Here is a 57,399-nt window from a genome sequence, read left to right as displayed (position 1 = left end):
CGAAGACTGGACCAGGACAATAATCTGATACCTTCCACTCCTCCTGCTCGATGCGGGCACCAGCCGTCCGTCCTCGGTCTGCAGCTTCTGTCTGAGTCGAGCCAGAAGGGCCCGGTCCTCCCAGACCCCCAGGCTGAGTCTGGAGCGCCGCTCATGCCGCTCCTCCTCCTCTGCTGCTCCTCCTCGTCCTGCTCCTCCCTCCTCCTCTTGATCCGGGTCTCCCACAGAGCTCTGACCGAGCTGATGGAGCCGCACACCGCCACGCCCCCCACCATGGTCACCACGACGACGACGACGTCACAGCGCCGCACGGGGAGACAGGCGAGATGACCTCTGACCTCTGAGCTGCAGCCTCGCTCTCCTCCTGATCATCCTGTAGGAACAAACACAAAACATTTCATTTCTATTTTACTAAATAAATTGTGAAGAAAACTGTTTTTTTTAATTATTCATTTAATTGAGGCCTGTATTGAGGCCACATTTTGTAATAATGTAATTAATTTCACCTCATGATGTAATATTTTGTAAAATCTGCGACAGTTTGTAACATTTTGTAACCTTTTTTGTAAAATTTTTGAACGCAATATGTAATAAACTTTGCTGCATTTTGAAATAAACGTTAATGTTACATTTTGCACAAAATTCTTACATTTTCTATATAAAAAAGTGCAACACTTTTATTTTGTAACTAATGCAATATGTAACAACTTATAACAAAATGCGACAAGGTTTATTACACATTTATTGCATTATAATGCAACTTTATTACATAATGTGGCACTACAAGGCCTAATCTATTATTTGTATTATTTAAATTAATGTGTTTGTTTTTTTATGCATCTTAAATTACTCTTTGTCTATTTATATATTTATCTTTTATCTATTTATCTATCTCTAGTTATTAGGGAGAGATGCACATAAATGTCGTTGTGCTTCATTGCTCGATGACAATAAAGGAAAATTGAAATTTACAATATAACAGAAAATCCTCATTTTCGTGAAATTACAAGTTATTTATTTGATTTGATTTATTTTCCATTTATCTTCACATTGTCAGTTACACATAGAATGAAAAGAAAACTACTGTAGTACATTTATTCTGAGTGTAGTATCTTAAAAGTATTGTTAGTTGTATTTCCATTAGTGCTGTAGTGTTACAGTGTTATTATTCTGTAGTATCACAGTAATGGACTGTTGTGTTACAGTGTTGTGGTACTGTAATCTAACAGTGTTGTAGAACTACAGTATAATTACAGTAGTATTATCATAGCACCACTGTGTTATTGTAGTACTGTAGTATTACAGTGTTGTATTATCAGAGTACAGCTGTACAGTGTTGTAGTAGTATCACACAGTACCACAGTGTTAGTGTTGTAGTCGGTGAACACTGGTGTCATGTTGTAGTTAGTGTTGTATTACTATAGCTCTGTAGTATTGCAGTACTGTGGTACTCCAGTATAACAGTGAAGTAGTATTACAGTGTAGCAGTATTGTATTGCAGTATTATTGTAGTAGTACAGTCTCAGTGTAGCAGCTCTCACCTTGTCTCAGCGCAGCGGCAACAGTCGTCGTCCATGCTGCTGAGAAATTTGACCTCAGATCAGATCAGCTGCTGGTTAATTTTAGTCAGAGTCTCCAGGTCACGTGACCGACAGATACCCCCACCTCTTACCCCCCCTCCTACCCTCTTACCCTCTTACCCTCTTACCCCCCCCCCCCCCCCTCCACTCAGAGTCACATGACTGGGCCGGTCCTGGTCCTGGTCCAGGGAGAGGAGTCGGGGTCTCTCAGCCAATCAGAGCGGAGGACCTCCCACCTTCTCTCTGACCTCTGGAGTTTCTGACCGCGTGTCCTCCTGCACGTTGGGACGTTGTCATGGTGACGGCAGCATCTGGTCCACACACAGCAGCGCCCCAGATCAAGGATGGGATGTAGGAGCTCAGTGCATCATGGGAGTTTGGTGAAAGAAGCTAAAATGAGTCGTAGCAACAAGTAATAAATATTTGACACATGAAGTAAAGACATTGGCCTTTGGTCAGCCCTAGATATTATGGTATTAAACTACATCTTTTTATTTAACTAGGCTAGTTAAATCACAGTAGCATACTGATGTGTTGAACTTACAGGCTTGTTACTAAGTATGTATTAATTATCATGATAAATAAAACTCAACCTCACACAGCTCCATGTTGTCTCTGTGTGGTGTTCAGGGACAGTCAGGACAGTCTGAGGACAGACAGCTCTGAGGTTGAAGTTTATATTAATGCACCGTGACACAGTGGCAGGTCTCTGTACGTCTTCACCACAGATCACAGATCAGCTGTTCAGCTGGAGGAGGAAAACTCAGCTGTTCTCGGTTCCACCGCGACGTGCGCCTGGCGTTTGTTTTTTCTCTCCATTTATCAAGCTCCGGTAGCGACCCAGGTAAAATACGGGAGGACACCGTGCAGCTTCTTCATTAAATCCAAACAGTCCGACACAGCGACGCAGACGCACTGCTCCTCTTTGACTCTAAAGTCTCAGCAACTGGACTTATACTGAGTCTCCAGACCAGTTGGACCAGTCCCAGCCTGGTCAGATGCGTAGAACTGATGAAGCCTCTTGGATGAAGGTGAAACGTCTTCAGACAAATAACTAAGTCCAGTTGCTTTCGATTTAACCTCCTTTGAAAAAATAAAAATAAAAAATGTTGTAGTGAAAATGATTTTTTTTTTTACACGAGTCAAAACGAGCGTCAAATCGCGTATCTCGCGTATCTCGCGTTAGGTCGCGCGTCAAAGCTCGCGCGAAAAAAAAGCGTTCCTCGTGTTTGGTGGGAAGCCCCTTGTGGGTCTTCCCACCAAACACGATGAAATAGACGAAGACGCGATGGTCCCGTCGCCATAAAAGAATCGCGTGTATTGCGTCGCAAAAAAAAAAGTCGCGTATACCGCGTCGCCCGCCTAATCGCGTCTCGCGCCTAATCGCGTCTTTGCGTCACGGCCTTTTACACCGCGGACGTAACGAATAAACGGTGACGGTGTGAACGGACAACATAGAACAGGACCAGACGTGGCGTTGTTTCCTCTTTTCACCGACAGCTCCACTCTCCCTTACTTACACAACTACTGTTATTGTTGAGGCCAGAGAATTGTGGGATTTGTAGTTTTTGACCAATCGCAGGTTGTGATCTTTCTGTTTTTGTGATTTTCCCGGTTCACATTATATGAAGTATTTTTTTTTTTAGGGCAAATGCGAGTGAAATGCTCGCCCATGGTGGGCATAAGAACATTTAAGACCTGTCTAAAATTATTTAAGACTTGAACACAATAATTCAACAAATTTAAGACATTTTAAGGCCTAAAATTTAGACATTTTTAGACCCCGCGGATACCCTGTTACCCCTGGCAAAAAACTGTATTGTTCTGTATATAATTATATATAAAGCAATTGAATTTTTTTTTTTTTTTTAAATTGAAATACATTATTGTTTCATTTATACTTTGTTGGATTGGTTTTTTGTTTCTTCAGTGTTTTTTAAACAGCCAGAAATGATCTCATCTGGTCTGGCTGTTTAAATAGATTTTAAAAATGCAAATATACAGTAGCTACATCAGTCAAATACATTGGGAACATTTCCCCATGTGTTTCAAATTTAAACTTCAAATCTCATTAAATTTGCTAATAGTTGGGAAAAAGTTCTTTAATTGTGAAATAATCAAAACTTTATATATTCTACATTATAAATGTTGTTTATTTGACCAGATAACATTTAATTTAAATCCCATTTTGTTCCTGAATCCACCAAACTGCTGGGATCAGAATAATCCTGATGTTCTGGATCAACGTTTTCCTGATCCGACTAAAAAGCTCTGAACGACACAAACTGATGAAGGTTTGATCCATTTTCAAGATTTGATCTGATCAATGATCCAAAATCCGATCAGTTTTTAACCCTTTGTAACAACTGGGTCCAGGACCAGAAAGTGACTTCTCCCACGTTATCTGAGGAACCTGAACTCACCACAAACGACTCAGACTTGGTTCACTTCAACTTTATTGAGTTTTTTTTTTTCTTTTTTTTTCTTTTTTCTCGTTTGACCAGGGTTCAGACACTTCACAGTTTATGAGTCGGACCAGAACCAGAACCAGAACCAGGACCAGAACCAGGTCCAAGAGTCCTGATCCGGATCCACATCCCAACACAAAACCACGACAGCATCAACAACAACAAACAACAAACAACAAACATTTCAACACATGAAACAAAACAAAACAAAACAAAATAGACAAAATAAAGGTCAGTATCAAAAAAAAAAAAAAACTACGACACCATCGTTACCCAGCAGCCCAGAGGAAGATGTCGGGACCGGGACCGGGACCGGGACCAGGACCAGAACCAGGTCAGGGACCAGCTGGTGGGGGGAGGGGAGAGGGGAGAGAGGGGGGGGGGGCACTTAGCAGCTACAGAACCAGGACCAGAACCAGGACCAGGACCAGAACCAGAACCAGGACCAGGACCAGGTCTTCCCCTCAGGAGCTGGAGGAGCAGTAACAGTCAGACGGGTCCAGAACCAGAACCAGCAGCAGGTCCACCGGTTCATTTACACACAGTTCAGTCAGTCGGGACCAGATCGGACCGGGACCAGGACCAGGACCGTGACCAGGACCAGAGATCAGCGGAGACTTTGTGGACCTTTCACAGAGCGGTTGGTCCTGGTTCAGGACTCAGAAAACCACTTTAAACTGGACCAGATCCCAGACGGGTTCATCTGATCTGGATCGAACTGATGGAACTGGACTCTGGTGAACCCGGGTCTCAGGTCTCAGGACCCAGTTCTGCCCCCCCCTCCCCCCCAATCAGACTCTGGTTCTGGATCTCTCTTACACACACACACACACACACACACACTGGTTCAGTCTCACTTCCTGTGATTTTCAAATTAAAAGTTTCACCGATTAAAATTATTATTATTAGGATTAATTTTCCAAATAGAAAAAAAACAACAAAACTGGTCCGGTCCAGGATAACAGAGTCCAAACTGATCAATGAACTGATGAATTATTGATGACACACACACACACACACACACACACACCCCCCCCGACCCCCCAGCAAAGAGAATCCAGACCCAGACCACCAGCACCTGAAGAGCTGAACCCTGGTTCAACTTGGACCAAAAAACTACAAAAACCTCTAAACCTCCAACCGAGAGAGAGAGAGAGAGTAAGGGGGTGGGTGGGTGAGTGAATGAGTGGTTGTCATGGAAACGACATGATTGACAGGCTGGCCCCTCCCCCGCCGCATCGCGCCGCCGCCGCAACTCGCTCAAAGGCAACAAGGAAATGAGAGAAAAGAAGAAGAAAGAGAAGAAGATGATGATGATGAAGGCAGCAGCAGCGGCGGCGGCGGCGGCGGCGGCGGTGGCGGCGAAGGGGGAGAGGTGAAGGTGTGTTAGTGTTGGCGGTCCGGTTCCATCCGGTTCCATCCGGTTCCATCCGGTTCCGTCCGGTCGGGTCCGGTCACTTGAGGTCCAGCACCATGCTGGCCGGGTTCTCCAGGTATTCCCGCCACAGGTTGGAGAAGCGGCACATGGTGGCGCCGTCGATGATGCGGTGATCCGCCGACCAGCTGACCGCCATGATGTGAGCCGGGACCACCTGACCGCCGGCGCCGAACCGGGGCAGCACCTGAGAGCACACACACACACACACACACACACACACACACACACACACACACACACACACATAGAGCGTTGGAATTAGCATTCGGCCCCAAGTTTTCAAAACAAATGAAGATTTTTTTTCCCGCTATATACATTATAGTTCAACATTTTGGCAAATTGGCCCATTGCCATAATCCCTATAGTCATAGCAGTAGGTTCGTTACCTTTAGTTGTCGGTGCAAGCTATTTTTTAGAACGGCGGAGCAGAGCCGTGAGCTGCTCAGAGCTACGCTACGGAGGCTCATTATGGGATTTCTTGGTTTCCCTCATCAAACTCATCAAATACACAATCCAACAACTCCACAACGCTCTGGTGGACAAGTTGTGAGCTGCACATTCACCACGCTATGAGATAATAACACAACGTTACCAGACAGAGTTGTTTTAGAGGGAAATTCATGCAAAACCGCTGATGCGTGTTGCCTTCAGGGACAGTTTTTCATCAACAGTCTCTGTATTTCCCTCTAAAACAACTCTGTGTGGTAACGTTGTGTTATTATCTCATAGCGTGGTGAATGTGCAGGTCACAACTTGTCCACCAGAGCGTTGTGGAGTTGTTGGATTGTGTATTTGATGAGTTTGATGAGCGAAACCAAAGAAATCCCATAATGAGCCTCCGTAGCGTAGCTCTGAGCAGCTCGCAGCTCTGCTCTGGATTATGGCAATGGGCCAATTTGACAAAATGTTGAACTATCCCTTTAAACTCTAATTACCTTTCTTTCTTTTTTTATTATATACCCTGCACACACACACAGGAAGGGGGCGGGGCTTGGCTTATCTAAGTACTTTGACCTCTGTGGTGTGTTCATGGGCCGTGGGAAAGTCTGGAACTCACCTGCATTTTCCCCAGCGCTCCGATGGCGACCTCAGGAGGGAGAATGACTGGTTTGGCGTACGTCCCTCCGATCTACAACACACACACAGAGGAAACAGGTTGTGGTTAGAGCGGGTCTAGAGTCCGTCTCCGTCCTCAGAGCGGCGGCGTCTGGACTCACTGATCCGATGTTGGACAGGGTGAACGTTCCCCCCGTCAGCTCCGACGTTCCCAGCTGCCCCACGGCGCCGAGCGTCTGCAGCCGGTTCAGCTCCTGGGCGATGTCGAACACGCTGAGCAGCTGCACGTTCTTCACGTTGGGCACCAGCAGACCCTGACTCGTGTCCATCGCCAGCCCGATGTTGTGAGACGCCTGAGGGCAAAGAGACACACCAAGGTGATTAGATATAAATGATGTGAAGTAACCGGGTCAGACTGATCCAGACCCAGTGATCTGATCGGATTCTGGGAAACCTGATCAATGACAACTGATTAATGATTATCTGACACATAACAGGTCTGATCTGCTGTTAAAGGGATATTCAGCTACAAATTCAGTTGGGACAGACTTTCAAACCAAGAACTTTTTTATCGGGGCCAGATGTTTTCAGTGACACAAACATACGAAATGTAGAGAAAAAGGGTTATTTTCTGCCTCTGCGCTGGTCTCACATTTGGGCTTATTCTTTTTTTTTTTTTAAAGTATATTTTTCGGCTTTTTGCCTTTATTTGATAGTGATGACAGTAGAGATAGACAGGAAATGGGGAGGCAGAGAGAGGGGGAATGACACGCAGGAAAGGTCTGCCCGACGCGGGATTCGAACCGGGGACGCCTGCGGCGAGGACTGTAGCCTCTACATGGGGCGGCCGCTCTACCCACTGCGCCACGCGCCGCCCCACATTTGGGCTTATTCTGACCAAATGGTAGCTCCTATCAGAAAAAGACGCAGACCGTGGTCGTCGTAAGGATTTCCTGAACACTTTGGTATGATTTTGGTGTTTCTACAGTAAATATTTTGGAAACACTTGCAAGTTATAAACAGGGGTCCCTCCTGCTTCTCTTTGTATTAGAGTCAATGGGCGGCAGGAAGAGACCTGGCCGCAATGAGAGGCTCACAGTTTAAATTTTGTAAGTCTCTCTGCTTCGATGAACACATTGTTAGAGAGAGGACACGTTTGTGTACAAATGTGGAAAAAATCATGTGTGTAGAGTGTAATTTGTGGCTGAAAGCAGCGTGGAAAGAGAAAAATGATGTCACCCACGCTAGCCTGAACATTCTGCGCAATACACACCCATTATAATCACAACACTTCTCCAAATATGATCATGGTCATTAAACAGTGATTGATCAAAAACTATAATACCTATCGAAAAACGTGAATTAATACACCAATAAACGAGAGTTGTGTCTTGCAGAAGTCAGAGGACAGAGCCTCGCTGTCTTTGCCCCGTGGCCCTAACTAAAAGTGCCCAGTTTGATCGGATAAAACCTTGAAAACGGGTTATTGCAAAAACTAAAACCAGATCACGTGATCCAGTCTCTGTTTTAATCTGGATCAAACCCTCAGTTTGTGTTGATCAGAACTGTTTAGTCGGATCAGGAAACTTTGACCCGTCTTTGTGTGTGTGTGCACCAGCGCGCACGTGAGAGACGGGCCGCCACAGACTCGTTAATTAATAGGAAACACTGCTGGTTGGTAAGTTTCATTTTTACCGCACACCACTGGCATGCATGCTCGCTTCTCTCTCTCTCTGTGTGTGTGTGTTGTGTGTGAACACAGCGAAAGAGTGCTATGCGGAGATGAATTAACGGAACGATATTGCGTTCAATCAATTTGTGTCTTGGTCTTGATTCTGTGGCGCTGCGCCACACATTGTCTACATATGGGAAACAATAGGTGTGTGTGTTTGAGTAACATGAACGTCTGTGTTTCATTCTATAAACTACTGATAACAATTTCTCCCAAAAATTACAACTGGTCAAAATAACAAAAAAAAGATGCAGTGTTTTCATACCTCAAATAATGCAAAGAAGTTGACCCTAACCCTTGATTTTTAAACAGACCACTAATGTTTTAATTTAGGAAGAGTTCAGATTAATATTGATGGAAATTTCAATTTTAATCCTGCAGCAGTGATTGTTTATTGATTTACTGATTATTTACTGATACATATATTATAGTTCTAAGATTTTCTATTAAAATAAAGCCAATAATGACATTTTCTGTGTTCTCTTTTTATTTGGAAAAGTACCAAAAAGTATCGAAAAGTATTGAAAAACATTTTGGTACCGATACCGGTACCAACATGTTGGTATCGTGACAACACTAGTTGTCAGATGAGGTCTGGCTGTTTAAACGACATTGAAGAAACAACAAACAGCAGAGAAAACAACACAAACATCCCATTTTCAAATAAATCCACTCTGAGTGTCTCCATGCTGCTGTTCTACCTCTTGTTTACACATTTAAAACACTCATTATCTGGATTTGGTCATCTAGAGAAGCTTGTATCTGCTCTGCACAACTGGGGTAAAGGTAAAGATGGATTACGTGATCCTGGATGGCAAAACAACGGATTGAAACAACTGGGTCTTAAAGAAAAAGTTTGAATCTACAATGTAGAAAGTGTCCAGTCCGGGTCGTACCTTGTAGGTGATGTTCTGACAGCTCTGGTCCAATGAGGAGTTCAGGATGGGGAAGTGCAGGAGTCCCAGAGAGGCAGCCTGAGCCAATGAGAGCACAGCATCAACGTCAGCATCAAACATCACGTGACCAATCAGCATCAAGGTCGCCCCCGCCAAGCCCCGCCCCCTCGCCCCTCCTCTCAGACCCGTACCTTGATGAAGAAGGGCATGAAGCTGAGTTTGACCCCCCGGCCCTCGGCGAGGGGCCGGAGCTCCGCCCGCAGCGCCACCAGGCGGCTCAGGTCGACCTCGTCACAGTAGCCGAAGTGAGGGATCATCAGAGCGGCCGTCATCGTCTTCACCATCGCTTTGTGGAAACCTGATCAATGACAGCTGATTACTGATTATCTGAGACATATCAGGTCTGATCTACTGTTAAGGGATATTCAGCTAAAAATTCAGTTGGGACAGACTTTCAAACCAAGAACTTTTTTATCTGGGTCAGACGTTTTCAGTGACACAAACATACGAAATGTAGAGAAAAAGGGTGATTTTCTGCCTCTGTGCTGGTCTCACATTTGGGCTGATTCTGAGAAAACGGTAGCTACTATCAGAAGAAGAAGCAGACCGTGGTCGTCGTAAAGACTTCCTGAACACTTTGATATGACTTTGGTGTTTCTACAGTAAATATTTTAGAAACATTTGCAAGTTATAAACAGGGGTCCCCTCTGCTTCTCTCAGAAAATCTTTGTATTAGAGTCAATGGGCGGCAGGAAGAGACCTGGCCGCAATGAGAGGCTCACAGTTTAAATTCTGTAAGTCTCTCTGCTTTGATGAACACATTGTTAGAGAGAGGACAAGTTTGTCTACAACTGTGGAAAAGATTATGTGTGTAGAGTGTAAATTGTGCCCGTGAGCAGCGTGGAAAGAGAAAAATTCAGACAATTTCTGGCAACTTCTCCCACTCTGACACGAACATTCCACCCAATACACACCCATTATAATCTCAACACTTCTCCAAATAGGGTCATGGTCATTAAACAGTGACTGATCAAAACTATAATACCTATCGAAACGTGGATTAATACACCAATAGACGAGACTTGTGTCTTGCAGAAGCCAGAGGACAGTGCCTCGATGTGTTTGCCCCGTGGCCCTAACTAAAAGCTCCCAGTTTTAGCAACAACTTGCTTCCCGTATGAATTTAAATCAGTAAAATTGTGGTCACCTAGATGCACCTCAAGGTCATGTAGCCCCCATAAATTTAACATAGTGTATATGGTTTTAAGTGTTGTGATTTTTGCATGTAGTAGCATATAAATGTCCACAAGGTGGCGTATTACGCTCACCAGTGGGTCCAGAAATCAGCGGTAGAAATGAGGAAGAAGGAGGAAGTGAACAAAAACAAGATGAATGCAAGTGTGAATGCAGCTTTTCGTGAGCAGCGTGGAGTGAATGTTGATATATCCGTTAAGTTTTATGTTTTTGCTGTCCGAGAAAAAGGTTAAAGTTGTTCGGGACGACGTTGTGTTGCCAGAAGATTAAGGAGGATAACTAACTAGTGTGTTTTGATGACTATTCTCCGGTGAGTGTGTTGTGTTTTCAGTGTTAGCTTTAACTGTGTTAGCCTGAGCTAATTTCAATGACCGTGAATGATGAAAAAAAACAATCGGAGAAACGTGATGTGTTTGGAAAATGCATATCGCTGTTGATTTCAAGATGTAAAAGAAATACTGCTAACAGAAAAATAGCCTTTTAAGTTTTATTTTCTTGAAGGCATATGTATTCTGTTGTGACTGTGTGAAAAAAAAGTAAAGATGAAAAAGATATCAGAGAAAAACGAGCTGTTAGGTTTTACTAATGCTGCATAGTTTAAAGAATCAATATGGACTTTAACTAAGGTTAAACTGTGCACTATGCAGGTTGGTTTTTTTTATGGTTGACTTCTGAGAGGAGACAACGGCGACTCGCGGTGGGTTCAGCGGGTGAGCGGCAGCCAGGCCGCTACTACAGCTGCAAGTGGAGCCACTCCGTGGATCGAGAAACAACAGGACAGCTTCAACTGGATTCCAGATAAGAAACTTGACAAAACAACATAAAAAAGGGGGCCCCTACATAACTGAACTGAGACTGAACTAACCGAAAAGGAGACATTGAAACTTTTGACTTGACTAAACTGAACTTGAAAAGACTGCAACTGAACTGAAGGACTAATTTCCTTTTGTGAGGAAGATCCCACTTTACAGTGGAGGTGATTTCATTTAAGTTTATTATTTTCAGTACCCGGGTACAGTACTTTACATTGGCCAATTGAATCATTGTGTTTTCTTTCTTATTTGTGATATCTTACAGAGCTCTGAGGTAAACAGAGGTACATTTAATTTCACTTGAACTTGGTCTACTGTATTTGGTTTTATCATTTTGTCAAAGCATAACATAGAGGTGAATTAGACCTTATTGAGAGAAGTGTTTCTATTTTTCTATGGTGAATAAATGCACCCAGTTATTGTCTAAAATTTAACACTTGTGTTTTGCTTATTAATCCTCCCACTGAACTTAGGGCTTAGATATTGGTGTCATACTATTCCTCGGACTCACTACTCTTTCTATTAGTGTTACAGTCATAAAGAAGGAAAACAGTATTCACAGTCTACTGAAGGCTAAAGGTTCAGGTTTTTCTGCAATTCTTATACCACCATCTGGGTCTGTGTCAAACCTACGCCCTTTAAAGAACCAGTACTAACCGACTAAGTGATTGATTGATCAGCTCATGGTCAATAATCTCAGAGTCTCTAAAGTCTGCACTGATGTAGGGCTGGGCGATATGGCGATATTAGATCATGAAGGATTAGAGTGTGTAGACGATCCGCCAAAGTGCAGAGATCGTAGGATCGTCTGGGGCACATTCTATAAATTGCAGTTCTATGCTGCAAAGCGCAAACAAAGGACATTTTCAAAGTTTGCTAAAAGAGATAACAACAGTTACTTTAGTTTGTATTTTTATTTGACCCTTTTCAATCAGCTATTTAGTGTTTTGATATACTTAAAATCCTGTTAAAATGACTGTGTTGAATAAAACAAACAGTAATGTCTTCATTGATATTTTACTTTCATGTTTATTAAAAGCTACCTCTTATGTTGCAAGAGTGTACTTTATCAGAGTGTGTGTGTTTTTGCACATGTTGGCAAAACTGCAACTATTTAGATTAAAATCTGTTCAGAAAGGTTCTTTGGCCTCAATTGTCTGTTTTTCTTTTTTCAATTTAAGATCGTGATGAAATCGAAATCGTGACTTCATTTTTTAAAAATCATGATATGATATTTTTGCCATATTGCCCACCCCTACGCTGATGTCACAGTTTCCCGTTGCTGACTGCTGAGATGACCTCTGACCTTTGAGGGGCTCGGTCACGTCCTTCCCGGTGAACACGGGTCTGGGGATGGCGGGCGGGGGCTTGATGGCGGCCGGAGCGGCGGCGGGCCGGGCGGCGGCGGCGGCGGCAGCAGCGGGAATCGCACCCGGACCCGGAGTGTGGATCTCCTGGAACGGAGTGGGAGGTAAGATGGCGCCGGTCTGCCGGGCCAGGAAGTTCAGGATGTCCTCCTTCAGGATGCGTCCGTCCCGTCCCGTCCCCACCACCTCGCTGAGCTTGATCTGAGGACACGCCGGTAAAAACACAGTTAACCCTTTAGCTGCTGACCACTAAAACACACACACTATTTTTCTCTCGCACTGTCTTTTCTGCTCTACATCTTTCACTTCTCTGCTCGAGCTCTGTCTGTTTTCCCTCCTTTCAAAATGAAATTGCAGACGTTACTGCTGTAGCTTCTTGTTGTGCCACCGCCCGATCCTCCGTCACTCTCGTGAAGCCGGGACAAAGCCTCTGACTTGGACACAGTTTGTTTTTCCTCTCTTGATTTCTAATCGGCTCGGTTCAGATTTTGCCGGCAGGAAAATGTGAAATCTGGTGTTTATCTCGCGTGCTCTCTTTTTTCACACTCCCTCTTGCCCTCGATCCACATATAAATGACACCATCAAAATGAAACACAGCTGGCCACAGCTGGCCACAGCTGGCCATGGTAGTCCAGGTCAGTCCCATGTGTCAATCACGGGCTACAGAGGTTCAGCGAGACGCGTGGGCATGAGAATTAATATTATCATTGATGACGTATGACACGCATTGCCAGGAAAGATCCGATCTGTCTGTTTAGACTGCAGACGTATTGGCAAATATCCGGTTTGTATCTGATTTATTCCCACATATAACAGGGGCCTGAATCTGATCTGACAATATCCGATTCCATGCGCATTTTTCCCGTTTACACGTTCATGTTACAGATCCGATCTGAGCCACATGAGAGGAAAAAATCGGAATTAGGCCACTTGAACCATGCAGTGTAAAGACAGCCTAAGACATACATTGTTACAGTATCAATACTCTGCACATCCCAGCAGGTGAAGGGTTAAAACCAGTCTCAGTCCTAACGACCGGACCGGCGTGGACGTGGACGGACTCACGTTGTTCTCGATGGCGAGGCGTCTGACGGCCGGCGTGGCCTGAGTCTTGTGACCTTTGATCTCCTGGTGTGTGTGCTCCTCCCGCGCCATCGCCGGCGTCTCCACCACGTCCTCCTCCTGGATCACCTCTGAACACAGACGGACCGGTCAGAACCAGAACCACAACCAGAACCACAAACAGAACACAGATAGCGGTTTCACACTGGTTCCCGAAAGCAACTTTGAACCGGCCGGCGCGTTCAGACTGGAAAAATAATTGGTTCGGAACCTGAAAAGTCGGTTCGCAGCGGAACCAAAAAATAGTTGGTTTTTCCTTGCGAACCGTGACATCATCAGTGGGCAAGTCACTTAAGACGAGCAGGAAAGCAGCAGGAAACCGTAACCATGTTGTATACAGTAGCTTAGTAAAATAAAACTTAATGCAGACTGATCGGTTCATTGTAAAACATTTATTTATTGATGTAAATGTGGTGATTTCTGTAACTTACGTACAGACAGAGCCCAGAGGCAGCACTGCTCTGTCCACACGGGAAGCTTCACTTTTCATTCAAACAAATAATGCTACTGCCACAATTGTTAGATTTCATCAATGAGACCGACATTTATCTCCTAAAAATAACCACAATGAACACAGCAAATTCACCCACATAAACGGAGAAATCGTTTACCAGTTTTGCCTCTTTATATGGACAGAGATATTTCTGTGGTGTGGACAGAGTTTTTTTTTTTAAACGAAGACGAAAATATCCGCTTAAAAAAATATCCATATACGTGTAGTCCAGGCCTGAGACTCCAGAACCGAACCAGAGCCAGAACCAGAACCGTGCCAGTGTGAATCCGCTAAGAGAAACATAAAACTGGACTCGGTCTCACCTGAGCTGGACTCGGTCTCGATGTCGACCAGCGGTTTCCCCACCAGCGCCGTGGCGTCCACGTCGTAGTAGAGCCTCTTGATGACGCCGTCGTAGCGGCTGGTGATGGTGACGGACGCCTTGTCGCTCTGGACCTCACAGATGCTGTCGAACTGGGACACCTTGTCCCCCTCCTTCACGTACCTGAGGGACAGGACAGACACACCGGGCTCAGCTGGACCAGGACCTGAACTGGCCTCAGGACCAGGACCTGAACTGGTCTCAGGACCAGGACCTGAACTGGTCTCAGCTGGACCAGGACCTGAACTGGTCTGAGAGGGTCTGTGGTGAATTCACTGGTCTCAGTGTTTGTGTTTATGTTCTGTAGTTCTGGTTCTGAGTTCCTACCAGTCTTCATTTTTACAAGAATATTTATTTTCATTTTAGTCTGAGTCACTCACCAAAGACTGGATTTAGTTAAAGGTACAATATGTAAGAAATCTAAAGCAACTGGCTGTAAAATCCTCCTAATATGTCACAGAGACTCAGGAATAATGTTCATGTAACATGATGAACTCACCAACAACAATCCTACAGCCAAGATATTCGCATTAAAAAATTGTTTATGTTTTGAATTTCTATGGTTGGCATGTGTCGCCACCCAGCGCTTTCTCCCTGTCACAGCGTCCGTGGCGTTTCAGACTCCGGGTTGCCAGTTAGCTTCCACTGAGCTGCAAATACGGCTGGGAGATAAAACGAGATCGTGAAAAAAAAAAATATTTCCTTGATATCACACGGTAGAAATAAGCGGTTTGTCTCTCTGTCGTTTAACAGGCTACACAGCATGGAGCCTAGTTAGTTTGAGCTGCTGCTAACGCTAAAGGGAAGAATTACAAAGTGAAAGTTAGAAAAGAGGGAGGAAATGTGGTGAAATGGAGCCGATGGTAAATGAAGTGATTGTGAACGTGTGGAGCCAGCGGTTCATGAGATGAGTTTGGCCCGGTCAGGTCGCCTGTCTCAGGTCATGTTTTATGATCCAACATAGCCTGTATATAAAAGATCCGACGTCAGAAAGTGGAGGAGAAACGGAGCGGCTCGTGTCGTTTATTCTGCGGTAAGACGTCTCATATGTTGGCTCATCTACGGCGTGAATAACGCGCTAAGGCTCCTGTAGATACATTGAGGATGGTTGTAATCCAGAATGTCCGGCCGCTCAGCCTCAGCTTTTTCATCACGTTTTTACTCATTACTTCATAATGAACAGAGATTTTGTTTTAGTTTTTGTTTGTCAGTGCTTCTTAAATTTATGTTCTCATTACCAATTAGTCACGGAATAAAGTCATCATTTCACACAGCGCCACCAGCAAGAGTGTTTTATTAAAGAGAGAGAGAGAGAGAAAAGAGGAAGCCTGTATCCTATTCTCAGCGTGAATCCGGCCCAGACTGACGCGTCTGGTCGGGAACTGCAGTTGAGAATTTATTATTAAGCTTATAAGTTGTTTATATTCAGTTTTTTAGGAGGTGACAGAGAAGTCAACAGGACAGGCGGCGTATTAACCTGCTGAAACAACAGGTGACGCCGCATGAGGAGGCGGACCCATCAGTTATTAGATCTTCTCAGTTGCATGTACATTGAGACAAGGACAGAAGTCCGACTTGACGCCAAAATCGAATTTTGAGCCTAGCTGGATTAAGCTCTGCATGTAAACGTACTGAACGAAAGGTTTTCGTTAAAGTTTTAGTTGGTACCTACCACTCCTTCACCGTCACCTCCATGATCCCCTCCCCGATGTCCGACAGCTTGAACTGGACGATGGGTCCTCGACTCACTGCAGGAGAAACACAGCGACGTCATCATCATCATCATCATCATCATCATCATCAGGGATGCTCCGATCAATCGGCCGATATCTGGAGCCTGAACAGGTCGATTGTTGATCGTCGCGCTCTCAAAGCGCAGATCAGGAAACACACAGCGTTCAACCACCGAGCGGGAGCAGCTTCACCTGCCTGAACCCCAAACACTACGTAGCGGACGGCCACTTGCTTAGTGGCAGGTAGTGTTGTCACGATACCAACATTTTGGTACCGGTATCGGTACCAACATGTTTTTCGATACTTTTCGGTACTTTTCCAAATAAAAAGAGAACACAAAAAATGTCATTATTGGCTTTATTTTAATAGAAAATCTTAGAACTATAACCTATGCATCAGTAATCAGTAAATCAGTAAACAGTCACTGCTGCTGCAGGATTAAATTTCCATCTATATTAATCTGAACTCTTCCTAAATTAAAACATTAGTGGTCTGTTTAAAAATGAATATCAACTTGTTTTCTTTGTATTATTTGAGGTCTGAAAACACTGCATCTTTTTTTGTTATTTTGACCAGTTGTCATTTTTGGGAGAAATTGTTATCAGTAGTTTATAGAATGAAACACAAACGTTCATGTTACTCAAACACACACCTATTGTTTCCCATATGTAGACCAAATTGACTCTGAAATTGAAGCGCAGTATGGTACCGTTTTAAATGCGTCAGTACCCCGGTACCACTCTAGTACCGGTATACCGAACAACCCTAGTGGCAGGATAGTAACCACACATCGGTTTTTACATCCTGCCAAGTTTCTGAGCGACACACAAAAACAAGAGGGATCTGCAATTTGATACTTTTAAAGAAATAAGACAAATTTTGTCTGCGGCGGCTTCCGTAGCGCAAATGGATGCATCACGTGCAACGCGTGAACACAAGAGCGCGCCCCAGGCAAATTCAATCCAGGACTGTTTAGGCTGTAAAAATGTCCTGAATTACATAGTTTAGTGTAAACTCTGGACTATCTCCCTTCAGGATATTTGGATTGCGGCGAACAAGCAGTAAGGAGGAATATAAAATGGTTTTTGTGTAGTTTTATGGACATTTCTGTGTCGGGCCCTATTAATCTAATACACTGAATTTAATTTTCTGGTGAACTATTCCTTTAAAATCTTGATTGTATTTATTTATTTCAGTATAAATGGTTTTATTTCTTCAAGTGATGCACAAGATCATAAATACAGGACATGGAGGGTTATTATTCTCTCATCCAGTTAGCGGTCGGTGTCGGTGTGGGCAGGTTTATGATCGGTATCGGCTGGAGGGAAGCATCCCATAATCATCATCATCACTGCCTGACGACTCAGTCAGAACCAGGGCCCGACAGAAACACAGATTTTAATCTTCCGAGTCATAAAAACCTGCTGGTCTGGATTCTCTGAGTCCATCAGCAGAAACCAGGAGGATACTCGACACCGACGACTTCCTCAATTCCTGAAAACCTGAATCTGGACGAACCAGATCTGTCAAACGTGTTAAAGGGACAACGAGGAGTTTCTATTTGGATATAAAAAAGTCTCACGTTAATGTGGATGAATCTACGTTTCCACTTGTTAATGGTCCATTTTCAATAAATATATCGTTTTGTCTCTATCGTTATTTTGTTATTATTAGTGGTGGTGAAAACACTTCGCTTTTCCAAAACTCCTCGTTGTCCCTTTAAAATAATAAAATAGAAAACCCTGAGAATGAACTAAAAAAGGTTTTAGTTTGAAGACCACCAGGGTCCAGGTCTGGTTCTGGTTCTGGTTCTGGTTCTGGTTCTGGACTCACCCGCGGTGGAGTGCAGCGTCCTCCTGCTGAACATCTGGAGGCTCCGGTCACATGTGGAGACAAGCGGCGGAGCGGTCCGGACCGGTCTGAAGCTCTGCAGCCGGAAACACCGGCGGCGGTACTGCTGAGTCAGCTGACCGGGGGAGAACACACACACACACACACACACACACACACACGGTCAGACACCTGAACACCTGGACTCTTTGTAGCCTGAGATTAAAGGGATAGCTATGAAATAATAATGTATAATTATGTAACATTACGACACATGAAGCAAATACTCTGAACTACTTTCTCTTCTGAAATCCCTCCGCCCAGCAGCCGTGTCTGGAATGTAGTTCCGGCTGCATTTCCCTCTAATGCTAAATAAAGCTGCTCAGAGCTCATGGGATTTCTTGGTTTCCCTCATCAAACTCATCAAATACACAATCCAACAACTCCACAACGCTCTGGTGGACAAGTTGTGACCTGCACATTCACCACGCTATGAGATAATAACACAACGTTACCACACAGAGTTGTTTTAGAGGGAAATACAGAGACTGTTGATGAAAAACTGTCCCTGAAGGCAACACGCATCAGCGGTTTTGCATGAATTTCCCTCTAAAACAACTCTGTGTGGTAACGTTGTGTTATTATCTCATAGCGTGGTGAATGTGCAGCTCACAACTTGTCCTCCAGAGCGTTGTGTTGTGGAGTTGTTGGATTGTGTATTTATTTGATGAGTTTGACTGTGTTCACTGAGCAGCTCAGCTCACGTCTCTGCCCCGCCGATCTCAAAACAACATGCACCGAATAATTAAAGGTGATGAACCTACTGCTATGACTATAGAGGGTTATGGTGATAAGAAAATCTGCCAAAATGTTGAACTATCCCTTTAAATAACGCAACTTTAACGGATAGACAGTAAGAATTAAACAACAACAACAACAACAACAACACTACAGACAAAAAAAAGAGACTTCAAGTGACGTCAGAATCTCAGCTGCTTCACTTTCTCTTCACGCTGTTCCAGGTGCGACGCTGTGACGTCACGCGGACGCAGGTGCGCGTGCATGAAGTGAACTCGGTTTGTTTTTTTTAATTTAATGCATCTTTCAGTCAATAATTTGTTTTACTCATAAGTCGACTCCTATCCGGCCCCTGGTCCGTACCTGGTCAGGGAGGTGGTCCAGCTCCCGGTTCATGGCCAGCTCCAGTCTCTCCAGACTCTCACAGCCGCTCAGCTCCTCGGGAACCACCTGCACTCGGTTGTAGCTCAGCATCAGCTCTCGGAGCCGCGTCAACATCCCTGAGACCAGAACCAGAACCAGGAGGACACATGGTGAGACCGGCTACAGGGTCGGTCTTTGACCTGTCGTTGGTACTACTGACCGATCTGTTTGGGGATTTCAGAGACGCCGTTGCGGGACAGATCGAGCACCAGGAGGTTCTGGAAGCTGGAGATGAAGTGAGGGATCTTCTGCAGTCCGGTCCGGTGGAGCTGCCACTCCTGGACCTGGTTGAGCTGGACCAGACAGCCCGGCAGGACCTGCAGAGACAAACACTCACATCAGACCAAGGCCGTAATTTATGATATAAAAAAAAACAAAATTACTGGATTAATCAAACAATAATCGATTAATTATCAACTATTTTGATAATCTAATAATCAGTTTGAGTAGTTTCTTAAGAAAAAAAGTCCAAATTCTCTGATTGCAGCTTCTTCAATGTGAATATTTCTGGTTTCTTTGTTCCTTTATGACAATAAACTGAGTCTCTCTTTGGTTTGTGGACAAAACAAGACATGTGAGGACGTCGTCTGGTGGTTTGAGAAACACTGATTGATATTTTTCAACATTTTTTAAAACATTTTATTGACCAAACAACTAATCGATTAATCGTTTACATAATCAACAGATTAATTGATAATGAAAATAATTGTTAGCTGCAGCCCTATACCAAGAAGTAACTGAGTTAGTAACTGAATTACTACATACTGTAATAAAAGTAACAACTGCGTTGCTTTTTTTAATATAAAATGCTGAAATATGTCAAATTACTTGAACTCATCCCAGTAACCTCCCTCCCAACTCTGGAGTTGGTTCGTTCCAGATACATGTTTTTTTTTTCTACTAGTCGGTTAATGGACTGAAAAAAAATGATGGTACTTCTTGAGTCAAGTAACGGTGCATTTTATTGTCAGTAACAGTAACGGCGTTATAGCGGGGGAAAGGTAACTTTTTTGATTACCTGTCACTGAAAAAGTAGTGTCGTTAGTTACACCGTTATTTTATGATGTGGTATTCCCTGGTCATGATTGGTCTATACGGAAATGACAAAATAAAGAGGCAAATAAGCCTTGTCGTTTTATCAAAGTTAATGATTTTGCACTTTTCCACGCATACGCTGACCTTTTTGCTTTAAAAAATCCCTATACAGACCGATATCTTAACCCCCCCCAAATGTTTAACCCAAAGCTAGGCCCCTGCATCAGACCGAAGACTGGACCAGGACAATAATCTGATACCTTCCACTCCTCCTGCTCGATGCGGAGCACCAGCCGTCCGTCCTCGGTCTGCAGCTTCTGTCTGAGTCGAGCCAGAAGGGCCCGGTCCTCCCAGACCCCCAGGCTGAGTCTGGAGCGCCGCTCGGTGCCGCTCCTCCTCCTCTGCTGCTCCTCCTCGTCCTGCTCCTCCCTCCTCCTCTTGATCCGGGTCTCCCACAGAGCTCTGACCGAGCTGATGGAGCCGCACACCGCCACGCCCCCCACCATGGTCACCACGACGACGACGACGTCACAGCGCCGCACGGGGGGACAGGCGAGATGACCTCTGACCTCTGAGCTGCAGCCTCGCTCTCCTCCTGATCATCCTGTAGGAACAAATACAAAACATTTAATTTCTTTCATTTAATTTCTATTTTACTAAATAAATTGTTTGTTTTTTTTAATTATTCATTTAATTGAGGCCTGTATTGAGGCTGCATTTTGTAATAATGTAATTAATTTCACCTCATGATGTAATATTTTGTAAAATCTGCCACATTTTGTAATAGACTTCTTGAACGCAATATGTAATAAACTTTGCCGCATTTTGTAATAAACGTTAATGTTACATTTTGTACAAAATTATTACATTTTCTATATAAAAAAAAGTGCAACATTTGTATTTTGTAACTAATGCAAAATGTAACAACTTATAACAAAATGCGGCAAAGTTTATTACATATTGCGTTTAAGAATTTTATTACAAAATGTGGCAGATTATTACACATTTATTCCATTATAATGCAACTTTATTACATTACTACAAGGCCTAATCTATTATTTTTATTATTTAAATTAATGTGTTTTTTTATGTATATTAAATTACTCTTTGTATATTTCTTTTATCCTTTTTAAAGTTATTAGGGAGAGATGCACATAAATTTCGTTGTGCTTCGTTGCTCGATGACAATAAAGGAAAATTTAAATTTACAATATAAGAGAAAATCATCGTTCTGGTGAAACAACGTCTGTGATTTATTTGATTTTTTCCCCATTTATCTTCACGTTGTCAGTTACACATAGAATTAAAAAAAAACTACTGTAGTACATTTAGTTTACAGTGTAGTATCTTAAAAGTATTGTTAGTTGTATTTTCATTAGTACTGTAGTATTACAGTGCAGTAATATAACAATGTACAGTGTTATTGTTATGTAGTATCACAGTAATGGACTGTTGTGTTACAGTGTTGTGGTACTGTAGTCTAACAGTGTTGTAGAACTACAGTATAATTACAGTAGTATTATCATAGCACCACTGTGTTATTGTAGTATTCAAAGTATTACGGTGTTGTATTATCAGAGTACAGCTGTACAGTGTTGTAGTAGTATCACACAGTACCACAGTGTTAGTGTTGTAGTCGGTGAACACTGGTGTCATGTTGTAGTTAGTGTTGTATTACTATAGCTCTGTAGTATTGCAGTACTGTGGTACAACAGTATAACAGTGAAGTAGTATTACAGTGTAGCAGTATTGTATTGCAGTATTATTGTAGTAGTACTGTAGTACTACACAGTCTCAGTGTAGCAGCTCTCACCTTGTCTCAGCGCAGCGGCAACAGTCGTCGTCCATGCTGCTGAGAAATTTGACCTCAGATCAGATCAGCTGCTGGTTAATTTTAGTCAGAGTCTCCAGGTCACGTGACCGACAGATACCCCCACCTCTTACCCCCCCTCTTACCCTCTTACCCCCCCTCCTACCCTCTTACCCCCCCCTCCACTCAGAGTCACATGACTGGGCCGGTCCTGGGTCCTGGGAGAGGAGTCAGGGTCTCTCAGCCAATCAGAGCGGAGGACCTCCCACCTCCTCTCTGACCTCTGGAGTTTCTGTCCTCCTGCACGTTGGGACGTTGTCATGGTGACGGCAGCATCTGGTCCACACACAGCAGCCCTACAGAAGAAGGATGGGATGTAGGAGCTCAGTGCATCATGGGAGTTTGGTGAAAGAAGCTAAAATGAGTCGTAGCAACAAGTAATAAATATTTGTCACATGAAGTAAAGACATTGGCCTTTGGTCAGCCCTAGATATTATGGTATTAAACTACATCTTTTTATTTAACTAGGCTAGTTAAATCACAGTAGCATACTGATGTGTTGAACTTACAGGCTTGTTACTAAGTATGTATTAATTATCATGATAAATAAAACTCAACCTCACACAGCTCCATGTTGTCTCTGTGTGGTGTTCAGGGACAGTCAGGACAGTCTGAGGACAGAGTTTATATTAATGCACCGTGACACAGTGGCAGGTCTCTGTACGTCTTCACCACAGATCACAGATCAGCTGTTCAGCTGGAGGAGGAAAACTCAGCTGTTCTCGGTTCCACCGCGACGTGCGCCTGGCGTTTGTTTTTTCTCTCCATTTATCAAGCTCCGGTAGCGACCCAGGTAAAATACGGGAGGACACCGTGCAGCTTCTTCATTAAATCCAAACAGTCCGACACAGCGACGCAGACGCACTGCTCCTCTTTGACTCTAAAGTCTCAGCAACTGGACTTATACTGAGTCTCCAGACCAGTTGGACCAGTCCCAGCCTGGTCAGATGCGTAGAACTGATGAAGCCTCTTGGATGAAGGTGAAACGTCTTCAGACAAATAACTAAGTCCAGTTGCTTTCGATTTAACCTCCTTTGAAAAAATAAAAATAAAAAATGTTGTAGTGAAAATGATTTTTTTTTTTTACACGAGTCAAAACGAGCGTCAAATCGCGTATCTCGCGTATCTCGCGTTTGGTCGCGCGTCAAAGCTCGCGCGAAAAAAGCCCCTTGTGGGTCTTCCCACCAAACACGATGAAAGAGACGAAGACGCGATGGTCCCGTCGCCATAAAAGAATCGCGTGTATTGCGTCGCAAAAAAAAAAGTCGCGTATACCGCGTCTCGCGCCTAATCGCGTCTCGCGCCTAATCGCGTCTTTGCGTCACGGCCTTTTACACCGCGGACGTAACGAATAAACGGTGACGGTGTGAACGGACAACATAGAACAGGACCAGACGTGGCGTTGTTTCCTCTTTTCACCGACAGCTCCACTCTCCCTTACTTACACTAACTACTGTTATTGTTGAGGCCAGAGAATTGTGGGATTTGTAGTTTTTGACCAATCGCAGGTTGTGCTCTTTCTGTTTTTGTGATTTTCCCGGTTCACACATGTATTTTTTTTTAGGGGCAAATGCGAGTGAAATGCTCGCCCATGGTGGGCATAAGAACATTTAAGACCTGTCTAAAATTATTTAAGACTTGAACACAATAATTCAACAAATTTAAGACATTTTAAGGCCTAAAATTTAGATTTTCAAATTTTTGACTTTTTAAGACCCCGCGGATACCCTGTAACTATTACCCCTGGCAAAAAATGTATTTAATGAAATTTAATTTAATTTTAATGAAAAACATCTGATACAGGATATAAATCCTTTACATCAGACTCAAATAAATAACAACATACAAAAATTAAACACAAATATACCAACTACATACATAATCACTAAAATACATATAACAGAATAATCCCCAAAAATCTCAATAAAACTACAAAACAAAAACAAGAAAGAGAAAGAGAATTGTATTGTTCTGTATATAATTATATATATATACCGTATATATATATAAAGCAATTAAAAAAATGTTTTTTTCATTGAAAGAGATTACTGTTTCATTTATACTTTGTTGGATTGGTTTTTTGTTTCTTCAGTGTTTTTTAAACAGCCAGAAATGATCTCATCTGGTCTGGCTGTTTAAATAGATTTTAAAAATGCAAATATACAGTACATCAGTCAAATACATTGGGAACATTTCCCCATGTGTTTCAAATTTAAACTTCAAATCTCATTAAATTTGCTAATTGTTGGGAAAAAGTTCTTTAATTGTGAAATAATCAAAACTTTATATATTCTACATTATAAATGTTGTTTATTTGACCAGATAACATTTAATTTAAATCCCATTTTGTTCCTGAATCCACCAAACTGCTGGGATCAGAATAATCCTGATGTTCTGGATCAACGGTTTCCTGATCCGACTAAAAAGCTCTGAACGACACAAACTGATGAAGGTTTGATCCATTTTCAAGATTTGATCTGATCAATGATCCAAAATCCGATCAGTATTTAACCCTTTGTAACAACTGGGTCCAGGACCAGAAAGTGACTTCTCCCACGTTCTCTGAGGAACCTGAACTCACCACAAACGACTCAGACTTGGTTCACTTCAACTTTATTGAGTTTTTTTTTTTTCTTTTTTTTTCTTTTTTCTCGTTTGACCAGGGTTCAGACACTTCACAGTTTATGAGTCGGACCAGAACCAGAACCAGGACCAGGAACCAGGTCCAAGAGTCCTGATCCAGATCCACATCCCAACACAAAACCACGACAGCATCAACAACAACAAACAACAAACATTTCAACACATGAAACAAAACAAAACAAAACAAAATAGACAAAATAAAGGTCAGTATCAAAAAAAAAAAAAACTACGACACCATCGTTACCCAGCAGCCCAGAGGAAGACGTCGGGACCGGGACCAGGACCAGGACCAGGACCAGGACCAGGACCAGGACCAGGACCAGGACCAGGACCAGGACCAGGACCAGGACCAGGACCAGGTCAGGGAGCAGCTGGTGGGGGGAGGGGAGAGGAGAGGGGAGAGAGGGGGGGGGGCACTTAGCAGCTACAGAACCAGAACCAGAACCAGGACCAGAACCAGAACCAGAACCAGGACCAGGACCAGGTCTTCCCCTCAGGAGCTGGAGGAGCAGTAACAGTCAGACGGGTCCAGAACCAGAACCAGCAGCAGGTCCACTGGTTCATTTACACACAGTTCAGTCAGTCAGGACCAGATCGGACCAGGACCTGGACCAGGACCAGAACCATGTGAAGTTCTGGTCCTGATGATCAGCGGAGACTTTGTGGACCTTTCACAGAGCGGTTGGTCCTGGTTCAGGACTCAGAAAACCACTTTAAACTGGACCAGATCCCAGACGGGTTCATCTGATCTGGATCGAACTGATGGAACTGGACTCTGGTGAACCCGGGTCTCAGGTCTCAGGACCCAGTTCTGCCCCCCCCTCCCCCCCAATCAGACTCTGGTTCTGGATCTCTCTTACACACACACACACACACACACACTGGTTCAGTCTCACTTCCTGTGATTTTCAAATTAAAAGTTTCACCGATTAAAATTATTATTATTAGGATTAATTTTCCAAATAGAAAAAAAACAACAAAACTGGTCCGGTCCAGAATAACAGAGTCCAAACTGATCAATGAACTGATGAATTATTGATGACACACACACACACACACACACACACACACACCCCCGACCCCCCAGCAAAGAGAATCCAGACCCAGACCACCAGCACCTGAAGAGCTGAACCCTGGTTCAACTTGGACCAAAAACTACAAAAACCTCTAAACCTCCAACCGAGAGAGAGAGAGAGAGTAAGGGGGTGAGTGAATGAGTGGTTGTCATGGAAACGACATGATTGACAGGCTGGCCCCTCCCCCGCCGCATCGCGCCGCCGCCGCAACTCGCTCAAAGGCAACAAGGAAATGAGAGAAAAGAAAGAGAATAAGAAGATGATGATGATGAAGGCAGCAGCAGCGGTGGCGGTGGCGATGGCGGCGAAGGGGGAGAGGTGAAGGTGTGTTAGTGTTGGCGGTCCGGTTCCATCCGGTTCCATCCGGTTCCGTCCGGTCGGGTCCGGTCACTTGAGGTCCAGCACCATGCTGGCCGGGTTCTCCAGGTATTCCCGCCACAGGTTGGAGAAGCGGCACATGGTGGCGCCGTCGATGATGCGGTGATCCGCCGACCAGCTGACCGCCATGATGTGAGCCGGGACCACCTGACCGCCGGCGCCGAACCGGGGCAGCACCTGAGAGCGCACACACACACACACACACACACACACACACACACACACACACACACACACAGCGTTGGAATTAGCATTCGGCCCCAAGTTTTCAAAACAAATGAAGATTTTTTTTCCCGCTATATACATTATAGTTCAACATTTTGTCAAATTGGCCCATTGCCATAATCCCTATAGTCATAGCAGTAGGTTCGTTACCTTTAGTTGTCGGTGCAAGCTATTTTTAGAACGGCGGAGCAGAGCCGTGAGCTGCTCAGAGCTACGCTACGGAGGCTCATGGGATTTCTTGGTTTCCCTCATCAAGCTCATCAAATACACAATCCAACAACTCCACAACGCTCTGGTGGACAAGTTGTGACCTGCACATTCACCACGCTATGAGATAATAACACAACGTTACCAGACAGAGTTGTTTTAGAGGGAAATACAGAGACTGTTGATGAAAAACTGTCCCTGAAGGCAACGTGCATCAGCGGTTTTGCATGAATTTCCCTCTAAAACAACTCTGTGTGGTAACGTTGTGTTAGTATCTCATAGCGTGGTGAATGTGCAGCTCACAACTTGTCCACCAGAGCGTTGTGGAGTTGTTGGATTGTGTATTTGATGAGTTTGATGAGGGAAACCAAGAAATCCCATAATGAGCCTCCGTAGCGTAGCTCTGAGCAGCTCGCAGCTCTGCTCTGGATTATGGCAATGGGCCAATTTGACAAAATGTTGAACTATCCCTTTAAACTCTAATTACCTTTCTTTCTTTTTTTATTATATACCCTGCACACACACACAGGAAGGGGGCGGGGCTTGGCTTATCTAAGTACCTTGACCTCTGTGGTGTGTTCATGGGCCGTGGGAAAGTCTGGAACTCACCTGCATTTTCCCCAGCGCTCCGATGGCGACCTCAGGAGGGAGGATGACTGGTTTGGCGTACGTCCCTCCGATCTACAACACACACACAGAGGAAACAGGTTGTGGTTAGAGCGGGTCTAGAGTCCGTCTCCGTCCTCAGAGCGGCGGCGTCTGGACTCACTGATCCGATGTTGGACAGGGTGAACGTTCCCCCCGTCAGCTCCGACGTTCCCAGCTGCCCCACGGCGCCGAGCGTCTGCAGCCGGTTCAGCTCCTGGGCGATGTCGAACACGCTGAGCAGCTGCACGTTCTTCACGTTGGGGACCAGCAGACCCTGACTCGTGTCCATCGCCAGCCCGATGTTGTGGGACGCCTGAGGGCAAAGAGACACACCAAGGTGATTAGATATAAATGATGTGAAGTAACCGGGTCAGACTGATCCAGACCCAGTGATCTGATCGGATTCTGGGAAACCTGATCAATGACAACTGATTAATGATTATCTGACACATAACAGGTCTGATCTGCTGTTAAAGGGATATTCAGCTACAAATTCAGTTGGGACAGACTTTCAAACCAAGAACCTTTTTATCTGGGCCAGATGTTTTCAGTGACACAAACATACGAAATGTAGAGAAAAAGGGTGATTTTCTGCCTCTGCGCTGGTCTCACATTTGGGCTGATTCTGACCAAATGGTAGCTCCTATCAGAAAAAGACGCAGACCGTGGTCGTCGTAAGGATTTCCTGAACACTTTGGTATGATTTTGGTGTTTCTACAGTAAATATTTTGGAAACACTTGCAAGTTATAAACAGGGGTCCCTCCTGCTTCTCTTTGTATTAGAGTCAATGGGCAGCAGGAAGAGACCTGGCCGCAATGAGAGGCTCACAGTTTAAATTTTGTAAGTCTCTCTGCTTCGATGAACACATTGTTAGAGAGAGGACAGAGGAGATCAGATCAGCTGCTGGTTAATTTTAGTCAGAGTCTCCAAGTCATGTGACCGACAGATACCCCCACCTCTTACCCCCCCTCTTACCCTCTTACCCCCCCCCCACTCAGAGTCACATGACTGGGCCGGTCCTGGGTCCTGGGAGAGGAGTCGGGGTCTCTCAGCCAATCAGAGCGGAGGACCTCCCACCTCCTCTCTGACCTCTGGAGTTTCTGTCCTCCTGCACGTTGGGACGTTGTCATGGTGACGGCAGCATCTGGTCCACACACAGCAGCCCTACAGAAGAAGGATGGGATGTAGGAGCTCAGTGCATCATGGGAGTTTGGTGAAAGAAGCTAAAATGAGTCGTAGCAACAAGTAATAAATATTTGTCACATGAAGTAAAGACATTGGCCTTTGGTCAGCCCTAGATATTATGGTATTTAGTCTAGTACGAAGAGGGGGGTATCATGCACCCCCCGGAAATATACTTCTAACCAGTGTTTCTAGATTGGAAAAAATGTGTAGAAAATGATGAGCTATGTTAAAAAGTTGTCAGAATGTCCCATGTATCATTTTTATGCAAATTAGTGCCGCCATTATCGAAAAAACCTAATTTCACTATATCTCAGCCAATACTGCAGATATCTGAACAAATAAGGTGTCTAGACCCATGTTTTGGGGGTCAGAGATCACAATAAAACTATTCATAAAGTGATCACATGTTGGTGGCATGCTAGTAAGCAAACCTAACCCTTTTACCAATTACAAGACGCCAATATTGGAGATACCAAATAAGGTGTCTAGACAGAGGTTGTTGTGTGTTTAACCAAGGTTTATTTGGATCAAACATCATAATAGAACTCTTGTTGATGTGACCACTCTTCTCTTTCCCATGCCAGATAAACAGTCAAGTAAATGGTTCTCCACTATGCATCACTCATCATCGTTTTCACTGAAATCTTCAAAGTTAAACTCATCCTCTCCTTCCTCTTTCTCCTCCTCTTCCTGTTCATGCTCTCCAGTGTCATGGGGATCAACCAGTGAAGTTGGTAGGATAGGACCACAGGACCACACCGGTTTCAACACTCCTTCATCAGTCTTCATCCATCCCTGCCCCTCATCATAGGGTTTTGGTTTTTCCAGAATAGGTTCATCAGCTCGCTAGTACAAGGCGACATAGTAGTTCACACGTCAGCCATGTGGCTTCAGAGCAGAGTGGCACGGAGGAAGGCCAGCCAGGTCAACCTTAGACTTGCAAGTGAGTTTCTTGTCCTCCCCCACCATGTTGCGTAGCAACTTGGCACGGACAGCATCCACTGAAGACTCACAACTCTGTCCAGGCGTCAGACAGGTGGATTGCTCCAACTGCCTCAGCACCTCAGGCTTGACACTCTAGCAGTCACTGAGTTGACTGAATACGTGAAACCTGGGATTCTTCTTCAAGGGCCCCACCTTCCGGGGTGTCGAGTGGCGCAGTGGGTTAAGCAGGCGCCCCATATATTGAGGCTATGTTCCTCGTGCAGGCGGCCCTGGTTTGAATCCCACATCGGACGGCCCTTTGCTGCGTGTCATTTCCCCCCTCTCTGCCTCCCTATTTCCTGTCTCTCTCAACTGTACTGTCAAATAAAGGCATGAAAAAGCCAAAAATATATACATGGCACTGGTACAGTCTTCTCCACTGAACACATAGAACCCAAGAAGAGTGGTGCGGTAGTCTTCTCCCAGGGATTCTGCAAGCTCAGAGATGTTGAGAAGCTTCCTGGATCTTCACACTGTAGGGGTCTGATGAAGTCAGCTTTAGCAGCCTTGCCCACAGCTTCTGCTCGTACTGTAACACGTCCATCTCAACATCAGTGGGGACAGGTGCACCGGAAGCCAGGCAGTAGTAGTACTGCAGAATCCCTGGGAGAAGACCACCGCGCCACTCATCTTGGGTTCTATGTGTTCAGTGGAGAAGACTGTACCAGTGCCATCAAAGGGAGAAGGAAGGTGGGGCCCTTGAAGAAGAATCCCCAATTTCACGTATTCAGTCAACTCAGTGACTGCTAGAGTGTCAAGCCTGAGATGCTGAGGCAGTTGGAGCAATTCACCTGTCTGATGTCTGGACAGAGTTGTGAGTCTTCAGTGGATGTTGTCCCTGCCAAGTTGCTACGCAACATGGTGGGGGAGGACAGGAAACTCACTTACAAGTCTAAGGTTGACCTGGCTCACCTTCCTCCATGCCACTCTGCTCTGAAGCCACATGCCTGACGTGTGAACTACCGTGTTGACTTGTACAGGTGAGCTGATGAACCTATTCTGGAAAAACCAAAACCCTATGATGAGGGGCAGGGATGGATGAAGACTGATGAAGGAGTGTTGAAACCGGTGTGGTCCTGTGGTCCTATCCTACCAACTTCACTGGTTGATCCCCATGACACTGGAGAGCATGAACAGGAAGAGGAGGAGAAAGAGGAAGGAGAGGATGAGTTTAACTCTGATGATTTCAGTGAAAACGATGATGAGTGATGCATAGTGGAGAACCATTTACTTGACTGTTTATCTGGCATGGGAAAGAGAAGAGTGGTCACATCAACAAGAGTTCTATTATGATGTTTGATCCAAATAAACCTTGGTTAAACACACAACAACCTCTGTCTAGACACCTTATTTGGTATCTCCAATATTGGCGTCTTGTAATTGGTAAAAGGGTTAGGTTTGCTTACTAGCATGCCACCAACATGTGATCACTTTATGAATAGTTTTATTGTGATCTCTGACCCCCAAAACATGGGTCTAGACACCTTATTTGTTCAGATATCTGCAGTATTGGCTGAGATATAGTGAAATTAGGTTTTTTTCGATAATGGCGGCACTAATTTGCATAAAAATGATACATGGGACATTCTGACAACTTTTTAACATAGCTCATCATTTTCTACACATTTTTTCCAATCTAGAAACACTGGTTAGAAGTATATTTCCGGGGGGTGCATGATACCCCCCTCTTCGTACTAGACTAATTAAACTACATCTTTTTATTTAACTAGGCTAGTTAAATCACAGTAGCATACTGATGTGTTGAACTTACAGGCTTGTTACTAAGTATGTATTAATTATCATGATAAATAAAACTCCACCTCACACAGCTCCATGTTGTCTCTGTGTGGTGTTCAGGGACAGTCAGGACAGTCTGAGGACAGACAGCTCTGAGGTTGAAGTTTATATTAATGCACCGTGACACAGTGGCAGGTCTCTGTACGTCTTCACCACAGATCACAGATCAGCTGTTCAGCTGGAGGAGGAAAACTCAGCTGTTCTCGGTTCCACCGCGACGTGCGCCTGGCGTTTGTTTTTTCTCTCCATTTATCAAGCTCCGGTAGCGACCCAGGTAAAATACGGGAGGACACCGTGCAGCTTCTTCATTAAATCCAAACAGTCCGACACAGCGACGCAGACGCACTGCTCCTCTTTGACTCTAAAGTCTCAGCAACCGGACTTATACTGAGTCTCCAGACCAGTTGGACCAGTCCCAGCCTGGTCAGATGCGTAGAACTGATGAAGCCTCTTGGATGAAGGTGAAACGTCTTCAGACAAATAACTAAGTCCAGTTGCTTTCGATTTAACCTCCTTTGAAAAAATAAAAATAAAAAATGTTGTAGTGAAAATGATTTTTTTTTTTACACGAGTCAAAACGAGCGTCAAATCGCGTATCTCGCGTTTGGTCGCGCGTCAAAGCTCGCGCGAAAAAAAAGCGTTCCTCGTGTTTGGTGGGAAGCCCCTTGTGGGTCTTCCCACCAAACACGATGAAATAGACGAAGACGCGATGGTCCCGTCGCCATAAAAGAATCGCGTGTATTGCGTCGCAAAAAAAAAAAGTCGCGTATACCGCGTCGCGCGCCTAATCGCGTCTCGCGCCTAATCGCGTCTTTGCGTCACGGCCTTTTACACCGCGGACGTAACGAATAAACGGTGACGGTGTGAACGGACAACATAGAACAGGACCAGACGTGGCGTTGTTTCCTCTTTTCACCGACAGCTCCACTCTCCCTTACTTACACTAACTACTGTTATTGTTGAGGCCAGAGAATTGTGGGATTTGTAGTTTTTGACCAATCGCAGGTTGTGATCTTTCTGTTTTTGTGATTTTCCCGGTTCACACATGTATTTTTTTTTTAGGGGCAAAATGCGAGTGAAATGCTCGCCCATGGTGGGCATAAGAACATTTAAGACCTGTCTAAAATTATTTAAGACTTGAACACAATAATTCAACAAATTTAAGACATTTTAAGGCCTAAAATTTAGATTTTCAAATTTTTGACTTTTTAAGACCCCGCGGATACCCTGTAACTATTACCCCTGGCAAAAAATGTATTTAATGAAATTTAATTTAATTTCAATGAAAAACATCTGATACAGGATATAAATCCTTTACATCAGACTCAAATAAATAACAACATACAAAAATTAAACACAAATATACCAACTACATACATAATCACTAAAATACATATAACAGAATAATCCCCAAAAATCTCAATAAAACTACAAAACAAAAACAAGAAAGAGAAAGAGAATTGTATTGTTCTGTATATAATTATATATATATACCGTATATATATATAAAGCAATTAAAAAAATGTTTTTTTCATTGAAAGAGATTACTGTTTCATTTATACTTTGTTGGATTGGTTTTTTGTTTCTTCAGTGTTTTTTAAACAGCCAGAAATGATCTCATCTGGTCTGGCTGTTTAAATAGATTTTAAAAATGCAAATATACAGTACATCAGTCAAATACATTGGGAACATTTCCCCATGTGTTTCAAATTTAAACTTCAAATCTCATTAAATTTGCTAATTGTTGGGAAAAAGTTCTTTAATTGTGAAATAATCAAAACTTTATATATTCTACATTATAAATGTTGTTTATTTGACCAGATAACATTTAATTTAAATCCCATTTTGTTCCTGAATCCACCAAACTGCTGGGATCAGAATAATCCTGATGTTCTGGATCAACGTTTTCCTGATCCGACTAAAAAGCTCTGAACGACACAAACTGATGAAGGTTTGATCCATTTTCAAGATTTGATCTGATCAATGATCCAAAATCCGATCAGTTTTTAACCCTTTGTAACAACTGGGTCCAGGACCAGAAAATGACTTCTCCCACGTTATCTGAGGAAACTGAACTCACCACAAACGACTCAGACTTGGTTCACTTCAACTTTATTGAGTTTTTTTTCTTTTCTTTTTTTTTCTTTTTTCTCGTTTGACCAGGGTTCAGACACTTCACAGTTTATGAGTCGGACCAGAACCAGAACCAGGACCAGGAACCAGGTCCAAGAGTCCTGATCTGGATCCACATCCCAACACAAAACCACGACAGCATCAACAACAACAAACAACAAACATTTCAACACATGAAACAAAACAAAACAAAACAAAACAAAATAGACAAAATAAAGGTCAGTATCAAAAAAAAAAAAAAAAACCTACGACACCATCGTTACCCAGCAGCCCAGAGGAAGACGTCGGGACCGGGACCGGGACCGGGACCAGAACCAGGACCAGAGCCAGAACCAGGTCAGGGAGCAGCTGGTGGGGGGAGGGGAGGGGAGAGGGGAGAGAGGGGGGGGGGCACTTAGCAGCTACAGAACCAGGACCAGGACCAGAACCAGGACCAGAACCAGAACCAGAACCAGAACCAGGACCAGGACCAGGTCTTCCCCTCAGGAGCTGGAGGAGCAGTAACAGTCAGACGGGTCCAGAACCAGAACCAGCAGCAGGTCCACTGGTTCATTTACACACAGTTCAGTCAGTCGGGACCAGATCGGACCAGGACCGGGACCAGGACCAGGACCGGGACCAGAACCAGAACCAGGTGAAGTTCTGGTCCTGATGATCAGCGGAGACTTTGTGGACCTTTCACAGAGCGGTTGGTCCTGGTTCTGGACTCAGAAAACCACTTTAAACTGGACCAGATCCCAGACGGGTTCATCTGATCTGGATCGAACTGATGGAACTGGACTCTGGTGAACCCGGGTCTCAGGTCTCAGGACCCAGTTCTGCCCCCCCCCCCTCCCCCCCAATCAGACTCTGGTTCTGGATCTCTCTTACACACACACACACACACACACTGGTTCAGTCTCACTTCCTGTGATTTTCAAATTAAAAGTTTCACCGATTAAAATTATTATTATTAGGATTAATTTTCCAAATAGAAAAAAAACAACAAAACTGGTCTGGTCCAGGATAACAGAGTCCAAACTGATCAATGAACTGATGAATTATTGATGACACACACACACACACACACACACACACCCCCGACCCCCCAGCAAAGAGAATCCAGACCCAGACCACCAGCACCTGAAGAGCTGAACCCTGGTTCAACTTGGACCAAAAACTACAAAAACCTCTAAACCTCCAACCGAGAGAGAGAGAGTGAGTGAGAGAGTGAGAGAGTAAGGGGGGGGGTGGGTGAGTGAATGAGTGGTTGTCATGGAAACGACATGATTGACAGGCTGACCCCTCCCCCGCCGCATCGCGCCGCCGCCGCAACTCGCTCAAAGGCAACAAGGAAATGAGAGAAAAGAAGAAGATGATGATGATGATGAAGGCAGCAGCAGCAGCGGCGGTGGCGATGGCGGCGAAGGGGGAGAGGTGAAGGTGTGTTAGTGTTGGCGGTCCGGTTCCATCCGGTTCCATCCGGTTCCATCCGGTCGGGTCCGGTCACTTGAGGTCCAGCACCATGCTGGCCGGGTTCTCCAGGTATTCCCGCCACAGGTTGGAGAAGCGGCACATGGTGGCGCCGTCGATGATGCGGTGATCCGCCGACCAGCTGACCGCCATGATGTGAGCCGGGACCACCTGACCGCCGGCGCCGAACCGGGGCAGCACCTGAGAGCACACACACACACACACACACACACACACACAGTGTCAGAAATTAGTCGGTTGCCACGAAATGCGATGCTAATTTCTGTTAGCCCGTCTATGAGGTTTTACATTATACGTTAGCATTAAGCTAGCGGACTTTATACTTGTGAGAATGGCTGTGTGTTTTGAACGTTGTTGGTTTGATTGAACATCTTTGATGCTTAAATACATATATTACCGCTTAACTCATTGAGTGCCGCGCTCCTTTCCAAAGTTTTAGTCAAGTGTACCGGCAAATTAGACCATATTTGACTTTTTATTTTAGAGCCATAGTGTATTCTATATTATTGCCACCAACACATACTGTAGCTCATTTGAAAGGTTTAATTTTATCCTTCAAATGGCCACAAACCGTTTGTTTCTACGTGCCTCCGTTCCTGAGAAAAGTCAAGCTAAACATGGCTGGGTTTCACCAAAATCCCTCCTTTTTTTCTAGAAAAGGAGATAGAGCGTCTTTTATGAAAGGTGCGCTGTTTGTGCCTGTCGCTCTTCTGACACTCGCATTTCTGGATCAAAGGGCTCGTATAAGATAAATATACACAACAATTGTTGTTCTATTCACAAAACCACCATCGGGGGCGGGGGGGGCGCCACTAAACAACAATAACACAGACGCACCGTGCCGTGTCACAGCCTCTCGCCGCGGAACGTGAGGGTCTGTCGGCCACAGCGGCTCGCGAACACCGGTCCCGCCGGTGGTCACGGTCCTTCTGTGGTACGGGTCGGTGGTGCCGGTCTGCTTTGACCCAGAGACCATCAGATTTTACCGCGGGAGGACTTTGGGGAGGACACGGTGTTGCTCCAGATGAAGACCGGGCGGGACAGTGGGCTGAGAGCTTCCTGGTTCAGCTCCCAGCTGCTGCAGCCTCGCGGGTGAGAGCGGAGCAGCAGCGGAGCAGCTGCTGCATCTGCATGCAGAACTCCGTTTGCAGAAGCTGAGTTATGATAAAAACTTCCAGATCATGAGCTGTCATGTGACTTTGATCGTCATCTATTTCAGTTCTCCTCGTCGTAGAGTCCCCAAATTTACATATAATGTGTATTAAAGTGTCTATTTTCATAATTTAAAAAAAAAGCAAAAAACGAAAAATTTCGTTTTTGGCACTCAACGCATGGGAACGAAAAACGAGAAATTACGTGGTTGGCACTCAATGAGTTAATATATTGCTTTACTCTTTATTTTATGCCATTTTTACTGTAGGGCAGGCTAATCTTCAATTCGGAGTGACAAATAAAACCATGAAGCAAAAAGATTTTGTCTTTTGTTTGAGAACTGACATTGATGTACAATAATTCAGTTAACAGTTGTAAATGTACCTTATAGGGTTTATTTTTTAATATTTTACCATTCAAAAGCAAGCTCAGTGCTGTCTGTCCCATAGAAGAACATGATAGCGGCAGCCTGCTGTAGCCCCTCTGTTATATCAATCGCTCTGCTTGTGGTGCAATACATACAACAGTCTCCAGCTGCAATGAAGCACACGCTGGAGTCGAGCAATGGGGGCGTGGTTTTTGTGATTCCTGATTGGACGGAGGTAAATTCATGCAAAACCACTGATGCGCGTTGCCTTCAGGGACAGTTTTTCATCAACAGTCTCTGTATTTCCCTCTAAAACAACTCTGTGTGGTAACGTTGTGTTATTATCTCATAGCGTGGTGAATGTGCAGCTCACAACTTGTCCGCCAGAGCGTTGTGGAGTTGTTGGATTGTGTATTTGATGAGTAGGCGGGTACATATATGAAAAAAAAACACCTAACCCTAAAAAAATTCTAACAAAAGGTTTCTCAGCTGTTTTTTATAGTATTAGATGTCCTTAATAACATACTAAAAGTTTACCAAAATTTGACCACTAGAAAGGTGTTATTTTCAAGATGGCGTCCAAGATGGATAGGAAGCCTGAGGAGACACCACAGGTGAATAGGGTAAAATTTTTAACTAACAGATATCACCATGAAACTTCCCAAGTTTATCACTTACATTAAGACAAATATTTTTTGTATTACAAGTTTTGTCAAATTGTATGTTTAAATATGTAAATTAGGCAATATCTCATTAAATATGCGCTAATTTGCATATCCGAAATCTGAACAATGGATAAAAGCCACTTTCAAAATTCTTGTTTTATTTTGTTGACATACTAGAGTCAGAAGTTTTTACAGAGGGGATATTGGATATCTCTCTTTATCACTCTGTAAATGAGAAAATACTATAGCCCTAAAAATTCAAATATCGTCGTGTTTTTAGGAGTAAAATGTTGTATAAGAGCCCGAAATCTCCACTTCAGCAGCACTTACAGACACCAAACCTTCCAGTTTGATCCCTTTCTATATTCTGAAGGTTTTTACAGAGGGGATTGTTGATATATCATTCATAGCCTGATTTATACAACATTTTACTCCTAAAAACACGACCAACTTGAATTTTTAGGGCTGGTGACAGTATTTTCTCATTTACAGAGTGATAAAGAGAGATATCCAATATCCCCTCTGTAAAAACTTCTGACTCTAGTATGTCAACAAAATAAAACAAGAAATTTGAAAGTGGCTTTTATCCATTGTTCAGATTTCGGATATGCAAATTAGCGCATATTTAATGAGATATTGCCTAATTTACATATTTAAACATACAATTTGACAAAACTTGTAATACAAAAAATATTTGTCTTAATGTAAGTGATAAACTTGGGAAGTTTCATGGTGATATCTGTTAGTTAAAAATTTTACCCTATTCACCTGTGGTGTCTCCTCAGGCTTCCTATCCATCTTGGACGCCATCTTGAAAATAACACCTTTCTAGTGGTCACATTTTGGTAAACTTTTAGTATGTTATTAAGGACATCTAATACTATAAAAAACAACTGAGAAACCTTTTGTTAGAATTTTTTTAGGGTCAAGTCATATTTGTACCTGACTAGAGGGAAACCAAGAAATCCCATAATGAGCCTCCGTAGCGTAGCTCTGAGCAGCTCGCAGCTCTGCTCTGGATTATGGCAATGGGCCAATTTGACAAAATGTTGAACTATCCCTTTAAACTCTAATTACCTTTCTTTCTTTTTTTATTATATACCCTGCACACACACACAGGAAGGGGGCGGGGCTTGGCTTATCTAAGTACCTTGACCTCTGTGGTGTGTTCATGGGCCGTGGGAAAGTCTGGAACTCACCTGCATTTTCCCCAGCGCTCCGATGGCGACCTCAGGAGGGAGGATGACTGGTTTGGCGTACGTCCCTCCGATCTACAACACACACACAGAGGAAACAGGTTGTGGTTAGAGCGGGTCTAGAGTCCGTCTCCGTCCTCAGAGCGGCGGCGTCTGGACTCACTGATCCGATGTTGGACAGGGTGAACGTTCCCCCCGTCAGCTCCGACGTTCCCAGCTGCCCCACGGCGCCGAGCGTCTGCAGCCGGTTCAGCTCCTGGGCGATGTCGAACACGCTGAGCAGCTGCACGTTCTTCACGTTGGGCACCAGCAGACCCTGACTCGTGTCCATCGCCAGCCCGATGTTGTGAGACGCCTGAGGGCAAAGAGACACACCAAGGTGATTAGATATAAATGATGTGAAGTAACCGGGTCAGACTGATCCAGACCCAGTGATCTGATCGGATTCTGGGAAACCTGATCAATGACAACTGATTAATGATTATCTGACACATAACAGGTCTGATCTGCTGTTAAAGGGATATTCAGCTACAAATTCAGTTGGGACAGACTTTCAAACCAAGAACTTTTTTATCTGGGCCAGATGTTTTCAGTGACACAAACATACGAAATGTAGAGAAAAAGGGTTATTTTCTGCCTCTGCGCTGGTCTCACATTTGGGCTGATTCTGACCAAATGGTAGCTCCTATCAGAAAAAGAAGCAGACTGTGGTCGTCGTAAGGATTTCCTGAACACTTTGGTATGATTTTGGTGTTTCTACAGTAAATATTTTGGAAACACTTGCAAGTTATAAACAGGGGTCCCTCCTGCTTCTCTTTGTATTAGAGTCAATGGGCGGCAGGAAGAGACCTGGCCGCAATGAGAGGCTCACAGTTTAAATTTTGTAAGTCTCTCTGCTTCGATGAACACATTAGTGCTGCACGATTAATCTAATCGCAATTGCAATCGCAATGTCACGCCGTGCGATTACGTAATCGCACGAAAGAGTGCGATTGGCGATTTAAAGTACATAAATGTGCGACCGCGTGAGCCTGTAAACGGGACTTTAACTCCTGTAGTGTGTGGAGCGGAGCCGCTAATGTGTGCAGCATAGCAGACTCCGTCAGTAGTCATGTGACCAGCAGGTCTGATCACGTGACGACCCAGCTGGCAGACAGCGCTCCGTGTGCTGCAGGACCGTCTCCCTGTGATTACAGCAGGTGTGGAGCTTTAGCGTCACGGAGCGAACTGTGTTTTCCTCCGCAACATGTGCAGTGCGTTTAAAAAATGAGGAGGTATATGCCTGTTGGGGCGAACGACCAGAAAGCTCCGGTGTTTGGTTTTCTTTTAACTGTCTTTTTTATTTATTTTTTATTTTTATTTTACGCCACACTCATTTGCCGTCTCCTCTCCTCTCCTCCGTTGTGTGTGTGTGTGCGCACGCGCGCGCGCGCGTGTGTGTGTCTGTCTGTCTGTCTCTGTGTTACCTGTGTACCTGTGTGCTGTGAGAGGAGGGAGGGGGGAGAAAGGCATTGTAATAAATGATGGCATCGCAGTAGACTATGAAACTGCACAAAAAGTTACCTATTTTTATTTAATACAAAGATACTGTAAGGAAACACTTATTATTTGAGAAATACACTCCTAAAATATGGTTATTTCCTGTGCTGTGCTTGATAATCAAGCAAATAGACTCCTTACAGCATTAATTTACAATATCGTAATCGCAATCGCAAATCGCAATATTTTCCACCATAATCGCAATCGCACATTTTTATCAAATCGTGCAGCACTAGAACACATTGTTAGAGAGAGGACACGTTTGTCTACAAATGTGGAAAAAATCATGTGTGTAGAGTGTAATTTGTGGCTGAAAGCAGCGTGGAAAGAGAAAAATGATGTCACCCATGCTAGCCTGAACATTCTGCGCAATACACACCCATTATAATCTCAACACTTCTCCAAATATGATCATGGTCATTAAACAGTGATTGATCAAAAACTATAATACCTAAAATAATACCGAAAAACGTGAATTAATACACCAATAAACGAGTGTTGTGTCTTGCAGAAGTCAGAGGACAGAGCCTCGCTGTCTTTGCCCCGTGGCCCTAACTAAAAGTGCCCAGTTTGATCGGATAAAACCTTGAAAACGGGTTATTGCAAAAACTAAAACCAGATCACGTGATCCAGTCTCTGTTTTAATCTGGATCAAACCCTCAGTTTGTGTTGATCAGAACTTTTTAGTCGGATCAGGAAACTTTGACCGTGTTTGTGTGTGTGTGTGCACCAGCGCGCACGTGAGAGACGGGCCGCCACAGACTCGTTAATTAATAGTTAACACTGCTGGTTGGTAAGTTTCATTTTTACCGCACACCACTGGCATGCATGCTCGCTTCTCTCTCTCTCTGCAGAATCAATTTGTGTCTTGGTCTTGATTCTGTGACACTGCACCACACACTGGTCAACGTATGGGAAACAATAGGTGTGTGTGTTTGAGTAAAATGATCGTTTGTGTTTCATTCTATAAACTACTGATAACAATTTCTCCCAAAAATGACAACTGGTCAAAATAACAAAAAAAGATGCAGTGTTTTCAGACCTCAAATAATACAAAGAAAACAAGTTGATATTCATTTTTAAACAGACCACTAATGTTTTAATTTAGGAAGAGTTCAGATTAATATCGATGGAAATTTCAATTTTAATCCTGCAGCAGCAGCAGTGATTGATTATTGATTTACTGATTATTTACTGATACATATATTATAGTTCTAAGTTTTTCTATTAAAATAAAGCCAATAATGACATTTTTTGTGTTCTCTGTTTATTTGGAAAAGTACCGAAAAGTATCGAAAAGTATTGAAAAACATTTTGGTACCAATACCGGTGCCAAAATGTTGGTATCGTGACAACACTAGTTCTGGGTCAGATGAGGTCTGGCTGTTTAAACGACATTGAAGAAACAACAAACAGCAGAGAAAACAACACAAACATCCCATTTTCAAATAAATCCACTCTTGAGTGTCTCCATGCTGCTGTTCTACCTGTTGTTTACACATTTAAAACACTCATTATCTGGATTTGGTCATCTAGAGAAGCTTGTATCTGCTCTGAACAACTGGGGTAAAGGTAGAGATGGATTACATGATCCTAGATGGCAAAACAACGGATTGAAACAACTGGGTCTTAAAGAAAAAGTTTGAATCTACAATGTAGAAAGTGTCCAGTCCGGATCGTACCTTGTAGGTGATGTTCTGACAGCTCTGGTCCAATGAGGAGTTCAGGATGGGGAAGTGCAGGAGTCCCAGAGAGGCAGCCTGAGCCAATGAGAGCACAGCATCAACGTCAGCGCCAAACATCACGTGACCAATCAGCATCAAGGTCGCCCCCGCCAAGCCCCGCCCCCTCGCCCCTCCTCTCAGACCCTCCTCTCTTCTCCTCCTACCTTGATGAAGAAGGGCATGAAGCTGAGTTTGACCCCCCGGCCCTCGGCGAGGGGCCGGAGCTCCGCCCGCAGCGCCACCAGGCGGCTCAGGTCGACCTCGTCACAGTAGCCGAAGTGAGGGATCATCAGAGCGGCCGTCATCGTCTTCACCATCGCTTTGTGGAAACCTGATCAATGACAACTGATTAATGATTATCTGACACATAACAGGTCTGATCTGCTGTTAAAGGGATATTCAGCTAAAAATTCAGTTGGGACAGACTTTCAAACCAAGAACTTTTTTATCTGGGTCAGACGTTTTCAGTGACACAAACATACGAAATGTAGAGAAAAAGGGTGATTTTCTGCCTCTGTGCTGGTCTCACATTTGGGCTTATTCTGAGAAAACGGTAGCTACTATCAGAAGAAGAAGCAGACCGTGGTCGTCGTAAAGACTTCCTGAACACTTTGATATGACTTTGGTGTTTCTACAGTAAATATTTTAGAAACATTTGCAAGTTATAAACAGGGGTCCCCTCTGCTTCTCTCAGAAAATCTTTGTATTAGAGTCAATGGGCGGCAGGAAGAGACCTGGCCGCAATGAGAGGCTCACAGTTTAAATTCTGTAAGTCTCTCTGCTTTGATGAACACATTGTTAGAGAGAGGACAAGTTTGTCTACAACTGTGGAAAAGATTATGTGTGTAGAGTGTAAATTGTGCCCGTGAGCAGCGTGGAAAGAGAAAAATTCAGACAATTTCTGGCAACTTCTCCCACTCTGACACGAACATTCCACCCAATACACACCCATTATAATCTCAACACTTCTCCAAATAGGGTCATGGTCATTAAACAGTGACTGATCAAAAACTATAATACCTATCGAAACGTGGATTAATACACCAATAGACGAGACTTGTGTCTTGCAGAAGCCAGAGGACAGTGCCTCGATGTGTTTGCCCCGTGGCCCTAACTAAAAGCTCCCAGTTTTAGCAACAACTTGCTTCCCGTATGAATTTAAATCAGTAAAATTGTGGTCACCTAGATGCACCTCAAGGTCATGTAGCCCCATAAATTTAACATAGTGTATATGGTTTTAAGTGTTGTGATTTTTGCATGTAGTAGCATATAAATGTCCACAAGGTGGCGTATTACGCTCACCAGTGGGTCCAGAAATCAGCGGTAGAAATGAGGAAGAAGGAGGAAGTGAACAAAAACAAGATGAATGCAAGTGTGAATGCAGCTTTTCGTGAGCAGCGTGGAGTGAATGTTGATATATCCGTTAAGTTTTATGTTTTTGCTGTCCGAGAAAAGGTTAAAGTTGTTCGGGACGACGTTGTGTTGCCAGAAGATTAAGGAGGATAACTAACTAGTGTGTTTTGATGACTATTCTCCGGTGAGTGTGTTGTGTTTTCAGTGTTAGCTTTAACTGTGTTAGCCTGAGCTAATTTCAATGACCGTGAATGATGAAAAAAAACAATCGGAGAAACGTGATGTGTTTGGAAAATGCATATCGCTGTTGATTTCAAGATGTAAAAGAAATACTGCTAACAGAAAAATAGCCTTTTAAGTTTTATTTTCTTGAAGGCATATGTATTCTGTTGTGACTGTGTGAAAAAAAAGTAAAGATGAAAAAGATATCAGAGAAAAACGAGCTGTTAGGTTTTACTAATGCTGCATAGTTTAAAGAATCAATATGGACTTTAACTAAGGTTAAACTGTGCACTATGCAGGTTGGTTTTTTTTATGGTTGACTTCTGAGAGGAGACAACGGCGACTCGCGGTGGGTTCAGCGGGTGAGCGGCAGCCAGGCCGCTACTACAGCTGCAAGTGGAGCCACTCCGTGGATCGAGAAACAACAGGACAGCTTCAACTGGATTCCAGATAAGAAACTTGACAAAACAACATAAAAAAGGGGGCCCCTACATAACTGAACTGAGACTGAACTAACCGAAAAGGAGACATTGAAACTTTTGACTTGACTAAACTGAACTTGAAAAGACTGCAACTGAACTGAAGGACTAATTTCCTTTTGTGAGGAAGATCCCACTTTACAGTGGAGGTGATTTCATTTAAGTTTATTATTTTCAGTACCCGGGTACAGTACTTTACATTGGCCAATTGAATCATTGTGTTTTCTTTCTTATTTGTGATATCTTACAGAGCTCTGAGGTAAACAGAGGTACATTTAATTTCACTTGAACTTGGTCTACTGTATTTGGTTTTATCATTTTGTCAAAGCATAACATAGAGGTGAATTAGACCTTATTGAGAGAAGTGTTTCTATTTTTCTATGGTGAATAAATGCACCCAGTTATTGTCTAAAATTTAACACTTGTGTTTTGCTTATTAATCCTCCCACTGAACTTAGGGCTTAGATATTGGTGTCATACTATTCCTCGGACTCACTACTCTTTCTATTAGTGTTACAGTCATAAAGAAGGAAAACAGTATTCACAGTCTACTGAAGGCTAAAGGTTCAGGTTTTTCTGCAATTCTTATACCACCATCTGGGTCTGTGTCAAACCTACGCCCTTTAAAGAACCAGTACTAACCGACTAAGTGATTGATTGATCAGCTCATGGTCAATAATCTCAGAGTCTCTAAAGTCTGCGCTGATGTAGGGCTGGGCGATATGGCGATATTAGATCATGAAGGATTAGAGTGTGTAGACGATCTGCCAAAGTGCAGAGATCGTAGGATCGTCTGGGGCTCATTCTATAAATTGCAGTTCTATGCTGCAAAGCGCAAACAAAGGACATTTTCAAAGTTTGCTAAAAGAGATAACAACAGTTACTTTAGTTTGTATTTTTATTTGACCCTTTTCAATCAGCTATTTAGTGTTTTGATATACTTAAAATCCTGTTAAAATGACTGTGTTGAATAAAACAAACAGTAATGTCTTCATTGATATTTTACTTTCATGTTTATTAAAAGCTACCTTTTATGTTGCAAGAGTGTACTTTATCAGAGTGTGTGTGTTTTTGCACATGTTGGCAAAACTGCAACTATTTAGATTAAAATCTGTTCAGAAAGGTTCTTTGGCCTCAATTGTCTGTTTTCACGATTTAAGATCGTGATGAAATCGAAATCGTGACTTCATTTTTTAAAAATCATGATATGATATTTTTGCCATATTGCCCCCCCCTACGCTGATGTCACAGTTTCCCGTTGCTGACTGCTGAGATGACCTCTGACCTTTGAGGGGCTCGGTCACGTCCTTCCCGGTGAACACGGGTCTGGGGATGGCGGGCGGGGGCTTGATGGCGGCCGGAGCGCCGGCGGGCCGGGCAGCGGCGGCGGCGGCAGCGGGAATCGCACCCGGACCCGGAGTGTGGATCTCCTGGAACGGAGTGGGAGGTAAGATGGCGCCGGTCTGCCGGGCCAGGAAGTTCAGGATGTCCTCCTTCAGGATGCGTCCGTCCCGTCCCGTCCCCACCACCTCGCTGAGCTTGATCTGAGCACACGCCGGTAAAAACACAGTTAACCCTTTAGCTGCTGACCACTAAAACACACACACTATTTTTCTCTCGCACTGTCTTTTCTGCTCTACATCTTTCACTTCTCTGCTCGAGCTCTGTCTGTTTTCCCTCCTTTCAAAATGAAATTGCAGACGTTACTGCTGTAACTTCTTGTTGTGCCACCGCCCGATCCTCCGTCACTCTCGTGAAGCCGGGACAAAGCCTCTTGGACACAGTTTGTTTTTCCTCTCTTGATTTCTAATCGGCTCGGTTCAGATTTTGCCGGCAGGAAAATGTGAAATCTGGTGTTTATCTCGCGTGCTTTCTTTTTTCACACTCCTTCTTGCCCTCAATCCGCATATAAATGACTGTGATATGTAAACAAGAACTTGAGGAAAAAAAACAAACAGACGCGCGGACACCATGAAAATGAAACACTGTAATAACTCCTGTGACAGTGACCACAGCTGGCCACGGTCATCCAGGTCAGCCCCACGTGTCAATCACAGGCTGCAGAGGTTCAGCGAAACGCATGTTTCGTATTATTGCTGACATACGACGCGCATTGCCAGGAAAGATCCGATCTGTCTGTTTAGACTGCAGACGCACTGGCAGATATCCGATTTGTATCTGATTTATTTCCACATATAACGGAGCCTGATTCTGATCTGACCAAATCCGATTCCAATGCGTATTTTTCCCTTTTACACGTTCATGTTACAGATCCGAACTGAGCCACTTGAGAGGAATTGGGCCACTTGAATCTTGTAGTGTAAAGACAGCCTAAGACATACATTGTTACAGTATCAATACTCTGCAGATCGCAGCAGGTGAAGGGTTAAAACCAGTCTCAGTCCTAACGACCGGACCGGCGTGGACGTGGACGGACTCACGTTGTTCTCGATGGCGAGGCGTCTGACGGCCGGCGTGGCCTGAGTCTTGTGACCTTTGATCTCCTGGTGTGTGTGCTCCTCCCGCGCCATCGCCGGCGTCTCCACCACGTCCTCCTCCTGGATCACCTCTGAACACAGACGGACCGGTCAGAACCAGAACCACAACCAGAACCACAAACAGAACACAGATAGCGGTTTCACACTGGTTCGGAACCTGAAAAGTCGGTTCGCAGCGGAACCAAAAAATAGTTGGTTTTTCCTTGCGAACCGTGACATCATCAGTGGGCAAGTCACTTAAGACGAGCAGGAAAGCAGCAGGAAACCGTAACCATGTTATATACAGTATAGCTTAGTAAAATAAAACTTAATGCAGACTGATCGGTTCATTGTAAAACATTTATTTATTGATGTAAATGTGGTGATTTCTGTCCGTAGGCTACAGACAGAGCCCCGAGGCAGCGCTGCTCTGTCCACACGGGAAGCTTCACTTTTCATTCAAACAAATAATGCTACTGCCACAATTGTTAGATTTCATCAATGAGACCGACATTTATCTCCTAAACATAATTTAACCAGCCGGTGGTAAACCTCTAAAAACCTGCGGGTAAGTTAATTAGCCATCGTTTTCTCCCCCCCGGGATGACGACGGAGGTTGGCCGGCCGAGCAGCTCTGCAGACCGGCTGCTGTCTCTGTGATGTCCCGGTCGCTGCGGAGCTTCACTTCTCCAAAATACATCGGAGCAAACTTCTAAACAGCCGTCGTTTGGATAAACTGGCCGTATATTTGGGATCTTAACAGTTACTTTCTAGCATGAAAAAATATTAAAAGTAGGGCTGTTTTCGACTAAGGATTTTCATAGTCGAATCTGATTCGTCAGATTTTGCCGTAGTCGACTGATCGTCGAACCTTTTTTTTTTTTTTTTTTTTTTTTTTAGATAGCAGCAAATTTGCGACTTTTTCCCGGTAGTCAATGGTAGGTGTAAAACAAATACCTTTATTTATTTTCCACACTTTGGATGATTTTTATTAGCCATTGTGAGCCAGGGTATGCGTTTATGTCACGTTGCCCTGGACAACGCTCCTTTTGCTCGGACTGTGAGTGGCAAATCAAACATCCCTCAACGTGATGAAGGATAGCGGTGGTCGTGGACACAGAGAAACCGGGTAAAACATGTAGTATCAAAACAAACGGAGGTCAGAAGGACTCGACAATCCGTACATTACGTTAATCAATCCTGTAACACACACAGTGTGACCGCGGCACCGGCAGAGAGACAGACAGGCTGTAGAGGGACGAGATCACAGCTGTGACTCCCGAGTCCGACACTTATGGTGCGTTCATGACAACTCGGAAGTCGGAAAAAAAACAAGTTCCTCTTCTGAAAAACTCTGACATGTCAAACTTTAGGATGTGTTAGGGACTAATTCATCTGTCTAACCATCAGAACTATTGACACTTGAAACGGTAAACACAGCTGATCCATCGAAAAAAAATCACCGCTGGAGTTAATTTATTTTCCGTGATTGAAAGCAGGTTCTTGAATGTAACTCGGTCGAAGTCAGATGTATCCTCACAATGTTTTGCTGTTCTGTCAGGTCATGCATGATAAATGTTGACAAAGTTAGACTGTCAGACTTCCTTGATTTTAAACTTTGGCGGCTCTGCCTCTCGTCTTTTTGCCACTCAGTGAGTGTTCTGCAGTGACTTCTGAGTACCGTGACTTTGACGGTCCTACTGCGCCTCCGCTCATTTGAAAAAAAAAAAAAAAACCTCCGCTCATTTGATTGTGCAACTGCAGTGGGTGATTTATTAATACGTAGTAAGAAGCTAAGACTACCGTTTAAACGCACACATCATTTTGAACTCTTTATTAACAGAAAGTAGGCAGATTTTGTATCAAAATAGTCTTTTTATAACGAAAAAAGACATTCTATGTAACAATTTATGCTCAGCAGCCGTGGGCACCCCCATATAGTCAGAATGGTATGGTCTTGGTTAGATTCGACTACGAGGTTCATAGTCGAATCAGACCCCTCCGAATCGAATCGTCGAATAGTCGACTTTTGGAGGTCAGCCCTAATTAAAAGTAAGTAGTACGGTAGTTTGCTGTTTCGGAAAGAGCCGTTGCTGTGTTTACTTCCGCCTGTGTGACGCGGAATGACGTCCTCCCACTTTGGTTCCACTTAAACTGGTGTGAAAGCTGCTGGTTCGCCAGATGGCACCGAGGTTCTCAGGCCTGGACTACACGAATACGATATAATCCTAAACGCACATTTTTCTGTCCAATTGGGCCTCTCAACCACACGAACACAGCGAATTCACCCACATAAACGGAGAAATCGTTTACCAGTTTTGCCTCTTTATATGGACAGAGATATTTCTGTTGTGTGGACCGAGTTTTTTTTTAAAACGAAGACGAAAATATCCGCTTAAAAAAATATCCATATACGTGTAGTCCAGGCCTGAGACTCCAGAACCGAACCAGAGCCAGAACCAGAACCGTGCCAGTGTGAATCCGCTAAGAGAAACATAAACCTGGACTCGGTCTCACCTGAGCTGGACTCGGTCTCGATGTCGACCAGCGGTTTCCCCACCAGCGCCGTGGCGTCCACGTCGTAGTAGAGCCTCTTGATGACGCCGTCGTAGCGGCTGGTGATGGTGACGGACGCCTTGTCGCTCTGGACCTCACAGATGCTGTCGAACTGGGACACCTTGTCCCCCTCCTTCACGTACCTGAGGGACACACACACCGGGCTCAGCTGGACCAGGACCTGAACTGGTCTCAGGACCAGGACCTGAACTGGTCTCAGGACCAGGACCTGAACTGGTCTAATGGGTCTGTGGTGGATTCACTGGTCTCAGTGTTTGTGTTTGTTCTGTGGTGTCCATTTTGACAAGAATATTTATTTTCATTTTAGTCTGAGTCACTCACCATAGACTGGATTTAGTTTAACCCTCCTGTTGTCCTCCTGGGTCAAGGAAGGAAGGAAGGACAAAGGGAAAGATGGGAGGAAAGAAGGAAGGGAAAAAGGAAGGAAAGATAGATGGAGGGAGGGAACAGATTGGGTCAATTGGGTCAAAAAGGAAGGAAGAAGTAAGGACGTAGGGAAGGAAGGAATGAAGGAACGAACAAACGAACGAACGAAAGATGGAGGGAGGGAGGGAACAGATTCGTTCAAGGAAGGAAGAAGAAGGAAGAAGGAAGGAAAGAAGGAAGGGAAAAGGGATTGTGGAAAGAAGGAAGGGTGAAAGGAAGGAAAGAAGGAAGGATGGAGGAAGGGAACAGATTGGGTCAATTTGACCCAGAAGGACAACAAGAGGGTTAAATCGGTGGAAATCAGTTTTAGTCTCATTCTAGTCTTTTGATGTAATTTGACAGTTTTGTTTTACTGTGATAGATTTTGCAAAAGGATGTTTGTCATAGTGGTAAAAACTCCATTAGCGTAGCCTACCTTTAACTATGTGTTTAGTTATTTAAACTAAGAATGTACCATATTACTCTTGTATAATAAAAATGAATGTCTAAGTGCAATACATAATCATGTCCTTCACAGGTTCTTGTTTATTTTCTAACTAACCAACCAGAGACCTGACTGAGAGTTTGAATTTGAGTTAAAATAAGATAATTATTTGGTTAAAAAGGAAAACAATCGAGGAACTGAGGATGGTTGTAATAGAAAGTTTTCGTTAAAGTTTTAGTTGGTACCTACCACTCCTTCACCGTCACCTCCATGATCCCCTCCCCGATGTCCGACAGCTTGAACTGGACGATGGGTCCTCGACTCACTGCAGGAGAAACACAGCGACGTCATCATCATCATCATCATCATCATCATCAGGAATGCTCCGATCAATCGGCCGATATCTGGAGCCTGAACAGGTCGATTGTTGATCGTCACGCTCTCAAAGCTCAGATCAGGAAGCTGACTGCGTGAAACACACAGCGTTCAACCACCGAGTGGGAGCAGCTTCACCTGTCTGAATCTTGATCTAACAAGAAGGAACTGCGATTTGATACTTTTTAAGATAGAAGAAAAAATTTGTCTGCTGCAGTTTCTGTAGTGCAAGCGAGTGCATTGTGTGAACACAAGAGCGCGCCCCAGGCAAATTCAATCCAGGACTGTTTAGGCTGTAAAAATGTCCTGAATTACATAGTTTAGTGTAAACTCTGGACTATCTCCCTTCAGGACATTTGGATTGCGGTGAACAAGCAGTGTGGAGGAATATTAAGTGGTTTTTGTGTAGTTTTATGGACATTTCTGTGTCGGGCCCTATTAAAGCAGAAGTAAGTGATATTTTTGTGTTAATATAAGTCTTAAATAGTTGTATCTTCCGACAGCAATCACTTACATAGAGTGTTTGGTCTGAAACACGGGTCTGTCAGTCACTCTGCTCTGCTCTGAGCCCAGGAGAAAACATTTATCGTATCCTACAGTTTTTATCCAATGAGGAGAGAGAACGGCATGCAGGGCTGTGTGTGCAGCCAAGGGACGCCGTGAATGTGGTGACGTAGGGACGAGGACTGTTATGGTGCGTTCAAGGAAACTCGTAGACTCGTGTTTTTCCTTCCTGTGAAGTCGTACCAGTTCGATCTGGTACGAGTTCACCGGTCAGAAGTTACGAGTGGCCGTTATAGTGACTTTCACAGGTAAAACAAGTCGGAGAAACACGAGTGGGTTGCCTGGAACGCTACAAAGTCGTAAGTTGTGACTTGAAGCTGTAATTTACGATTTCAAAAGCCTGCCTGGAACGCAGCATTAGCGAAAACGACCGGATCGCTTACTTCTGCTTTAAAGCAGATATCAGTGGCACGGCCGTTTCGGCTAATGCTATCAATCAATCAATCAATCAATTTGTTTATTTCGGGCATGTCAATTTAAATCATCATCATCACACTTCATCATCAAATAATACAATACATGGCCGAAAGGGAAAAGCGGGAGAAGCAAAAGCTTATCTAGTCCCGCCCCCATTACCCACAGAATAAGAATATTTGTCATACATACATAACACATCATTGGATAACACTTGTATCCCACAAGGAAAATTTTCTCCTCGGGTTACAGCAGAGCAGAGTGACGGAGAGACTCGTGTTTAGGCTGAAATACTTCATGTAAGTGATTGCTGACGGAAAATAGGACTATTTAGGACTTATATTAACAAAAACATTCCACTGATATCTGCTTTAATGATTTTGCACTTTTCCACGCATACGCTGACCAGGGCCGTAGCCAGGATTTTTGAAATACCGAGGTCATAGTCGTGGTGCGCGGGGGGGTGGCGTCAGAAATTTGGGGCAATTTTATATTAAAAGGCTTCAATCTGGTGCACTTTGACAGATAAAAACTACACACATCATATTAGATTAATGCCATTTTTATGATATTATCATCACTAGTGATCATCCAGAGAAGACCCAACTTCACTGAATTCTGATGAGAACACACCATCTATTACAAACAGTAGACTAGCTCCTCACATTCGTAGCAGCCACAGAGTAGCAAAAATATTATATTATAAAGTTTAATTCCAGCTCGAAAAAAAAAAGAGTCTGAAATGCAATGTGAAGGTCCTGGTTGTTAACATAAAGATGAACAGGTTTCTAGGGTGAAGTGTGCACTCTTTTTTTACCATAGCTATAGCCTACTATCTTTGGGTGACTTCCTTCTGGAGCGTCAGCTGTGTTCCTCACTTTGAAACAGGCCCAGGAAGTTTGTCTGCTTTTCCTTATAGTTACCACAAACATACATCTGACTGCTCCTCGTTGCAGCAAATTTTGGTTGTTGGTTTGTGTGGTATTTCACATTTCTATGCATATTTTTTATGAGTAAAATATTGGTGTCAAACTTCATTTCGGTTGTATGGTCTTCTTTGAATGGGAAAATATGAAGAGGTCTAGGTGAAATCAAAATGAGCCAAAAACAGTTGTATTTGGATGGAGTGAATATTATGACACTGGCTATTAGTGAAATATAGCCTAATTAGTTTTCCAAAGGTCAAATTGCACCTGGACATACGTATCTCTGATAATAAAACAGCTGCAAAATTTAGCATCAACTTTTACAGTTAGCCTACACATTACTTATTAATTTGCCTGATATCCCATGATTCAAAGGTAGATTTTACTCTAATGTGATTTTTGTTAGTATTCTTACTAGTCAGAGATGAAAAATTTACATTTTCTACTGTAGCCTACTCCAGACATGTCTGTAGTAATCTCACAGGTCTTAGCTTTCTTTAAATAAATAAAAAAGACTGAAATAAAACTAATGGTTGCCTAAACTTTACACCGTATGCTCTTTGTTAAATCTGTCCAAAATTTTTTTGAAAAAATTTCACAGTCTTTGTTTGTGAAATATTTGTGCTCGTGCACCACATATGCTCACATCTTGTGCATCTCCTGGGGGCTAAGCCCCCCCTGTCCTTAAAACTTAGTGACTCCCCTGTCTGTAAACATAAAATGTATCATGTCACTGTGCTTTTCACATAAAGTTGATGGAAGAATGGACAGTGCAGTAGATGCCCCCTCAGTATAGTATCTGCAGGAAAGAGGTCTCTGCTCTCCCCCACTTACTGTAGCTCAACTAGTGCATAGTGCAGGACACAGACAGTAAACGGCGCTGAATTGACCCTATTAAACAGCTGTTTTCTCCGCATACATGAGGTTCCGTCCCGAAATAATACAAGTGCACGTATGTACGAAACCTTTACAGTGTAACAACTGGTTGGAAAGAGCAGTTTATCTAGAGCCAACCGACTCACTCAGTAGCCTTCTCCTCCATGCACGCAGGCTCCGCGACGCGCTGTATCACTCGCTTTTTCCGAATGAATCGCCTTTTTTCCCGCGACCAGTAAACAAACACCAGCGTACGTGAGGGCGTCAATAAACAAGAGCATTATAGGCCTACCGGAATTGTTTGGACAAGAGAGGAGAGTCACTCAGTCACCTTCCATCTGTCCTCCCTAATACTTTGCACTTTTTTTTTTTTTTTTTTTTTTTCATTCATTAGGCCGAAAAAAATACCGAGGTCATGACCTCGGTGTCCTCAATGGTAGCTACGGCCTTGACGCTGACTTTTTTGCTTTAAAAAATCCCTATACAGACCGATGTCTTAACCTCCCCCCCAAATGTTTAACCCTAAGCTAGGCCCCTGCATCAGACCGAAGACTGGACCAGGACAATAATCTGATACCTTCCACTCCTCCTGCTCGATGCGGAGCACCAGCCGTCCGTCCTCGGTCTGCAGCTTCTGTCTGAGTCGAGCCAGAAGGGCCCGGTCCTCCCAGACCCCCAGGCTGAGTCTGGAGCGCCGCTCGGTGCCGCTCCTCCTCCTCTGCTGCTCCTCCTCGTCCTGCTCCTCCCTCCTCCTCTTGATCCGGGTCTCCCACAGAGCTCTGACCGAGCTGATGGAGCCGCACACCGCCACGCCCCCCACCATGGTCACCACGACGACGACGACGTCACAGCGCTGCACGGGGGGACAGGCGAGATGACCTCTGACCTCTGAGCTGCAGCCTCGCTCTCCTCCTGATCATCCTGTAGGAACAAATACAAAACATTTCATTTCTTTGATTTCATTTCTATTTTACTAAATAAATTGTAAAGAAAACTGTCTTTTTTAATTATTCATTTAATTGAAGCCGCATTTTGTAATAATGTAATTAATTTCACCTCATGATGTAATATTTTGTAAAATCTGCAACAGTTTGTAACATTTTGTAACCTTTTTTTTGTAAAATTCTTGAACGCAATATGTAATAAACTTTGCCGCATATTGTAATAAATTGTTACATTTTGCACAAAATTATTACATTTTCTATATGAAAAAGTGCAACACTTATGTTGTATTTTGTAATAATGCAATATGTAACAACTTATAACAAAATGCGGCAAAGTTTATTACACATTTATTGCATTATAATGCAACTTTATTACATAATGTGGCACTACAAGGCCTAATCTATTATTTGTATTATTTAAATTAATGTGTTTGTTTTTTTAAGCATCTTAAATTACTCTTTGTCTATTTATATATTTATCTTTTTTTTTTAAGTTATTAGGGAGAGATGCACATAAATTTCGTTGTGCTTCGTTGCTCGATGACAATAAAGGAAAATTTAAATTTACAATATAAGAGAAAATCATCGTTCTGGTGAAACGACGTCAGTGATTTATTTGATTTTTTTTCCCATTTATCTTCACGTTGTCAGTTACACAGAATGAAAAAAGTACATTTAGTCTGAGTGTATCTTGTTAGTTGTATTTTCATTAGTGCTGTAGTATTACAGTGCAGTAATATAACAATGTAGTGTTATTGTTGTGTAGTAGCAATGTAATGGACTGTTGTGTTACAGTGTTGTGGTACTGTAATCTAACAGTGTTGTAGAACTACAGTATAATTACAGTAGTATTATCATAGCACCATTGTGTTATTGTAGTATTCAAAGTATTACAGTGTTGTATTATCAGAGTACAGCTGTACAGTGTTGTAGTAGTATCACACAGTACCACAGTGTTAGTGTTGTAGTCGGTGAACACTGGTGTCATGTTGTAGTTAGTGTTGTATTACTATAGCTCTGTAGTATTGCAGTACTGTGGTACTCCAGTATAACAGTGAGGTAGTATTATTACAGTGTAGTAGTATTGTATTGCAGTATTATTGTAGTAGTACAGTCTCAGTGTAGCAGCTCTCACCTTGTCTCAGCGCAGCGGCAACAGTCGTCGTCCATGCTGCTGAGAAATTTGACCTCAGATCAGATCAGCTGCTGGTTAATTTTAGTCAGAGTCTCCAGGTCACATGACCGATAGATACCCCCACCTCTTACCCCCCCTCCTACCCTCTTACCCTCTTACCCCCCCTCTTACCCTCTTACCCCCCCTCTTACCCTCTTACCCTCTTACCCCCCCTCTTACCCTCTTACCCCCCCTCTTACCCTCTTACCCTCTTACCCCCCCTCCACTCAGAGTCACATGACTGGGCCGGTCCTGGTCCTGGGTCCAGGGAGAGGAGTCGGGGTCTCTCAGCCAATCAGAGCGAAGGACCTCCCACCTCCTCTCTGACCTCTGGAGTTTCTGACCGTGTGTGTCCTCCTGCACGTTGGGACGTTGTCATGGTGACGGCAGCATCTGGTCCACACACAGCAGCCCTACAGAAGAAGGATGGGATGTAGGAGCTCAGTGCATCATGGGAGTTTGGTGAAAGAAGCTAAAATGAGTCGTAGCAACAAGTAATAAATATTTGTCACATGAAGTAAAGACATTGGCCTTTGGTCAGCCCTAGATATTATGGTATTAAACTACATCTTTTTATTTAACTAGGCTAGTTAAATCACAGTAGCATACTGATGTGTTGAACTTACAGGCTTGTTACTAAGTATGTATTAATTATCATGATAAATAAAACTCAACCTCACACAGCTCCATGTTGTCTCTGTGTGGTGTTCAGGGACAGTCAGGACAGTCTGAGGACAGAGTTTATATTAATGCACCGTGACACAGTGGCAGGTCTCTGTACGTCTTCACCACAGATCACAGATCAGCTGTTCAGCTGGAGGAGGAAAACTCAGCTGTTCTCGGTTCCACCGCGACGTGCGCCTGGCGTTTGTTTTTTCTCTCCATTTATCAAGCTCCGGTAGCGACCCAGGTAAAATACGGGAGGACACCGTGCAGCTTCTTCATTAAATCCAAACAGTCCGACACAGCGACGCAGACGCACTGCTCCTCTTTGACTCTAAAGTCTCAGCAACCGGACTTATACTGAGTCTCCAGACCAGTTGGACCAGTCCCAGCCTGGTCAGATGCGTAGAACTGATGAAGCCTCTTGGATGAAGGTGAAACGTCTTCAGACAAATAACTAAGTCCAGTTGCTTTCGATTTAACCTCCTTTGAAAAAATAAAAATAAAAAATGTTGTAGTGAAAATGATTTTTTTTTTTTACACGAGTCAAAACGAGCGTCAAATCGCGTATCTCGCGTATCTCGCGTTTGGTCGCGCGTCAAAGCTCGCGCGAAAAAAAAGCGTTCCTCGTGTTTGGTGGGAAGCCCCTTGTGGGTCTTCCCACCAAACACGATGAAATAGACGAAGACGCGATGGTCCCGTCGCCATAAAAGAATCGCGTGTATTGCGTCGCAAAAAAAAAAGTCGCGTATACCGCGTCGCCCGCCTAATCGCGTCTCGCGCCTAATCGCGTCTTTGCGTCACGGCCTTTTACACCGCGGACGTAACGAATAAACGGTGACGGTGTGAACGGACAACATAGAACAGGACCAGACGTGGCGTTGTTTCCTCTTTTCACCGACAGCTCCACTCTCCCTTACTTACACTAACTACTGTTATTGTTGAGGCCAGAGAATTGTGGGATTTGTAGTTTTTGACCAATCGCAGGTTGTGATCTTTCTGTTTTTGTGATTTTCCCGGTTCACATTATATGAAGTATTTTTTTTTTTAGGGGCAAATGCGAGTGAAATGCTCGCCCATGGTGGGCATAAGAACATTTAAGACCTGTCTAAAATTATTTAAGACTTGAACACAATAATTCAACAAATTTAAGACATTTTAAGGCCTAAAATTTAGACATTTTTAGACCCCGCGGATACCCTGTTACCCCTGGCAAAAAACTGTATTGTTCTGTATATAATTATATATAAAGCAATTGAATTTTTTTTTTTAATTGAAATACATTATTGTTTCATTTATACTTTGTTGGATTGGTTTTTTGTTTCTTCAGTGTTTTTTAAACAGCCAGAAATGATCTCATCTGGTCTGGCTGTTTAAATAGATTTTAAAAATGCAAATATACAGTAGCTACATCAGTCAAATACATTGGGAACATTTCCCCATGTGTTTCAAATTTAAACTTCAAATCTCATTAAATTTGCTAATAGTTGGGAAAAAGTTCTTTAATTGTGAAATAATCAAAACTTTATATATTCTACATTATAAATGTTGTTTATTTGACCAGATAACATTTAATTTAAATCCCATTTTGTTCCTGAATCCACCAAACTGCTGGGATCAGAATAATCCTGATGTTCTGGATCAACGTTTTCCTGATCCGACTAAAAAGCTCTGAACGACACAAACTGATGAAGGTTTGATCCATTTTCAAGATTTGATCTGATCAATGATCCAAAATCCGATCAGTTTTTAACCCTTTGTAACAACTGGGTCCAGGACCAGAAAGTGACTTCTCCCACGTTATCTGAGGAACCTGAACTC

The 57,399-nt window shown here is 43.6% G+C and overlaps 3 protein-coding genes across 3 annotated transcripts; all 3 read right to left on the bottom strand.

Moving 5' to 3' along the window:
* Positions 1-5,487: 5,487 nt before the first annotated feature.
* Positions 5,488-19,699, bottom strand: LOC146960869 (lipoamide acyltransferase component of branched-chain alpha-keto acid dehydrogenase complex, mitochondrial-like). The gene is made up of 12 exons (XM_085771988.1): positions 19,547-19,699; positions 19,327-19,463; positions 18,169-18,301; positions 16,274-16,349; positions 14,543-14,724; positions 13,670-13,797; positions 12,543-12,804; positions 9,362-9,528; positions 9,171-9,248; positions 6,704-6,895; positions 6,544-6,615; positions 5,488-5,670 (listed from the first exon to the last, which is right to left on the bottom strand). Exons 2-12 carry the CDS (start codon positions 19,459-19,461, stop codon positions 5,503-5,505), a joined length of 1,593 nt encoding a protein of 530 aa, XP_085628114.1. The 5' UTR covers positions 19,462-19,463; positions 19,547-19,699; the 3' UTR covers positions 5,488-5,502.
* Positions 19,700-26,363: 6,664 nt separating this feature from the next.
* LOC146960868 (lipoamide acyltransferase component of branched-chain alpha-keto acid dehydrogenase complex, mitochondrial-like) lies at positions 26,364-27,769 on the bottom strand. Its single transcript, XM_085771987.1, has 3 exons — positions 27,590-27,769; positions 27,430-27,501; positions 26,364-26,565 (listed from the first exon to the last, which is right to left on the bottom strand). Exons 1-3 carry the CDS (start codon positions 27,755-27,757, stop codon positions 26,398-26,400), a joined length of 408 nt encoding a protein of 135 aa, XP_085628113.1. The 5' UTR covers positions 27,758-27,769; the 3' UTR covers positions 26,364-26,397.
* A 7,269-nt stretch (positions 27,770-35,038) lies between these two features.
* Positions 35,039-53,636, bottom strand: LOC146960867 (lipoamide acyltransferase component of branched-chain alpha-keto acid dehydrogenase complex, mitochondrial-like; the record flags this gene model as incomplete). Its single annotated transcript, XM_085771986.1, has 10 exons — positions 35,039-35,221; positions 38,425-38,496; positions 38,585-38,776; positions 41,643-41,720; positions 41,849-42,015; positions 45,024-45,282; positions 46,180-46,307; positions 48,733-48,914; positions 49,892-49,967; positions 53,375-53,636. Coding segments are annotated over 10 exons (1,584 nt in total), but the record flags the coding sequence as incomplete, so codon positions are not given.
* Between the last annotated feature and the right edge of the window lie 3,763 nt (positions 53,637-57,399).

Source organism: Trachurus japonicus, unplaced genomic scaffold, assembly GCF_045865225.1.
Source record: "Trachurus japonicus isolate A0001 unplaced genomic scaffold, Traja_1.0 AP029893.1".
NCBI classification, from domain to species: domain Eukaryota; kingdom Metazoa; phylum Chordata; class Actinopteri; order Carangiformes; family Carangidae; genus Trachurus; species Trachurus japonicus.
This window is presented reverse-complemented; position numbering and strand designations above follow the sequence as displayed.

Bases quoted from the DNA above. Each gene is read 5' to 3' on its own strand.
- LOC146960868 (XM_085771987.1), bottom strand. From the start codon at position 27,757: ATGGACACGAGTCAGGGTCTGCTGGTCCCCAACGTGAAGAACGTGCAG. The intron at 27,502-27,589 runs GTGAGTCCAGAC...TGTGTGTTGTAG, and splicing joins CCCTGTCCAACATCGGATCA to ATCGGAGGGACGTACGCCAA. The intron at 26,566-27,429 runs GTGAGTTCCAGA...GTGCGCTCTCAG, and splicing joins GAGCGCTGGGGAAAATGCAG to GTGCTGCCCCGGTTCGGCGC.
- LOC146960869 (XM_085771988.1), bottom strand. From the start codon at position 19,461: ATGTTGACGCGGCTCCGAGAGCTGATGCTGAGCTACAACCGAGTGCAG. The intron at 9,529-12,542 runs GTCAGAGGTCAT...GTCATTGATCAG, and splicing joins CGTGACCGAGCCCCTCAAAG to GTTTCCACAAAGCGATGGTG. The intron at 5,671-6,543 runs GTGAGTTCCAGA...GTGTGCTCTCAG, and splicing joins GAGCGCTGGGGAAAATGCAG to GTGCTGCCCCGGTTCGGCGC.